The sequence below is a fragment of the Akebia trifoliata genome, chromosome 15 (genome assembly GCF_017979445.1).
Source record: "Akebia trifoliata isolate Shusen 1 chromosome 15, ASM1797944v1, whole genome shotgun sequence".
Lineage (NCBI taxonomy): Eukaryota > Viridiplantae > Streptophyta > Magnoliopsida > Ranunculales > Lardizabalaceae > Akebia > Akebia trifoliata.
The window spans coordinates 25125569-25186516 of record NC_141389.1 but is presented as its reverse complement, the minus strand read 5'-3'; the positions used below and the strand labels follow the sequence as shown (position 1 = coordinate 25186516).

General features: G+C 34.1%; 4 protein-coding genes across 7 annotated transcripts; all 4 read left to right on the top strand.

Moving 5' to 3' along the window:
* Positions 1-4396: 4396 nt before the first annotated feature.
* On the top strand, positions 4397-15605 carry LOC147384770 (E3 ubiquitin-protein ligase WAV3-like). 3 transcript variants are annotated; one of them, XM_086426637.1, is made up of 5 exons: positions 4575-4711; positions 6233-6330; positions 7341-9825; positions 9931-10007; positions 15292-15605. In XM_086426637.1, exons 2-3 carry the CDS (start codon positions 6298-6300, stop codon positions 9240-9242), a joined length of 1935 nt encoding a protein of 644 aa, XP_086282763.1. In that variant the 5' UTR covers positions 4575-4711; positions 6233-6297; the 3' UTR covers positions 9243-9825; positions 9931-10007; positions 15292-15605. The 3 variants fall into 3 exon arrangements, with proteins under 3 accessions (XP_086282762.1, XP_086282761.1, XP_086282763.1); XM_086426636.1 differs by lacking the exon at positions 6233-6330 and having other exon boundaries at positions 4397-4711; positions 15298-15605; XM_086426635.1 differs by lacking the exon at positions 6233-6330 and having other exon boundaries at positions 4397-4711.
* Positions 15606-18049: 2444 nt separating this feature from the next.
* LOC147384769 (29 kDa ribonucleoprotein A, chloroplastic-like) lies at positions 18050-23661 on the top strand. Its single transcript, XM_086426638.1, has 5 exons — positions 18050-18479; positions 19927-20028; positions 20589-20885; positions 22104-22207; positions 23417-23661. The coding sequence occupies exons 1-4, from the start codon at positions 18120-18122 to the stop codon at positions 22164-22166; spliced, it is 822 nt and encodes a 273-aa protein (XP_086282764.1). The 5' UTR covers positions 18050-18119; the 3' UTR covers positions 22167-22207; positions 23417-23661.
* Positions 23662-25061: 1400 nt separating this feature from the next.
* Positions 25062-30171, top strand: LOC147384768 (protein CNGC15b-like). 2 transcript variants are annotated; one of them, XM_086426633.1, is made up of 8 exons: positions 25062-25544; positions 26044-26119; positions 26249-26804; positions 27792-28004; positions 28178-28470; positions 28565-28676; positions 28808-29044; positions 29271-30171. In XM_086426633.1, exons 2-8 carry the CDS (start codon positions 26091-26093, stop codon positions 29898-29900), a joined length of 2070 nt encoding a protein of 689 aa, XP_086282759.1. In that variant the 5' UTR covers positions 25062-25544; positions 26044-26090; the 3' UTR covers positions 29901-30171. The 2 variants fall into 2 exon arrangements, with proteins under 2 accessions (XP_086282759.1, XP_086282760.1); XM_086426634.1 differs by lacking the exon at positions 25062-25544 and having other exon boundaries at positions 25599-26119.
* Positions 30172-51625: 21454 nt separating this feature from the next.
* Positions 51626-56211, top strand: LOC147384767 (cytokinin riboside 5'-monophosphate phosphoribohydrolase LOG3). Its single transcript, XM_086426420.1, has 7 exons — positions 51626-51881; positions 52854-52951; positions 53065-53095; positions 53700-53799; positions 54974-55044; positions 55532-55675; positions 55939-56211. Exons 1-7 carry the CDS (start codon positions 51762-51764, stop codon positions 56020-56022), a joined length of 648 nt encoding a protein of 215 aa, XP_086282546.1. The 5' UTR covers positions 51626-51761; the 3' UTR covers positions 56023-56211.
* Positions 56212-60948: the final 4737 nt, after the last annotated feature.

Here is a 60948-nt window from a genome sequence, read left to right as displayed (position 1 = left end):
AGTCAATATGAGCCAAAAAAAACAGATTTCTTAAAATCACTTTTGGTGCCCATTCACACCATAAGCCTTGAATGGTGGCGACTCATGAACCCCCACATACTAGATAAGTTAGGAAAAATCCTTATGGGTGGCCAATGAAAAGGTTTCAACTCAAGACTTCTCTTTTTTTTTTTAGGGAGGTCTGGCCCACTACACCCAACACCTGTTGGTTTCCTCAAATATTTTAATTTATTTGAGCTTTTCAATGGCAATTGTGATTAATTCCGAAAATCTGTAATGAAAAATGATATATTCATGATTTAAAAGGTTTAAACATAATGTTTCATCTATTCCAATGATTCATGACAACAAATGACGAACGAAGGATGAATCACTCATAATTTTGAAGATTTAAAGGTAGCTTTTCATTTAAGTGTTGTATCATTATTATTATATATGTATTTCGAGTGTTTTATGAAGATTTATCCAATGACGAATTCGATGCTTTAAAACTATAAAGAAGTTGAGCTCAACTCTTCAATGTGTGATATTATCATCCTATTGTAACATGGAAAATGGAAATACACCATTAGTGATATTATTATAAAATCACATCTAATTTGAAGTTTTCTTATTGCAATAAAATCAATCAATTACGGTATAAATTCATGATACAATGGTGTGATAATATCATTGTCGTACCTTTTTTTAAGATCAAAATGCAGCCAATGACTTGCAATCTACAAGCATGATTTTAAAATTCGTCTGAGACTGAGACAACTCGTCTGATTCATCTTGGTATCGTCCACCAGCGAGCCAGATTGACAAGTCATCTCAATTCTTACGTGTCTTTTAAAAGTCAGTCGATTGTGTTATTCTTAAGTGAGACCACTCAAATAAATTAGAAAACTCGTCCAAGACGACTCGGTCTTGTTCATGGATGAGACAAGACATCAATATGATTTTTAAAACCATGATTTTAAAGATATTTTGCATCTTCTAGAAGTGATGGTCCCATCGGATCTTGTAATGAAATCGGTTTGCCGTACAAGCCATTGGTGTTTTTTAGTATCACTTTTATATGAATATATAAATAAAATTTAGGTAATTTGGGATAAATCTATGTATATTTGAATTTTTTAATACACATAAATTTGTCGGAACTAAATAAAACCAGGTCCGACCAATTTAACATATTATTGGTTCAATAATCAGTTTCATTTTACGACATTGTGACCTAGTCTATGGTCTACCTTATAAAAATAATCATTTTAATCTTAATATATATTAATAATGATTTTAAAATAACTTAATCATAGTTAATTGATTATATATCCCACTTTCACTCCACATGTCACGTGTCAGACACTCTCTACTCTTTTAAAACCATTATGCCCTACTATTGAGTATTAATATGAAAGTCAAAATCAAACCAGTTATAAGGAAGAGAAATATGGAGTTAAAGATGAAAAATAAGATTGTGATCCATTCTGGCAATTTATGACGGTGAATGACCAATAACGAACAAAGAAAGTAACAAGCGAAACATGTTGAATATAAAGATGTTTGAGTCTTTTCATGAGCCAGAAGAAGTCAAGATTGTTTCTAAACACAATTCTAGCACAAAAGTACTTTTGACAGTACTTCATAGTGTTTGGTTCTCAAACGCATATCTTGCTCCAAAGTATTTCTTCATTTCCTTTGGAGAGGCCTCCAACTCTTTGCCAGAGTACTTTTGGCTCTGGTATCTACATAGAGTCTAAGATTTTAAGTCTTACTAAGGGTAGTTTTGTAGAAGTGGATTGCCACATCATCAATTCAACATCACAACCCTATAAATTTCATCGAAAAACTCGGATCAATTTTGTTATTTTTCAAAAAACAATTTCGTTTGAGCTTGATCCAAGGTTTTGAAAATAGATGGCTAACAATCTTCCAATCTTAAAATAAAAATTCAACGGTGAAAAACAACATTTTTTGGATTTTCTTTTGAAAGTTCATAGAATTTTCTCGTCTACAACCTTGAAGCATCGGATCCTGTTTTTGGATGTCACAAGGTGAGCCCAAGGACCCTTAGTAAGGGTGAAATCCTTACGTAAGGCTAGTCATACTCAAACAACAATGAAGATTTAAATATGAATTTCCATATATTCTGAATAACAAATGAAAAATGTCATACTTATAATTTTGAAGATTTAGATGTAACTTTTGATTTGAATGTCCGATTCACTATTATTATATAGAGTCGTGCAAGGGTGACACAAGATTTACTATGATTCTCACAATTCTGACGTGGACATGCATACATAACCGTAGATGATTTTTACTCGTATCACGAGGAAACACATCTATGGTTATGTGTACATCCCACGTTAGACTTGTGAGAATCGCAATAAATACTTTGTGTCATTTCAGTATTTTCCTATTATATATTAGAAAGTGGGATGCGTAGATGGACGTGTATCAGAAGGGTTTAGTTGTAATTTTAAATATTAATTTATGAAGAATATATAATAAAAATGATATTTTTGTAATTTTAAAAACTAACCATGATTATATGGCCTTGGGAGTGCAATTTACTTGATTTTTGATCAAAATGACCTTGTTATATTAAGTTTAAATGTAAGTCTATAACTACTTTTTCAAAAATGACTTTGTTAGACATTGTGCTTACCATTGCGTCGACATGAGAGTGCATAGAGAATCGTAGATTTTCTTTCTTGTATCATGAGGAAAATAATGTATGGTTCTCTGTACACTATCACATCAACACAGTATCTAACAAAGTTAGGTCAATATTTGCTTTCTAAAATCCAAAATTTGGTATTAAACTACTTCTACTTCGCATTTTCTTATTATAATTATAAAGATTTTGCATTTTACATGTTTCATGAAGGCTTATCCCGAGGCTGACTCAATTAGGTTTCTCTTATTATAATATGAGCTCAATTTACTTGGTAAAGTGTGATATTATCATGGCATCATATTATGAAAATACACCAATATGTGATTTTATTATTAAATCATGTCATATAAACTTTTATTATTTATGAAAGGAAAATGCTGAAGTGATATTGAAATTGACATCATTTCACGCATGGTTGATGTGGAAGTGTTTACAGAACCATAAATGCTTTTCATCGAGATATGAGTGCGAAGTATCTCCACACCAATGTGTGAAATAATGTCAATTTCAATGTTACACCAACACAACTCTTTATGAAAAATAAGATATTGTGCATCTTTGAGTCTATTCTATATATTTAAAAAATATATCTTAATTTTAAAATATTTATTTATACATAATTGTATGTAACCCTTTTTTTTCTTTCTTCCACGTGTCATGAGAAAAGTCTTTGTAAGGTTGCAAGTTGACTATGTGAGTCAGGCTCTCTACTGTTTTAAAAGGAAAAAAGAGTAGGATGAATGCACACGGTTTTGGTACGCGACAAGGACATAGAACCAAAAATCTTTTTCAATGAGATACATAGGAAAAAGATGTGTAGCTCTGTGCCCTTACCACATCAACTGCGTATTAAAATCACATGCATTCATCAGTATTCAAAGAAAAATATTGAGTTGACGTGATAGTGCACAGATAATCATAATTTTCTTTTCTTATATCTTAAGGAAAAAAAAAATCTATGACTCCCTGTGCATTGTCACATCAATGCATTATTTAATTCAGTGTCGAGCTAAGTCAATGTAGCTCGACTCCATTTAAATTACACTTGGGGAATAAAGCATTTTAGGGTATTTTGATTTAATGAATAACACTGAATTTTTTCACCTTCAATTGGTTCAGAGTCTCGCACAATTTTATAAGTACGCTTTATCTTCAGCACTTGAACTGTTATCGCGTTCTGTATTCAACTATAGGCTTGAACTTGAAAGAGCCTCGAGTACAGGCTACGCTAGCAAAGGTATACAAAAGAGAGACAAAATCCATTACTGAATTAACTTCCCCCGCTTTCAAGGAGTTTTTGAGATCTAATTCGTCATGTAGGAATTGTATATCTTGTTTGTATATACAATTAGACATAGATTTTTATTAGAGAGTTACTATTGCCACACCAATAACGTGCAAATCTTTGGTGATTTACATAAGAATTGATGTGGCATTAGTAAAAGTTGGTGTGGCAATAGCAACTACTTATATATTATAAATATTTTGGTTAAAAGATAAGTTTTTTTTAAGGCATTTCCGTTACAAAATTCAATTTCCCAGGTGTAATTAATGCACTTTAACGTGTGCCCTTAGAATTAAAACCATTCTGCCGCCACTATTGAGTACTTAATGGAAGTCAAAACAAACGAGTTTTAATGGCGACAGATAAAAAAAAATTACACATTTTTCTTCGCCACGCACACGAAGTCGTTTTCTCGACTTAGTTTAGTTTAGATTTGATTTCTTAGAGAACGACTTTTCCTGCTTTGAATCCTTCCATTCAAACCTCCTCTATTTCTCCTTCTCTTGTTTCAAACTCTCAAAATCCCCAAAAAGATCTCCTCAGTTTCTTTGATTTCCATTCATCTATTTGAGCTCCTCTAGTTTTGAATCCCAATTCAGAACCAATTGAAGAGTTTTTTTTTTTACAGAGAAATGGGAAGCAAATGGTGGAAACCGAAGGTCGCTCTCAGTTTTAATCTCAGTGGTTCTAAGACTTCAGAGGTGTCGTCTCCATCTGTTGATGTCGCTTCTCACTCTACTCCACTTCCTCGATCCTCAAAGGTTTTTTTTTTTTTTTCTTTCCCTTACGTTTTAAACTTTGGGTTCTGTTTCTTTGTTTATGATTCCGTTCGATTTTCGATTTTTTTTTTCAGAATTTCTTGGTAGATCTTTCTAATAGTTTACAAGTTTTTAATGAACTAAAAGTATCTCTAATGTTCGCATATTAGATATTGCAATGAGATCCTTTTTTTTATTCTGTCTTAATTTGTGTTTCAATGATCTTTGTGGGTAAATTTGTATTTGATTTTCTGGAATTTTAGTTTTTATCCTCTATTAATAATATAAAATTGCAAATAAAATTTTAAACTATTTCTGTTGAAATTATAAGTATTTCTTTCTTCCGTTTTGTCTTTTAATGCAACATTTCTTGACTAGTCTGGCAATCTTTGTGGGTAAATTTGTATTTTACTTTCTGGAATTTTAATTTCTTATCCTTTTTTGTATTAAATAAATTATGGGTCCCCCTTTTTTCTGGCTTTTTAAAACCATTTCTGCTGAAATTATATGTATTTCTTGCTTCCATTTTGCCTTTCAATGCTACATTTCTTGACTAGTCTGGAAATCTTTGTGGGTAAATTTGTATTTGATTTTCTGGAATTTTAGTTTCTTACCCTTTATTAATACTAAAAAATTGCAAATAAAATGATGGGTACCCCTTTTTTCTGGTTTTTTAAAATTATTTATGCTGAAATTATATGCATTTCTTGCTTCCATTTTGTGTATCCATGCTAAACTCTTGCATACTAATCTTATAATCTTTGTGGGTAAATTTCTATTTGATTTTCTGGAATTTTAATTTCTTACACTTTATTTATATTATAAAATTACAAATAAAATGATGGGTTCCCCCTTTTTTGTGGCTTTTTTCTTAATTTTTTCGGTCAAATTGTTTACTTTTTTTTGTGGCTTTTGTGGTTGTGGGGACAAAGTAGAGTAGTTTCCCTTTAAGGACCGTTGCCATTTGGTTTATAAAAAGGAGAAAATTAGAGGGCACTTTTCCTTTCTCTCCTTCTCATGAGGGGTAAATTAGCTTTCATTGGGTAGCTGCCACACTCTTCCATATGCATTGTTCTGCTTTTGACAAAAGCCTGTCTACTTATACCTGTTAGCTTTTGAGCAAATATGCTTCATCAAGGGAAAAGTGTAAAAATCTAACAGTAATTCTTGATTCACTCTAGCTTTTTTACTGGGTATGTTGTGGTACTGTTTCTTGATTGACTTGAAAGGTCTTCATCTTTAATGCAGGAGTCTTGAATTTACCTTAGTCAGAAAAATTTGCACCTTTCATTGGGTCCTTGATTTTCTTTTCTCCTTTTTCATGAGAGTGATTCCCCCATTTTAAGCCAAATTATTTGTAACCCATACAAAACTTTAATGGGTTTGTGCTTGTGTGTATGAATCTTGGGTTATGGTGACTCTCTTAGAGCTTACAATCAGTAAATTGGTGAATAAATAAGATGTACTATGTTGTCCTTGTTATTCATGACCCTAATTTCAAGTTACTTCTATGGAGTTATGCAGGACTCGGGTTCGTCATAGGGTGCTAGGGGTTTGGGGGCCTGTCGGCCCCTGAGAGGTGAAGCCTCATGACGTTTTTGGTGTCTGTACAACTTTTGGGGGTATTTTCAATACTAGAAATTACGATGGAAGCCCTAGGACACTTTATATAAGTTCTTCTCTTGAAAACCATATTATCGTATTTTTTTCATGAGTATTGACTTCATCAATAAGAAACTTTCATCGCCACCCGTGGAATGTAGGCAATTTTGCCAAACCATGTAAATCCTTGTGTTTTGTGTGAGATTTTATTCTCTTTTCTGCATTCGAGGTGGTTGCTCTGTTTAAATTGATGCAAATTCCAATGATCATCGAAGGGTTTTGATCATATGGAGGATATCTTCCTCAGGATAATATAGACAGTTTCTTAAGGTTAAAAGATATAAACAGTTTCTTGAGCTGATGTGATAGACTGATAGTCGTCCTATTGCTTCTTCGGCGTGATTCACAAAGCTAAGTTATATGACTGAGTTAACTTCTTCTTTGATTAGTTTTGAAAACTTTAGTAATCTCAAAGTCACTTTATCCAGTTTATTAGAGCAGTTACTCTGTAGTTGGTTCTGAACTTCACCATATTCAGGTGAAGTTATATGTTTATAAATTTTTATTTAAGTTTTGCGTGCATTGCGGCAATGCTTATTTTATACCAAACTGCAGTAATGGAAAATTTCAACAAAATGTCAAAATCAGCTAAAGAAATTATAGAATTTAGTAATTAACTTGGAAAATGTTGCTTTTTAATACTAACCACATCCATTGTTAATGAATCATGCAGAATCACTTTGAATAAGCTATTTGGTTTTGTAGTTTTTTAACCTTTAATCAAACTTATAAGTAGTATGAGTTCTCTGAATTTGTTATACTATTTTCCTCAATTTTCTTCATGGAGACCCTTGTGTGTTTGGAGAATTGTAAATATTCAATCGAAGTATAAAGACCGAGTTATTCTAATGTAACAATCCCTGCATTTAATCAAAGCTGTTCGTAGTCTTGAATGTATCAAATCTTCGTTCTTCAATTTTATCTTATCTGTCATTTCTACCTTTTTAACCCACGTTTCTTTATATTGCAGAGGACTTGTGCTATATGTATAGGCACTATGGAATCAGGCCACAGCCATGCCCTCTTCACCGCAGAATGTTCACACGTCTTCCATTTCCATTGCATCACTTTGAATGTAAAACATGGCAACCGAGTGTGCCCAATTTGCCGAGCCAAATGGAACGAAATCCCTTTTCAGGGTCCTACTTTGGATCTCCCCCACGGAAATGCGAGATTGTATCCTATAGATTGGTCCCAAGATGATTCATTGATGACCATATCACGTAGGTCCCGTCCCACTCGTGTAGGCTCCAATCAAAACAATGCAACTATTTCCCAAACACCCGAACCATGTGTCTTCAACGATGACGAACCCTTAGATCGCCAACCTGATTTGCCTAATGAATGCTCTTCCACTGAAGATATTGAATCTATAGAGATAAAAACATACCCCGAAGTCTCAGCTGTTCAGCGGTCAACTTCTCTAGAGAACTTTACCATAGTGATCCATCTCAAAGCTCCTTTTACAATTTCAAGACATAATCAAGCTGAATTGCCACGATGCTCTCAAACTTCTCGTGCTCCAATTGATCTTGTCACGGTGCTCGATGTCAGTGGAAGCATGGCAGGTACAAAACTTGCGTTACTAAAGCAAGCGATGGGGTTCGTGATACAAAACCTCGGTCCATCCGATCGGTTGTCAGTTATAGCCTTCTCGTCCACCGCCCATCGCCTCTTTCCTCTCCGTCGGATGACGGATTCTGGGCGGCTTGAAGCTCTGATGGCCGTTAACTCCCAAATCTCAAATGGTGGGACCAACATTGCCGAAGCACTAAGGAAATGTGCCAAGGTGATGGAAGACCGCACGGAGAAGAATCCCGTTGACAGTATCATATTGTTGTCTGATGGGCACGACACTTTCACTGTCGGTAGTCTCCGTGGGGCCCACCAGCAGCCGAATTTCCAGTCTCTCCTTCCGAACTCAGAATTTTGTATTCCGGTTCACACATTTGGATTTGGTGCAGATCACGATGCTGCATTGATGCACACAATTTCAGAAGCTTCAGGGGGGACCTTCTCCTTCATTGAGGCTCAGGATGAGATTCAAGATGCTTTTGCTCAGTGCATCGGTGGACTACTAAGTGTGGTCGTGCAAGACTTACAAGTGGGGTTTGATTGTGTGCACTCGGACATACATCTCGGACCATTAAAAGCGGGAAGTTATGCGACCCGTGTGATGAATGATGCCAGGACAGGTGTTATTGACGTTGGGGATTTGTACGCAGATGAAGAGAGGGATTTTCTCGTAACTGTAAATGTTCCGGTGGAACATAGTTCCAGTGATGAGACATCGTTGTTAAAGGTGCGATGTGTGTATAGAGATCCTGTTTCAAAAGAAACCATAGGCTTGGAAGGCAAAGAAGTAACGATCATGAGGCCTGAAACTTCCGGAGATTTCATTACGTCTATAGAGGTGGATAGGCAGAGAAACCGACAACAAGCAGCCGAGGCAATGTCAGAGGCACGAAATGCAGCTGAACGAGGTGATCTTGCCGGTGCAGTGTTGGTCCTCGAGATCTGTCGGAGGGCGTTGTCAGAAACCGTTTCTGCTCGTTCGGGTGATCAACTTTGTGTTGCATTGGATGCAGAGCTCAAGGAGATGCAAGAGAGGATGGCAAGCCGACGTTTGTATGAGGTGTCCGGTAGAGCTTATGTTTTGTCAGGACTGAGCTCACATTCGTGGCAGAGGGCCACAGCCCGTGGTGATTCAACTCATAGATCAAGCCTCATACATGCTTACCAGACACCGTTCATGGTTGACATGCTTACACAATCCCAATCGAGACTCTTTGGTGTTCCATCGACAAAGCCACCACGACCTGTCCGGTTGACTCAGTCATTTCCAGCCCAACTCAACTATGATAGTTATTAGGCTTTCCTTCAGTTTTCCTTTTTTTTTTTTTTTGCATTGTACATTTTTTCCCTGTTTGGCGTGGGAGTAAAATCGTCAATTTTCTGTCTTCTAAGTGAATAAAATGGGGAGAGGTAAGGGAACTGGTTTGGAAGAGAAGAGAAAATGATTTAGGAAGGCTTTATTAAACCTTTTCTCGTGTTTCAATTAATTTTCTTAATGGGTTTGTTCTTCACTTTGATGCATAAACATACATGTTGTTATACAAGTTTTTTCTTTATTTTGATCTTCGATTTTCCAAAGATCATCGAACGTTGCAACACATCTCATCGCCTCATGAGGAATGTCATTTGAAAGTAGACTTCATTTTTTGAATGTTAGTTGGATCTATTTTAAGCTATAATTCTTGGCAACATTGAATGGTGGTTGGGAGGTTTGAAAGGAAGTTGCACCAGACCAAATCTATTAAAAGACCTTAACCACCAATTGTGAAGTTTCCTCACCATCTTCTCCGACTAGTGATGGATACACCTCCACCTACCAAAGCACCGCTGCTCTCACCGGCACCGCCACTGCCACCCAATGTTGGATTTCTTAGTTCATTGTGAGATGTCACTTCTCTTGTTCTTTTCTTTCTTTTGGGCCTACTGAAACAATGCTAGGATCTCTCATTCTTTTCTTTTCTTTTTTGGGTTTAAATGTTGGGCAGGTTGTGGTGCTTCTGCTGCTGTGGTTTATTTACAAGCTGTAGTCCACCTCTGTTTGAGCCAGAAACCCCACCTAAATGTATTTCTTTTAATATCTGTTCTTTCTTTTGATATTTGATTTATTTTATTTTATTTTTAAATAATTTGAACTTTGATACCAATAAGATGGTAGTCTTAAATACCTTTGTTTTACCTTATTGTGGAGTTTAAAATAGTGTGGATTTTCTGAAATGCCCTTTAGAGTGTTCAGTAGCCAACTACTTGAAAAGACCGATCTATTGGAGAGGGCGAGAATTATGTGTTGGAATTTAAAGGGTTTAATTTGAAAACCCTTTAATATTCAATAGGTTTTAACCATTTGGTAAAATAATTATTAAATCATAGGGTAAATCCTAAATTGGTTTTATGTTTTATGCTTTATGATTTATACTTTATTGCTTTAAGCTTTAGTTGATAGTTTTATTTTTTGTCTTGAGTAATTTTAGTTCCGCATCGTCTAGAAGAATAATTGATTTGCAATTTTTAAATAGTTGTACTTCTAATAGCTTTAAAGTGGATAGAAGTAGTGGGCGGGCTTACGCGTGCACACAGGGGCCCAAGAGAAAAATCCAAGGTTCCAATAAGGATTTGGATCTACCAGTCCGGAAACCTTAGTGCGTCTACGCACTTGCGCGCAAGGGGGTGCAAAATCTAGGATTTATACCTTATATGGGTGCACGCATTTCTTTATTTATATTCTGAATTAGGTTTGTGACTGTTCTAAACAGTCACTTTCTCTTTAATTATATCCAATGTTTAGTCGATTTAAAACACTTGATCTCTGATTTTTTAAAGTACCATTTGGATCCATAGGTTGTTGTATCCTGCAGAACGAACGCCTACAAACTATGGTAATGTAGCAAGGGTGAATTTCGTTTTAGGACAGTGCTTTATGCATGCTTCAACCATTTTAATTAGATAATATTTTTTCCTATTACATTTAATTTGAAAATCAGGATTTTTTTCAAACTTCTCTCTCTGTCCATAAGAAATCAGTACTCAAGTAATAACATTATGAATATAAGGGGTCAGGGTTTTACTGGGGGTATGAAACACCTAACAATGGAGGAAAATACACACTCAACATGGGACTCACACATAAGGGTGGAAAGAATCAAATTCGTGATTTATACGAACTTAGCACTCTGATACCATGTGAACCAACCAACTATTCCAAAAGACCGATCTTTTGGAGGAGGAGAACTATAATATAAGGTCATGGGGCTTCATTATGATATGACACACCCAATAATGAAGGAAAATATACAGTCAACAGAGAAGTTCTTCTCTCAAGATTGTTCTGATGTTCATGGTTGTAGGGTTTTTTTTTTTTTTAAGGTTGTCGTTTATGTCCAACTTAACAAGTAAACAAAATTTTTGGTTTTATAATTCATTTGTTCCCTAAAATATTACAAAAAGTTTTCTTAAATTTATGTTTAATTTGGGTCTTGATTTTTGGAGTGAGAATTACTAAAGGTGTCTTAAAGAGTGTTAAAGAGTGATCTTAGATGGATTGAGAATTTTATAAGAGTAAATGTTAGCTTTAGGTTGGGGGTTATATCTTACTATTTATTTATTTAATTTTTTGTTAATCAAGTTGGGGTAATCTTGATATATATAAAAAAAGGAAAAATTACTTAAAGGACCTTTTCGAGGGATTTATTTCTAAATAGTACCTAAGTTTTGTACTATATCTTGATAAGAATTTATTAAACTTTTTGATTTCTTAATGGTCCTTCATCATTGACGAACTCACTGCTTTTTTTATTTAATGTCGAGTTCACAATTTTTACTATGGAACTCACCACTATTTACTGTTGAGTTCACCACTTTTAAAATAAAAAGTGGTCAACTCAACATTGGTAAAACCCACCCATTTTCAATTTTTGAGTTTTTTCGACTAAGATACATGAAAAGATTAACTGAAAACTTGAGATTACGACTTGTTTAGATGATTTCAACTCAAAAGAATCATTCTTAATCGATTTTCATCCAAAAATTAAGAAAAAAAAAGTGAAAAAATCCCTTGAAAATCGCTTATTCTTCCTTCTTAAATCATTTTCGACAGAACTGAATCTCTAAAACTCGATTGAGATGTCAAAACTCCAATTTTTTGGGATGAAAATGATGAGTTCAAATGGTTAGGGCATTCGATTGTGAGAAATGTGAGAGATGATGTCCAAGGATTGTTATGAAAAATTTATTAAACGGACTATTAAGATAGTGCCCAAAACTTAGGGACTAATTAGAAAAAAGTCCCTTCATCAAGATCCTTTAAGTAATTCACCCCCCACTCCAAAAAAAAAAAAAATGAAATTAGGATTGTCCTTGCCTTAACGATACAATCATTTTCAGGGGGTCGAGTTATTAAGTATTTTCACTTTGGGATGGGGTCATTTGTGAGCATGATTTTAAAATTTGTTTTGACATCTCGTCCATGAACAAGACCGAGTCATCTTAGACGAATTATCCGCTACATTTGAGTTGTCTCGTTCAAGAATGGGACAAATGAACTATGGTTTTAATTCTCGTCAAATAAGTTTGACTTGTCTATCCGTCTCGATCTTGGACAAGATTGAAAACCGTGCTTGTGAGAGAGGGGATAAAAGAATATTTTCCCACCAAAAGAAAACATCGTTTTGGTTAGAAAAATAATTTCCAGTGACGGCCCAATCATAGAAAGATCATGGGTAGGGTAAAAAATATTTTCTTATTGGAAGGTGAAATCACTATTAGGGTATGTTTGATTGCACATGGAAAATAAGGTGGAAAATCAATTTCCATGGAAAATGACATTTTTCAAGTGTTTGATTGCACATGGAAATGGAATTCATTTTCCACCCCATTCAAAAAGTCCACTAAATCATGGATTTCACTTTCCCACCCATATGGGTGGGAAAATGAAATCCACCCATGTTTTCCATCTAAATTATTCCCTACCACCACCACTACCACCACCACCACCATTACACTAATCTTGCCGTCGTCGTTATCGCCGTCGTCACCATCGCCATCGCCGTCGCCGTCGACTCCGTCTCCGACCACCTTCTCTCTTTCTCTTCTTATTTTTCTTCTTCTCCATCCCTCACCTCCTCCGCCACCACCACCACCAAGTTCTCCCCCCATTTTCCTCACTTACCTTCATCGTCGCCGCCACAGTCGTCGTCGTCGTCGCCGCCACAGTCGTCGTCGTCGTCGCCGCCACCGTCGTCGTTGTCGCCGTCGCCACCGTCGTCGTCGTTGCCGCCACCGCCTCCACCATCGTCGTCGTAGCAACCACCGCCATCGCCACCGCCGCCGTTGTCGCCGCCACCGTCGCCCTCGTCGTCGCCACATCCTCCTTCTCCTCTTCTTATTTTTTCTCATATTTTTTTCATGATTTTATCCAAGTGAAATCAAACAATGGAATTTGATTTTCCAACCCTACCTATTTTCCACAACTAATTTTCCATGGATTTCAAATTTCATGGAAAGTCACTTTCCATGCAATCAAACATACCCTTAGTGGAAAAATTGTTTCTAGGAAATTCAACCGCAAATCGTGACTATTGGTATAAGTGTATCTCTATTTTCAACTCCATGAGTCAAGTCAACCTGATTCGATCCAGTCAAATAAATATATTTTAAACAATGAGATTCTAGAAACATTCCATAATGGTCGCATTTGTAGAAACGTGGTCAGCAAATCATATTTTAATGCTATATTCTAAAATAGCTTTTAAAAACAAATAGTATAATTATATGAACTTTAAGATTTTTTGGAAATTAGTTTCTATGATTTTAATAATCGGAAATCAAAATCAATAATTCCAATCAAACACTCCTTGAAAAGCCTAAATATTTTTGGACAATAACATTTCATATAAGAAAAATGTAGGAATCATAAATATTCTCTCATTGGGATTAGTAAAATTACTAATATAGGTAGATTGAATGCAAACAAACCAAGGTCCAACCTGAAATATCTAACCCGAATAAAACATTAAAGTGAGGTGGGGCCAAACCATCTCACTTAGAGAGGGCTCGATTCCTTTTCTTCTTCCTCTTCTCTCTAACATTTTAGAGGATTCGACTTCCTCTCCTTCCGAAACTAAAATCGTCCCACTCAAAGAGAGGGCTCGACTCTTTTGCTTCTTCCTCCACCCTTTAACATTATAGAGGGTTCTACTCCTTTTCTTCCCTTTTCTCTTGGACACCTATAGGGTTCGGTTTTCCTTCACTTAAACATCTAGAGGGTTTGGCCCTCCATCATTTAGACACCTAGAGGGTTCGGCCCCTCACTCTCACACATTAAGAAGTTTCAGCTACTCCTAAATCCCATTACTCTCCATGGTAAGACCCAAAGAGATGCAGATATTCAATTTAACTTCCAATATTACAAGTTATAAAGAAGATTGACCTCTTTAAGTCAAAACACTCTAGCAACCGACAAGGTAAGAAGCAAGAGAATTAATGATGATCAAAGAAATAATGGATACATAACACGACCGAGTTAGCTCGAAAATTGAAAAGTTATCGAGTTTGATCAATTGTACATTAAGACCACTCCCCATGAAAGTTACAAGAATCAAGAGGAATGGGTATTCCATGTCATTAAGGTTATTTATTGTCATAAATACTAAACAACATGAGTGAAGGGTTACAACTAGGTTATTAACCACCTTTTAAGAAACTACTCTATAAATAAAGAAACATTTCTCATTCAAACTCAAGACACAAGTCACACAAAAAAACTCTCTGACACTTATTATATTTTACTTGTTTTGCAATTTATTTAAGGTCTAACTTGATTGTTGGAGGCTCCTTGGCCGACACCCCATCGGTGTCCTTTTAGATTAAAGCGATATTAAACTGTGATAGGAGATTCTGATACATCATCAGAAGATACAACTAGAACTCATGTAAAATCGAGTTTTCAATTCGTATCTTGAGAAAAATAAATAGTGGAGTTTTGAGAAATCTAGTCGTGAATCCAAACTCTCTAATTCCACTACTCCACCATTATGTATTATGTATCTGTTGCCTTATTTTGATATATAAAATGAAATGTATGTTTAATATTTCCATTTGGTAAATTAGATTTGTATAAAAAGAAAATGTTATAGTGAGTACTGCTGATCGATGTAATGTGAGTTTTAAAATGTTTAGTTGCTCATCCCTGACTATATGTACCAGTTTATCGTAGTTTCTTCTGTAAAACTTTACTTATTTTAAAATGATTCAATATATTTATTCGTTTATGTTAGTAGAGGTTATTGGTAGAAATTGTTTTCTTCCTTACTGGGTAACCATTGTTACTCACCATTTTCTTCTCTATTTTTTAGTTTCAGATCCGAAACTTGACGAGACAGGTGTAGAAAACGAGTGAGAATCATATGATGGGTCAGATAGACAGTCAGAGTCCGTTACTTGGTGAGTATTAGGGCTATACCCCTAATGGTGTCAGATTCGTCTATGAGTATTATGAATTTTTTTTTATCGAGCGTTAGGACTTTTGTTAGAATGAGAAATAGTTGTATAATTCTGTATTTTGTTATCCTTCTACATTCTTATCTATTATACGTTATTAGATGTATGTAGGCTTCTACTATTGTAATATTTTGTATGTATACATGCAAGATTGTATGTCGTTTATCAAGTGCAGGTTGAACGCCTTGGAATGCTAAAATAAACAGAGGGGACCATGCCAAAATTTCGAGGCGCCACAACTCAGAAGTTACATAAAAAAAGATGACCTTGGTTGATCATCAACTGTAACTTGCATCTCGAGAAAAACTCAATCAATCACTATAACATAGATTTCAAGAAAATACTTATTATCTTTATAACTCGTATCTCAAGGGGTGGGAGATCCAAAAATCTCTCACAAAAGAAAGAATTACTTAAGGGATCCTAGTGAAGGGTAAATAATTGCTAAGTTTTGGATTGAGAGTCTATTTAGTAAACTTTTTATTTTTTAATGGTCCTTTATTATCAATGAACTCACCACTTTTTATTTATTGTCAAGTTTACAATTTTTATTGTTGAACTCACTATTGTTAAACTCAACAATAAAAAGTGGTGAACTCTACATTGCTAAAATCCACCAATTTTCAATTTTTGAGTTTTTTCGACTAAAATAAATAGAAAGGTTGACTAAAACTTGTCATAACGACTTGTTTAAATACTTTTAAACAAAAAAACTATTCTTGATCGATTTTTATCTAAAAACGAAGTAAAAAAAGTAAAAACCCTCATAGTTTTTTACATACATTTTAAAAATGTTTGGGAAAAATCTTTGAAAATGACTTCTTCTTCCTTCTTAAATCTTTTTTGATGGAATGAAATCTCAAAAACTTGATTGAGATGTTAAAAGTCCAATTTTTTTGGATGAAAATGGTGAATTTGAAAGATTAGGACATTCAATCGTGAGAAATAGGGGTTCAAGGACTATTAAAAAAAAAGAAAAATTTACTAAATAGACTATTAAGAGACTGCCCAAAACTTAGGGACTACTTAGAAAAAAGTCCTTCCGTCAAGGTCCTTTAAGTAATTTTCCTAAAAAAAAGTCAATTAGAGTGTTGAGTTGAGGGTCCACAAAAGGGGACAAGCATTCATTATTGGCCGTTTATAAATCATTTGATCGACTGTATGAGACTATGGGCCATGGTACACTTTGAAGTACAAAATCCCCTAAATCATTTACGAGTAGCAAACTCCAAATCCAAGTACTTCTCTTGAGCTCATTCCTCTCTAATAGACTGACCCAAATCTTCATACTATAACTAGAAAACTTTGATTTTTCTTCCTTAAAACCAATTATTTTCAAGTTCTTCGATCTTTATGGTAGATTATATTTAATGAATTCAACTTTATCTTCAATCCATCCCTTTCATCATGGTCTTATCCCTTTAAATAAAATCCTATATATTTCTACCTCAAAATTACATTATTATTATTGACTAAAATCTTTTCTTGATTTTCTTCATAAAATGAGTTATTATTTTCAAGTTCTTCAATCTTTGTGATAGATTTATTTCAATTTACTCAATCTTATCTTCAACCAGACATTTTCAATCTCGTTTTAATCGTTTATAGAAAACCCTAGATCTCTTATTCAAAATTCTATATTTTTCTACTTAAAATAAAAATCCTATTTGACCTCAAGGTTTGAAGGACAAAATAAATAAAATCTTAAGGTTGAAGATGAAAGTAATTTCTTTTTACATATATATTTTTTTAGAGTTTGAAGATGACGAATTTTGATAAGAAAACCCAATGATTTTTAATTAGAGGTGGAAGATGAGCACATTTTGAGTACAACAATCGCTAGAGTATCATAATATTAGATCACTATCAGTAGGGCAACCTATAACGTTTTTACCTATCGTAATGATTAGGGTTTAAAATGGGTCGGGTTCGGGTTAGATATGAATATAGCCATGTTTGTATAAGAATCCAAGTCGGATCCCATCAACCCAAATCATATCTGAACCTTTTTTGTTTTCATTATACCCATATTCGGATTCGAATGAATTAATTGATTTGGGTCGCTTGGGACCGATAATTTTAAACTATTTTGAGAAAAATTGCAAAATATGACTTGAACTCAAGACCTCTCTTCCTTTTTGAAAAGAGACGTTGACAATTATGCCCAACACTTGTTGGTTGATAAAAATAATTTAAAAAATATAACATACAAAGGAATATATTAGTCAGATATAAGGATGAATTCGTATCCAACTTGGGTCAATGGACATCAACCCATATTTTAATCCATATACTTGAAGGAACTAAACTTGCTAAATCGGACTTAGATCACTCAGATTTTTGATAAAATTTGACCCATTTTAAGCCCTAGTAACGATCTCTACTGTATCATAGCAATCGCTACACTATTGATGTCGTGCCAATCCTAAACTGAAATAAGGTATTACTTTGAGCCGAATATATACGCATATAGGTCATTTATATTAGTCTTTTTAAGAAAACCTAGGTCAAAGGAGCATATCATAAGTTTGAAAACTCAGGGGTATCTCTAATATTGATAAAACATAGAGGGGCATATCTAAACCACCCAAACTATATATTCTTACACAAAAACACTTGTGTGCTTCACTCTCCCACTCGGTTCTTTCAAACGTTATCATCGCTTTGTTCCTCTGCTGCAGCCATGGCTGCGTATTCTTCTTCTCTCGTCCTCTCTTCTCTATCTCCAAAAACCCTAATTTTTTCCAGAACCACAGATCTTTCCCTCTCTCTTTCCTTTTCACTCAAACCCCCAAACAAGCCTATTTCAATCTCCTCTTCAGCTTTTCTCTCAACGAGAAGGTACGATGGTTTGTCGTCTCGTTTTTTCCGAAACGTAACGTTTTCATCTGAATTGGATCAAGAAGAGGAGGTCTCGAGTGAAGAAGGTGAAGTGAGTCTCTCCCCAGACTTGAAGCTCTTTGTTGGAAATCTTCCCTTCAGTGTCGACAGTGCTGAGCTGGCTGGATTGTTCGAACGAGTCGGAAATGTCGAGATGGTCGAGGTGGTTTTCTCTTTCATTTTCATTTCGGGGGTTTAGGGTTTAAGAATTATAATATTAGATTGTTTTATTTGGATTTGTTTTTATTTTTTTTATATAGAAATATTCAACTATTTTATTAATTTTTTGGGATTTTTATCCTCTGTTTTAAAACTCGGTTTGTAGTCTCGTCTCATCCATGGACGAGACCGAGTTGTCTCGGACGATTCAACTCGTCTTGTACGAGACAATCCTTTTACCTCGGTTTACATTGATTGATTTATATATATTAAAATTAAAATAATTATAATTTTTTTAATAAAATAAGATAGATCAGAAAATATTTAGCGATAAAATTATGTTTTATTTACATAATAAATATTTAAATTCTAAAAAAAATTAATTATTTTAACCAAAATCTACAAAATCCTGGTTGACTCGGCTGAGTTTTACTGACTCGTCCGACATTTTCAAAATATGGTCCCAGACATCTTGTGAGATGATGTGATTGTTGAGACACAGTGTAAATTATTGATGAATGCAAGCCGGTATCCGAAGAGATTTAAAACCATGGTTTCAATGTAGAGATAAGGTTATATGGGTTTTGAAGTAAAATGTTTTGAATTTTTCCCAAATGTTCTCTTTGTGGATTATATGTACACATGCGCGCACACACACACAAAATAAGCTATTAACGCATGGAATGATTGAAATGCCCCTTTCTCATTCACCGACATGTAGTGTAATGTATTTCTTCAATAATTGGTGCAGAATGAACGATAATTCGGGTTGAATGGTCTCTTGGCTTCAAAACCAAAACCATCAGCGAACCTCATTAATATTTGATTTTGAAAGATATAACATGAATGGGTGCCTTGGTAATAGAGTCCTAATCTCCTTGACATGATGCATAACAGATTCCTTTGAGCCCACTGATGGATAAATGTTTGTCAATCTCTTGGTTGACCTGTAAACCAAAGCTCATGTTGATCTATTCACCTGGCACGCACGTGGATTGATTCGTTTTGTGCCATCTACAACATCCTACCGTGTGTTTGTCTGACATTGATGTGTGGCACCAGAAAGGCCTCTCGTCTATATCAACTTAAGAAAGAATGATAAAGAAAATTTTCATTTAAAAGGCTTATGTAGAGGTTTAACAATGTATGACTACGTGATTAATATAAACACATGCACATGCACATAAGTGAATCAACAATTGACATGCATGTATGATCATTCAGAATTACTCATCCTTGCACATTCATGTCATGTGGCAGTGTTTTTTATGTGTAATTTCTCATAACCAGCATCATTTACTTTACACTTTCACATATGATAAACTTGACTTAGTATGGACCTAGGCTTCTTGGTTTATTTGTTCACCAATTTACACAGTTTAGTTCCTTGTTTTGCTTATGATATGCACACCCATGAAGCCTTAGGTAACTGAAGGGGTTTCTATGGCCAGGTAATATATGACAGGCTAACTGGAAGAAGCCGAGGGTTTGGGTTTGTGACCATGTCAACAGTCAAGGAAGTTGAAGCAGCCGTACAGCAGTTCAATGGCTATGTAGGTTTTTCTCATTCTTTGTTAGTTTATAATGTGTTTCCTTGTGGTGATTGGAAAAGCTTCATCATTGTCAAACTTAGTTAAGAATTCCATTTTCTTATGCTCGTACATTATTTGTAATGTTTGCCACGCTTATATATTTTCTTTCATCTTTATATATTAAAAAACAAAAAAGGGAAAAAGTGGAGTCCAGAATCTCTCTCTCTCCTCTCCCCCCCCACCCCCCCCACACACACACACGTGTCAAGTGTGGAACAGAGGAACATGATTCATTTAGCCGACCCCAAATCTTTGTGATAAGGATTTGATGATGTACATCTAATCCAGAATGTAAAACACTTGAATAGGTGCTGCAAAAACTCAAGTTCAATCAACCTAATACATAATTAAATCAAGTTAAAATGGTAGATCAGTCTTTATAAATACTTAACAATCTCAATTGACTGGTTCAAATTTTGAAAAATCTTATTCCAGATTAACCTTTTTGAGCTCAAGAACTTGATTGTGTTGTTCATTGATTCTACTTGGTCTTGAAGTAAGAAATCTTGATATTGTGGCAGGAACTCGATGGAAGGCCATTGAGGGTGAGTTCTGGACCTCCACCTCCCAAGGAAGATTTTTCTTCAAGGGGGTCTCAAGGTGGGGCAAGTTTCGATGCTCCTAACCGGGTCTATGTGGGTAACCTTTCATGGGGTGTTGATGATGTAGCACTTGAGACCCTTTTCAGTGAGCAAGGGAACGTTACGGAGGCCAGAGTGGTTTATGACAGAGAGAGTGGTAGGTCAAGGGGTTTTGGGTTTGTCACTTACAGCTCGGTTGAAGATGCCAACAATGCAATTTCATCCTTAGATGGTTCTGTAAGTATATGAGAACCTTTTTTTCTTATTGTTTCATGCTAACCATTTAATTGAATTTGAGATACATACCTTGCTATAAATGTTTAAAAAAAATAAATATTATCTGTGGTGGGGCCTATCAGTGCTGTAACACTGTTCTGTTACTAGTATTTTCTGTCTGCTAACTTCAAGATTTAAATTTTGAATTTGAAATATAAAATTAAAAATTCGTTTTGAACATTTAAAAAAAAAATTGTTTTAATTGTATCTGTGGTGGGCCCAGGCCCATTGTTGCTTTAACGTTGTTCCATTACTGCTATTTTTGAGCTTGTTCCCCAACCAAGAATACCATTCAAAACAAGCTCCTTCCTCTTAGTTTCACCATCATTTTTGTATATGTTATGGCATTTAATTGAAACTGCAGTTTGTTATGGACAAAATAGAGAAAAAAGTGTTGAGATTTAAGAAGAAAACTAGGCTGCAGAAGAGATGGAGAAATAATCACTAATTTCAATAAAGAACCATGAATCCACAAGGTAAAGCAAGAAAAATAATTCTTTAAAAAAACAAAAGTTTATTCAAAGAAAAATAATAATAATTTTACATCTCCTTCAAGTTTATCTAAATAAATTTTAATACTTCTACTTTGACTCTACTTTTATTATTATTATTGTTATTTTTATAACTAAAATTTTATTGAAAAGGGGCCAAGAAGTCCACAAAGAGAGAACAAAACAAAGAGGAAAAACAACCCCAAGCAACAACAACAAATCCTAACAAAATCACCCATTACAGATCAACCTCCACCTAAAAAGAAAACCCTCAAACCGAATGAATTGTTTGCACAAGTAGAACATATTGAAGATGATTTCTTGGATAGTGCGCTCCTTTCCTTAAAAAATGTAGCTATTTCTTTCTTTCCTAAACTCTCGGCCTTTATTCCTAATTTACTTCCCCAGAATATAAAATTTCTCAAAATAGTAAAAAACCTAATTCGACTAAAACTCCTCCACTAACCTTAAAAGACTTAAATACAACCTTCCTCAACAAATAGGGACTCAAAATTACCCTAAAATTGATAATAAAAAAAAAAAACATGAAATAGGACTAATTCTGAACTGCATCATTCAATTTCTTTTTCATTATCATGGTATTTATGCATTTTTTTTAAAATTTATTTTTCACCCAGCTATTTTGTTTCCTTATTAATCCATATTTGTAATTTTGTTGACGGTGTAGGAGTTGAAAGGCAGGTCAATCCGAGTAAACATGGCAGAATCCAAGCCAAGACGCCAATTTTGATTGTCGGATTTTTCCAATTGACTTCAATCAAGATCATTATGGTATGATTAGGAAGTGGTTTAATTATGTGTTACATATATTTTTTAGACTAAATGGAATGAGTCTCTATATCAGTTATAGTTAGGGATCCCAGCCTTCAAATGAGATGTCTGGCGATGTCTAAACTAGGATACCCCACAACAGCAGCAACAACAACTAAGCCTTACCCCAAAGAGTTGGGTCAGCTAAATAGGGCATAAAATGGTTCGGATTTTATCCAAAATCAGAATCCAAATTTAGTGGTGGGAGTGGACCTGAGTAAAAAAAAAAGGTCGAATATGGGTTGATGTCCCTTGATCCGGGTTGGATATAGATCCATCCCTCTATCTAGCTAGATCCGAATGATATATTGCTTTGAAAATTATATTTTTATGTTTTTTTTTTCCCAAATATCTTTTTTCTACTAATTTAATATAACATGAATTTTTATATAATAAAAGAATTGTGATAGTAAAATAGAATAGTATAGCAATTAGAAAAAAAGAAAAATATAGCAAAAACTGTTGAATGGATCGAAATTATCCGACCTGAATCAAGCAATTCGGTCGGGTCAGATATGGATGTGAATTTTCTGAAATCAAAATGGTTCGGATATGGTTTTAGCTAACAAGATCTGAGTCGGATTCGGATACGGGTCTATATCTGAATAAAAAATTTGGATATGGATATACTCAGATATGGCTTGAACCCGATTCATTTTAAGCCCTAGCAAAATGAATTCTACTCTTCATTTCACTTTGTCCAAAGCCAAGTTTTTTGTTATTGAAAGTAAATTCATATCTGCTTTCACCATCTCCATCCACATTCCTCTTGCTCCTTTAGGACCTTCAACTTTAATATTTCTTTTATTTGGAGTTGCAATTGTTCGTCATTGAACATGCCCAAACCATCTCAATTAACTTTCTCTTAGTTTATTGTCTATTGGAGCTACTACTACTACATTTTCCTGAATTGGTTCGTTTCTAATGGTATTTTTCCTAATCTTTCCACTCATCAATCTCAACATCCTCATCTCTGTAAACTTGGACCCACCCCTAGACATTGAAATACTGATCTTGTATAATAGAGGTCTGGCATGGTAAATTTAGCTAATTTAGATGTCTTAGTTTTTCTCTAAAAGATCCTGATTTGGTTTTTGAATTAGTAGCTCTGTTTTGGTTGTTTTGCGTTGGTATTGTATTTTTCTTAAACTTTAGTGACTTTTCAAATAGGTTTGGTGCGAGCTCAACAATGGCTGCAGGCCATTGTTTCAAACGTAGTGCTCCCACCGCTCTAAGTTCTTCGTCTTCTCATCGATCTGCTATATTGGATGCTCTCCCCGAGTTTATCAAGAAATACTGTTAGCCGTGTTTTAGTTGTCCGATGCATGTTTTGAATACTAAAATTTGATGATCCGAGCAAACAATTTGTCATTCAGAGTTTATAATCTTCATGTTGCAGAACTTTGTTGTTCTTAGTTGTTTTTTTTTTATTTTTTTTTTGGATGGTTTTGGTGAATATTTGAGATACTCCATGTTTTTATACTGATGACATACTCCTTCACCTCGGTCTCCAAAGAGAGACTAACAGAAACTCAACTAAATGCCCCCATCTTCAACCTCTATAGTCATCAACCCTTGAAATTTAAGTAAAATTCACGCGTCATAACTCAGTAGCCTTGTGTTACACTCTTTGTTGACTCGGTCTACCAAGAGATTTGTTTAAGTTGAATGCGTCCATACCGCCATTAATGGGCCATGACAATCCCAGCCCACCATCCAAGGAGGTCTCTGCAATACCAATAAAACTAGCAGACCATCACTCGCTGAACCACAGACTCAACTCAGTAAAAGAACGTGAGTCAAAGTTTAAAGACTCGGTCCACGAATGAAGGACTGCTCTTTACAGTTTACAGTTTACAGTCAAAATGAATTTCTGTTTTTGTTGAAACATAGTGCTCCATGCATTATTCACCATCCATTTGTGGGCCCGCATTTGATGATCAAAGTAATTTGTGCTCTTAGATGAGATTTTGTAACGGTCTTTCATAATTTGACTACGTCCATGGTCTCAAACATCACAGTAAACAATTAGAAAACAATGGAAGGGAATTACGCAAGTTAGAAATCTCAGGACACGTGTCGTAATTTGATTAGACATGATATAATGTAAGTCAAATCTTCATTTTAATACAGTAAAATAAAGGGTTTTTGAATTCGTGGAATGATGTATGTTCAAGTGAACGTGAAAATAAATAAAAATTCAAGCCTTGACTTTGAACTAGTCAATCAAAGATTTATAATCCTGTACATCAAAGTGTTGGATAAGTACTTCACTCCCAATCCTTTAAACTGATTGGTCATTTGAAGTCGTTTGATTTGATTACTTTTTCATCATTGGTTTGTCCTCCAACACGTGATAAAAAAAAAACCAAATATTAATGGGCCCCCAAAATAACCCCCACTTGATATTAACAAAGTGATACGTGGCACTCTTTGTTAGCCCACTAACCCTGAACATTTGGCCCACACCTCTGTGGATCCACAGAAGTCCAAATCATGGGATGACACTCAATTAGCTAACTAGAAGAGTGTGCCACGTGGCTTACTAAAGAATGGGAAGCAAGTAAGTTAATAAAGTCACAGACATACAGGATTTGGACTTCTTCATTGACAGGGTCAAGTTATCAATGGAACCTTCTTTAAATTAGGGAGGTATTTCAAATATATTTCATTGTCCAGGGTGGTAAGTAAAAATAACAAGTCTGCCCTCTTAAGACCTCTACACTCCAGTCCATCCCTTGTTTATAGGAAAAGATAGCTTTTGAAAATATAACTTCTTTAAATACTCAGTCTTTGTAGAGAGAGAGAGAGAGAGAGAGAGAGAGAGAGAGTCCACAAATTACTTGTAAGTTCTTCTATCTCCTGTGTTTGAACTATTTATTACTAATGCATTTGTTCTTAGTTTTAGTGACAATGTTATCAGGTTTTAATCTTTCTATCATACCTGTTATCTGTTTTTCTAATGTTCAAGTTTAATTCAAATTTTTATCTTTCAAAAAAAAAAAAAAAAATTACATTAAAATTTGAATTAGACCCATTGTCAGGTTTAATCTTTCTTATCTTTCATGATATCTGTTTTTCTAATGTTCTAGTTTACATTAAAACTTTATCTTTCTTAAAAAAAAAAAAAATTAATTAGACCCATTAGCATCCAATTACTCAGTTCTTATTCAATAGGAACAGCTTATTCCAATGTCTAATTATTTATTTATTTTCTTAATTTTCTGCTTAATAGGATTCATTCTAAGTGACCCTTTTCTTCATCAAACTTACAACTGCAGATTAGTGATTCTTAATGGTAAGAGACTGAACCATTTCATGATTTTATTGATTCTTGTAGAAGTCACTATGATTTCAGATTTTTGGTCTTGTTTTTATGTTTATGATGTTCCCTATAAACAGAAACTAAGAGGTTTGAATTCACATATAAAATATGGTTAAAGAGTTTCTATTTCAACTAAGATTGAAAATTAAGAAAAGTCAGAAATTCAAGAAAAAAATTTCATCAGATGGGTCTGTTTGAAGTAATAAGCAAAGATTGATCATATGTTTGACCTATACTTTAGTTCACATGATCCTTGATGTAAGGAGTTATTTATGAGGTTCGAATTCAGATATAAAAAGTTTAAATGTTTCTGCTTCAACTGAGATCAAAAGATTAATAAGAGTTCACATGGTCCTTGATGAAGGGAGTTATGAAAAGTCTTTTAGTTCTTGTGTTTAAGTTCTCAAATTCCATTACTTTCTACCAATCCATGTCTTGATATTTATCAAACCGTGGCCTTCTTTTATATCAGATTGAAGGTACTAACTGAATCTACAGTGAGAACTTCATTGGAGTTCAATGGCTTACAGTAATTCAAAATCTATAAGGTTAGTAGTCTGTTTCCTCTGTTTTGTTTATTAATTTCGATCGATATTCTGTTTAATTATGGGTTACGTTGATTTTTCCACTTGAAGCAAATTGATTTGAAATGGGTATTTATTTTCTTGACTTTACAGATTTCAAGGTGATCTTGAAGTTGAAAAATTCAAAAGAAGTAGAAGAGAGAATATGATTACGCTTGTTCATAATATGCTCGAGACACAGATACCTGAACCAAGATCTAAGAAGATGGAGAACGAGGCACCCAAGAAGTTAGTCAACTCCTTCAAAGCTAGAGTTCTATCTAGAGTCTTCTCTGAGGACTATCAAGGAGTAAAGAAGCTGATATTGGATCCTCGAGGACCATTCATACACAGATGGAACAAAATTTTCTTATTTGCATGTTTGATTTCTCTGTTTGTAGACCCTCTGTTTTTTTACTTGTTGGAAGTTCGGAAGGGGATGTGCATAGCTATAGGAATACCACTTCAAGATACCCTCACGGTCATACGATCCCTAGCTGATACCTTTTATATAATTCATATTTTCATCCGGTTTCACACGGCTTATGTTTCGCCTTCCTCTCGTGTATTTGGGAGAGGAGAGCTTGTCATAGACCCTTCAAAGATTGCCTCGAGATACTTAAGACAAGACTTTTGGGTTGACCTTGTCGCGGCACTACCCCTTCCACAGGTACGTGACTAACTACCATTTCCCTTTTATTTGAGTATCTCTGTTTCAATTTTATAAAGCTCGTCACACATATAATCACATTAAAAGGAAAATTTTATAAGACCTAGTAAGACTAGTTATACTTTATGGAGCTGAATGTTGAGCCGTCAAGAAGCATCATGTTTATAAATTGAGCGTAGTAGAGATGGATGAGCGGAAAGTGTATGAAAGATAACATTAGAAACAAAGACATTCGGGAAAATGTAGAGTAGCCTTCAATAGGCAATAAAATAAGAGAATAGACTCGGATGGTCTCGGCATATGCAACAAAGGCCAAGTACAATTCCAATAAGAAGCAATATTCAAGTTAAAGGTCCTAATGCTGTGTTTGGATTGAGAGAAATGGAGAGAAGAGAAGAGAAGAGAAGAGAAGACAAATGAGTTTCTCTCCATTTCTCTTGTTTGGATTGTTAAGTGGGTAGAGAAGAGTAATTATTTTATACTGTCAACTCTGCCCCCTAGATCTTTTTTAAGATATTTTAAAATTCCAAAGTCGTCCCAAGTTCTCTCCTGTCAATCCAAACATGGTGGAGAGAAATTAAGTTTCTCTTCTCTCCACTTCTTTCAATCCAAATACAGCCTAAAAGAGAGAAGAAGACTCAAAAGAACGTGGATGGACATAGTGAAAGTAGATATGAATTCACTCTCAATAACAAAAGACTTGGCTTTAGGCAGAGTAGTAAGGAACATGATTCATTTAGCCGACCCAAATCTTTGACATTAGGCTTCGTTGTTGTTCATGGATTCACAACACGAAACCCCACTGGGACTAGACGTCCGAATATGATTCGGGCTATAAACTTATTCAAGTTCACTATTTGGTTTTCGAGTTCTCATTGGTTATATGAACACTTGATTTTCCCTTTGGACTAGGGACTAGCATAGAGTCACTTTTAGTGAGTTAGTATATCTCAATACTCAAGTTCAAATTCTTTCTACAAATTTCAGGTTCTAATTTGGGCTGTAATCCCAAATCTAGATGGTGAAAATATGAAGAACACCAAAAACGTCATTCGCTTCAGCATCATTGTCCAATACTTTCCAAGGCTTTTTCTTATCTTTCCACTCTCCTCGCAAATTGTCGAGGCCACTGGTGTTGGTACCGAAACAGCGTGGGCTGGGGCTGGTTATAACTTGATTCTCTACATGTTGGCAAGCCATGTAAGCATTATCGTTTTTTTTAATTTTTAATCTTAATTCATACTTGAAACTTATGTTATTGAACCTATTTCTATATATCGTATATATTGTTTTGTCATTTTTTTTATTAGTCATAGTTTTGTCAAATTTCTAGTCTATTGATTTTTTTTTGTTTTTGTTTTTGTTTTTATAAGGTAGTAGGAGCTTGTTGGTACCTATTATCGATCGAACAACAAGTAGTGTGTTGGAGAAAGGTTTGCAATCTTGAGAGTGCGTATTGTAAGAACAGCTTTTTCGACTGCCACAACAAGTATACCTCTAGTAGGGATGCTTGGTTCAAATCAAGCAACCTCACTGACTTATGCAATCCAACTAATAAATTCTTTCAATTTGGTATATATGTCGATGCATTGACTTCCCATGTTACATCCTCGACATTCCTAGAAAAGTACTTCTACTCTCTTTGGTGGGGACTTAGGAATCTTAGGTTAGTAAACTTTTAAGTCGTTTTATCACTATGAACAGAGATTATGTACACTCCAATATTTTATCACGAACGATGCTTCAATCAACTTGTGCAGCTCTTTAGGACAAAATCTCTCAACAAGCACTAACGTTGGAGAAATTAGCTTTGCTATCATCATCGCGATTCTTGGGTTGGTGCTTTTCGCACTTCTCATTGGCAATATGCAAGTAAGTCTATCAATTCGAATATATTTCTCATTTTATACTGGGGACTCAGTAGTTTTTGAAGGTTTGAACTATAATCTGTTTATTTTCCATCTTAAAAGGTATAAATTCTTATATATACGTATCATTAACAGACATACCTTCAATCAACGATGATTCGCTTGGAAGAGTGGAGGGTCAATAGAAGAGATACAGAGCAATGGATGCATCATAGGCAGCTACCTCAAGAATTGAGGCAATGTGTACGAAGGTACGATCAATACAAATGGGTGGCAACCCGTGGTGTTGATGAAGAATCTCTACTTAAAGGCCTTCCCATGGATCTCCGAAGAGACATCAAACGCCACTTATGTCTTGACCTAGTTCGCCGGGTAAGCCTAATTTCTTCCATAATGATCGTAACTGTGATGCTAAGGCCAGGTCCAACCCATCTGGTTAATGGGTCTTTATCAGAACCCAAGACCTTGATCAAGGTTCTAAGTTATTTGTTTCAAAATAGCTTGGATTTTGGGTTTGATCTGATCGCTTGACAGCCCTAGTAAACGTTATGTTCGGTCCTGATGGATTGTCTTTTTATATTTGGAAAAAAAAAAATAGGTCCCATTATTTGATGAGATGGATGAGAGAACGCTAGATGCTATATGCGAGAGGCTCAAGCCTGCCCTATGCACCCAAGGCACGTGCCTAGTGCGCGAGGGTGACCCCGTAAATGAAATGCTCTTCATCATCCGAGGCAATCTAGATTCCAACACTACCAATGGTGGTCGAACCGGGTTCTTCAACTCATGTCAAATTGGCCCAGGTGACTTTTGTGGAGAGGAGTTGCTGACATGGGCCCTCGACCCACGTCCAAATGTCATTCTTCCTTCATCGACACGTACCGTCAGGGCCATCTCTGAAGTGGAAGCATTCGCTCTCATCGCAGAGGACTTGAAGTTCGTTGCATCACAATTCCGTAGACTCCATAGCAAGCAACTTAGGCAAAAATTTCGTTTCTACTCACACCAATGGCGCACATGGGCCGCATGCTTCGTACAAGCGGCATGGCGTCGGTATAAAAAACGGAAGAATGTGGATGAGTGCAAGGCTAAGGAGAGCCCGATGAGTATGTTGCCCGAGCCAACATTGGAAACAATGGATGTGTATGTGGCACGATTTGCAGCGAGCATTAGGACGAATGAGTCAGATTCTAGCTCATTAAAGAAACCGATGGAGCCCGACTTTTAGTTGTTTGAAGGAAGAATGTGTATGTTTGGGTTGTGTATATATTTGTAGATTTTAGTTGAGGTAAACTTTGATGAGGTTTTATTGTTCCAACATATGTTTAAAAAACAACTACATCACAATATCATTTTATTTTTATTTTTTTCAAAAAAAAAAATTTGTAAGAAATTTTCAATGATGGATTTGGGGTGTTTTTATGTCCAAATTGTTGTGAAATATAAATTTTTTTCTTAGGTACTAAAAATAATTGTTTTAAAGTAGCTTTGGAAATGTTTACCACGGCCCAGTACTAGGTAGAACATGTTGTTCCATTATATTTGAAGGGTTCTGAGCTTTTTTTGATAAAATTTAGGCCCAAGATGGGCCCAAGTAAGTTAAAGGCCTTAAGACCAATCCTAGGAAACACTGCTTCATAATGGGCCGAGTATAAAAGTCCATATATTAGACTTACCCATTTGTTATCCATATGATCCGTGATTATGTCCTAATTAAGAAACTCTTAAGTTGGTAAGTGCTAACCTTTTGTAAAGCATGTTAAAGCTCAAAAGCTTATGATGATAATGGCATTGAGATCCCAAGCTGTCATGGATCGGATCTTTTACTCTGATGGGTTTTTTAATGGATTCAAATTGGATCAAATGACAATCGGTTGATCGATTGGATAAAATTTGATTTGATATACATAATAGAAATAAGGAAAATGTTAGACTCACCAACGGGTTGAGATTCTCCATCAACATGACCGTTGGGATATTAGGGATTCCCGAGAAAAATACATCATCCCTAGGAAAAAAGGGTTTTAATCCCGAGAATAGTGGAACTAATCTCGAGGAACTCTGTGTTTTTCCTCTAAACCTAACGGTCATGTTAATAGAGAGATGTGTTATTGAGCTCACTTACCCATCTCTCTTGTGTTCAATTTATGTACATGTCGTAAAAAAATTGAAATAGCAGAGTTAACACAATTGCACAAAACACAAATATTTACATTGTTCGGCAGTGTACCTGCGTACGTTTTACAGTCCTAGATATTTTTATTTATCAAACCGAGAGTTACTAAAATAAAGTAAATCTCTCTCAAAAATAAAAAACCCTTAAGAAAATATTACACGATTGCCCTTTTCATACCTCTTAAAAAATTTGGGTCAGGGACTCCATCCTTTACACTCCCACAACTCTACATAGCGCAACAGAATACAAAACATTTACACAACACATGTTTTCTTACTTGTCTAACATTCAACTATATCAAATATGGTCAATCTTACCATCATCTTATAAAACTTTTACTCTTATTTTGATTGAGATATGTTGGTCATATAACACTTTAGAAGCACACTTTCATTTTTTTAACCATAGAGAAACAAAAGTAGAAAAATAAAGTAAAATAAAATAAACATAATTTGAGCATGAGTTCCATGATATAATGTTTTTCAAACATAGTGTCATCATTTTACATGCATTTTTTTATATTCACTAATCCATTATAAATGATATTGGCTATTACAATAATTGTCTTTATCCATAGAATTTGATTTTATAAATATTATGTTCTAGCCCTAATCTTGGTTAGGGTTTTAATTTATTAATGGAGTTTCAAACTTTTGAAAAGTAGTTTGAATGAAACAAAAGACAAAAAGAGGTAAGTGAGCTCAATTATTCTAAGTAAACTTTTTAAGTCCTAATCTTTGTCTTAAAGCCAAAGGAAAGATGTGTTATATTGACCTCAACAAGCCAAGGAACAAATCTCGAGGATTTAGTTTATGAATATCGAGGTCCTCTTGATGGTGTATGAGGCTTCGTAAGGCCTTTTCCCCTCACTATCTTAGTAAGGCTAGTTGGACTCATAATATAATCATTGAGTTACTCTTTTTTTATGAAGAAAATTACTAAAACAGCTGTGCTCTGTGGAAATTACTGTATCAGTCATTTTTTTATTTTATAATATTATGAAAATGACTATATACCTTATATGGTATTTCTTTTTTACCCAATTGAGTCAGACAACTTGAGTTGAATGTAAGTTTCAGTAAGGGTAAACAAGTAAACAAGTAAATAGCAAATGTGATAGTACCATTTTGGTAAAATTAAATAATTATAAAATTGGGTATGTGCCCATTTTCGTAAATATAAAAAAATGACTGATTCGGTAATTTTTGCAAACTACATGCCCATTTTTGTACAACACCCTTTTAAAAAAAAATTCAGTTTCTAAAACTCCAGTTTTTAGAAAATACATGCCCTTGGGTCCTGTTTGGATCTTCCCTTTTCCAGAAGAAAAAAACTGTATTTTTTTACATGTAAATTTTTTATATCTGTTTCATTCTAACTAAGGCTGCAACTTGGGCGGGCTAACGATTGATGGGCAAGCTTGGGTTAGGTTATATGGATAATGAGTTGAGCGTGAGCTAGGAAATTTCAACTGGAATTGAATTTGGGTTGAGGCTCCGGGTAACCCGACTCAACCTCAACCGATGCTATATATTTACATATAAATATTTTTATTTATTTATTTTTTTAAAATATTAATTTTTTCTTCCTCTATATATTCATAAAATAAAGAAAAACGATTATAATATAAAAAATTAATAAATTTGGAGGTTGTGTACAAATTTATTTACTAGTGATTTTATTTTTTTATATTATATTTATTTTTTTAGATATAAAATAAAATTTACATGTTGATCAAAATAAAATTAGACTTGCTCACTGAGCCCAACCCGTCCAACCCACCCAAAACTCTTTAACTTAGGCTAACCCAAGCTCAATCTCAGATTGAGCTTGGGTTAATGAGCTTTAACCCGATGATTGAGTTGAGTTGAGTTCGGGTTTTACAACTTGGGTTGAGCCTGGGTTGACCCTCCAACCCGCCTAGGTTGCAACCCTAATGCAAACTGCCCCTTCTTCTTATACGTTGTAGTGGGTCGGATCAGGGTGGATGGACCGTTCACCGATCGAACCGCTTTGGTGATTTTTGAGTGAATTATCCAATTCACATTTGTAATATTTCATGAAATTATGTTCCTTTAAAAAAGCAATTTTCGGTATAATAGTTAATAAGCTTTTGAATTTTTTTTTTGACCAAAAGTGCCCTTCAATTATCACTAGAAGTTTTTTTTTTTGACTTTTAACATGACTTTAAAAGAAAAGTAGATTGATTTCTGAACCTTTCTGTGAACTACACATACCTTTGGATAAAAATACAATAACACCAAAAGTCTAAAGTATTAGGGCTGCTAATGGATTGGGTTTGGATCAGATCGGTTATTTTCTTTTATCCGATTGGGCCCGAATGGATCAAAATATGGTTGATCCAAAACCAATACGATAAGATAATGGATCAGACAATTATCGAAACCCACATTCTTGATCTAGATCCAAATATCAGATCAGATTAATATATCATCAAAATACATATTTGGAAAAATTATTTTCTCAGAAACATGATTTTCCCATGAAAATATGTAATCTTACATCAAAAAATAACATTTTTCAAAGAAAATAAATTTTCCAACCGACTGTCCCAGACAATCATAGGAAGTTGGGTTGAGATGAAAGAGAGTGGTAGACAAGTTGATGTGGTAAAACAAGAAGTAGCATCTTAAAGAGAGACAACACCAATAAAAAGGAAACAAGAATGGGCCCAACCCTACCTCAGCCATCTCCCATGTTCTTCTATGTCATCAAACCTCTTATATGGGCCCAATGTGGGCCCTAATGTCTCTATTAGAAGCCATATAACTTTTTGTTTGATGGATTATTCAGTAAAAATGGACCCACTTTGACTGTTGGATGACTATGTTTAGCCATAAATGTTATAGTAAAAAACCCATAAAAATGTATAAATTAATTGTAACTGAAAGCACAACTTTGACTCGAGTATTTTCACTCGCTCAAACGTGGCAAGGGCACAGAACCATTGATCGGTTTCTTGTGCATCCCGAAGAAATTGATGAACGGTTCTGTGCTCTTATCATGTCAGAACGAGCAAAATATTCGAGTCAGAAAACCACCACTCTATATCTTTTGTAAAATGTTTTAATGGGTCTAAGGCCCTTTAGCAGACCAAAAAGCCAAATTAGAAAATAATTTTTCTAACTATATGTTTCATGCTTTTTTTTTTTTCCTTAATGTCAACAAGATGCTCTTGTGTGAATCATGTAAAGAGAGTGAATTTGACCACATTCCATGGATCAAATCCCAAAGGAATCTAAATTATGTCCTTGACCATTGGTTTACCAAACAAGTAAAAAAGGCAAGTGAGTTGTTGAATTAATTTTCTTCTAAACTACAAAAAGCTTCCCTAAACTCCTAAACCTAGTGGGGACATATTTAAATTTTCACACCAAAACGGTTCAACATAATTGGATAACCAAAATGGACAAAGTGGTCTATCTTTCAAATCAATTTGATAAGTTTATAAAGTTAGCGCGTGTTTCGATCACCATTAACTTGGATTCAAAATTCATCTTTAACTTTTGAGTTATTAATCTCGTAAAAAAAACAAAGGTTTACCATAAGATTGAAATGTCAATTATTTCGAAGGCGCGAACTCGAAAAGTTGATAAAGTTTGTGATGTTGATGCCACCGACCATAGGTCATAATCCATCTTTACTTGATTAATTAACTCATTTAAGATAGTTTTATATGGTGGCAACACTACTCACAAACTTTACCAACTTATCATAAGACGTGTTCCTTGTTTGCACAGCGGACCAACTATTATAATAATGCTACATGTCTTTTGTGCCACACATTTTGATTATTATTGTGTTAAACAGACTTATAGCTTTTTTTTTTTTTTTTAAAAACTAATACGACAAACTTAATCTAAACCATCGTAAATAGAGTGGGCCTCTAAGTTTGAGCTTTAATATAAGTCAGCTCGATCGCGCGGAAAAATGGGTTAAATAGTGTTTTACAGTATTTGATTAGGATAAAATACCCTTGATTGAAGTAAGCATCAACATATAACACAATGTGAGAAAGCTCATATTCAACGGTCTAAGGCCGTCAAATTTTATGTTATCGATTTTTTTTTCGACAGACTGAAATCATCAAATTAATAAAGGATGGAAGAAATCCAACAACTTTAAGTTGTCGGCTCTAGGGAACATAAACAATTTCAACGGTCCTAAACCGTTGAAATTTGATTTCTAAAATTCGTTGATCTTGACCTGTCGAATTTTCCAATTTTCACGTAGTGATACATACATACACATGCCCTTGTTGAGGATACAATTCATGGGTGTGGATCTTGGCTTTTATGAAAATCTTGACTGAATTGAAAATTGAACAAACCAATAATTTTTTCGTGATCAAGAAGATACTTGACGGAATTTAAAAAATGAATAGAAACAAACAAACAAACATTTTTTTTGTAACCAAGATGCCTAGAAATGGTATTAGGATTTTACTTGACTAATGAGAAATTGACGCAACAAAATATACATAATTTGTACGCAGGTGACGTGACAAAGGCACAAAACCATTGATCAAACAAACATTTTTTTGTAACCGAGATGCCTTGAAATGGTATTAAGATTTTACTTGACTAACGAGAAATTGACGCAACAAAATATACATAGTTTGTACGCAGGTGACGTGACAATGGCACAAAACCATTGATTAAACAAACATTTTTTTGTAACCAAGATGCCTTGAAATGGTATTAAGATTTTACTTGAATAACGAGAAATTGACGCAACAAAATATACGTAGTTTGTACGCAAGTGATGTGACAAAGGCACAAAACCATTGATCAAACAAACATTTTTTTGTAACCAAGATGCCTTTAAATGGTATTAAGATTTTACTTGACTAATGAGAAATTGACGCAACAAAATATACGTAGTTTGTACGCAGGTGACATGATAAAGGCACAAAACCGTTGATTTTTTTTGCTTATGTATCCCGAAGAAAAGATCTATGATTCTTTGCCCTTACCACGTCAGCTGCGTACATGCCACATATGTTTTGCCAAGTCAATTTATCACGGCCCATTTTATTTTGTCATGCCCTAAATGTCCAAAAGTTTATTTATTGATTAAATATTCAAATTAGCGACAATTTGCCCCATAACTTCCAAAAGTTCTTTTAGACCTCAAAAAGAACTTCCATAACATTGTCACCAAACATACGATCATACAATAATGATTTTTACAAAAATCGATTTTATAAAACACTTTTATCGAAACATAGCTTCCCCAAACAAGTCCATTTAAAATTATCGTGTTGTCTTCCTTGTTCTCTCTCTTTCTCTCTCTCTCTCTCTCTCTCTCTCTTCATGCATGTTTATTCTGAATCGTTGGTTGGATCCATAAAGCAATTGCGGCTGACTATGAAAGGGTGACACCTGGATCAGTCATTCAAACATTTGCATTGGGACCAACGTGTTGGGTCAAAACACACTCGAGTTTCTAAGATTATGATGCCAACAACTACTTGTTTGTGAGATAATCGGAAAAAAATAAAAAAGAAAAAAAAAAGAGATGATTTGGGTCATGGCCGTCTTTCAACAACAATGTTGTGAAATCATGACTAGACTCTGCATATATATCATCAAGAACACCATTTTTACCACAACCAAACAAAACTCAAAACCCCAAAAAAAAGGCTCCCTCCACCACCCATGCATGATAACCCCAAGCCCCACACTTTGTTCATTCCACCATGTGATATCAAACACCAAAGCCCAACAACCCACATCATTACTGCTGTAAATGGGCCGGGTCGAGTCATAAATAGTTTGATCCTATTTGGATTTCAAAATCTAAACCTTAATTTGACCTGTCTAATTATCGGGCCTAATAACAAAGGGTGAAATACCATTTCATGAGTTGAAGATGAGTTATTTATGATTTTGACTAATTGTTCATTTTAATTACTAAAATGTGAATGGTCATGTTTTCATTAAAATTTTTTTCAGAACGATAGTGAATTCATTGATTTTAAAGTGACTATTCGTAGTCACTTTAAACTTGCAAAATTATCAATTTAAAACCTTTGAATTAGTTATCGTTCATGTTTTGATAATTAAAATGAACATTAAACCACAATTGTAAATTCGTCAAAAGTTGATCACTTTTTCATTAATATCACATAACAAAATGTCTTGGTCCAAGTTTGGCCTAGTACGCATGTATTGTTCCCTATTTACAGGTCGGCCCACAATAGTTATAGGCCAAACTACTTGATTTGCCTAGCTCCCAAGTTTGATCGAGCATAGTCTGAACCAATACTAAAACAAGTCTAGTTACACCATTCAAACCTGAGATGCCGATTCTTACCTTTCCACTTTTTTTTTACCTATCTTTTATTTTTGTTATTTTTATTTATCAATGACTCATTTACTTGTTACACCACAATTTCTTAAATTACTTACCACACCATAATTAAAGATTAAAACACACTTCAATCGCTCAAATTATAATCTCAAAATTAACAAACATTATAACATTCGTTCAAACAATTTCAATAGTTGTTTACACTTATGATTAGAGTCGTGTTGGAGTGACCTCAAGATTTTAACACACATCGCACATCTTGACGTGAAAGTGTGTAGGAATCATAGATGTTTTTTACCAAATCAATTATGGTTTGTACACACTTTTATGTCAAGATGAGCAATATGAGATACAATCTTGAGCTGCTATTAGCAACCAACCCTTTACTTATTTTCAACCCTTCACTTATTTTCTTTATTTTTAATTGGGGTGTAAAAAGTAAAAGTTGGAATGCCAATAGCAGCTCTCTTAATTAATTGGTGAAACATATAAACCTTTAAGGTTAACCATGGTGTAAAGTAAAGCATCTTTACTTAAGAGAGAGAAAGAGTGAGAGAGATGTGAGCATCAAGTAGTGAAGGGAAAAGGGGTTTGAAATTAGAATGAAAAAATGAAAATGGGGCGACAAAGCAACCAATTTGGTCTCAACTCTCATCTCAATCTCCCAACGGTCCATCTGTCTACTCCCGAAATAATCGCGATTCTTCTTTCCACTTTATTTCTTTATCAACTCAACTGTATTAATTATTTGGACAAACCGTTATAATCCGGACCCACAACCCAACTGTGGAACCCGACCCTGTCCAAACATGTCCACTTCGGTTCAACAAAAATTACACCCTAGATTCCTATAACTTGACTCAATTTTTTTTTATAGGGCAAAGGATATATAATTCATGAGTTGTGATAATATGACGCCATGACACCCCCTTTTTGACACAAGCACCCTTACGCCTCCGTCACAGAATTGTAGATCATTTGTCTCAGGATACACAATAAAAAGACTTATGATTATGCATATCCCGAGGTAAATGATCTACGGTTCTGTGATAGAAGTATAAGGGCACGTGTGCTATAGGGGGGCATTAGAAAATTATTATACATAATTAATTATTTTTGTAAAATAAAAATCATGGGTAATTTTGGCATATATACCGCTATGAGTTTTGATAAGAATAATGATTTTCTAACTCTCTTGGTATAGCATATGCTTAGAACCATAGATTTTTCCTCGGGATGTGCAATTGTATATCTCAAGGAAATCTATGGTTTTATGCACATGCCATGCCAGGAGAGTTTGTCAGTGGGGGAGTTAGAAATCACGACTCTTTTGATAAATAGCTGAGCTACGGCTACCCTTGAATTTTTTTTATTTTTTATTTTTTAAATCTCTTGTTTTTCCCCTAAAAGTGCATCATCTATAACTATCAATTAAAAAAGACAAATTGGGTAAAAAATTATTTATTTTCTTCTCACTGATTTAGAAGACGGAATGGTAGAGATAAAATCAACTAATTCATGATTTAGGAGGTAAGGGTGCAAAGACAGCTAGGAGGTTTTTCTAGAAGTAGTCTCCCTTGAAACAGGGCGTAATATCTCATTGATCAAGTTCTCTTGCACAGAAGTTGAACGGGATTAAACGATTTGTCGAAACTATGGGATATAAAATTGCATCAGTAGGGACAATTGCACAAGTATGGACAAAGCGAATGAGAGAAATTGGACTTGAGTAATATAAACACTGATGAAAATTTAATACTCCAAAATGATGGGGGGGGGGGGGGGGGGATATTTTGGTCATTTTATTAGTCTTTCGCATAAGAACATAGTCAAAGGGAACAGTTGAGAAAATCAATTAGACTGTGGTTGCATCTTGGAGGATGGTCCACAGTTTCATCAAATTAAATAAGTTTAAAAAAAAAAAAAAAGGACAGAATTCTCTAAAATTGGCACCAACACTATTTTGTGTGTTTTGTGTGTGAGGCACTACAGTCTATGCCCCCCACAATAACAAAGAAGAAAACATTTATAATGTCCAGCAGTGTTGGATTAAAAAAGAAAGTGATCAATGAGATTGTGCCACATGTACCTAGGAGACATATAGGTGGACCATAGATTGATAGGGAGGTTGTCACTTTTGTGGTACATGGGAGGTGATACATATAGATTCATAGGCGGGTTGTCACTTTGTAGTAGAGTGGATGGTAATGTGTCGAACTTGACATGCAAGCACTATAATTCTTATATTATAGCTAAAGCAATACCAAAATTGGGCATGCCCTATAGGTTGAAGTTGCATTCTTCTTCTAACCTCCTTTTTCCTTTTGAGGCCAAATTATAATTATTAATCAAATTACGATTTATTGATATGTGGTGGAACGTAGAAGGCACGTGAAATAATCAATTCCCATAAATTTAGGTAGAATGTCCGTAAGGATTACTTGTTCGTCATCAGTGGCCTCTTGACTTACCTGATACATGTTGGAAAACTTTCGTGAGGTTAGGTTGTACGACCATAGGTACTAGTCCCATCCCAAAAGGGTGTGGGAAAACCCTAACATAAATATAAAAAAAAGGTTGTTCGTCCCAAGTAAAAGGTGCACTTTTGTTTGAAGAGCGATAGTATACGTCCCATAGGGTGGAAGGGAAGTCAAAACTACTAATAATCCTTGAGTTCTGGACAACAATAGTAAAGAAATCTTGTTCCTCAAGATTTTTTTTCTTGTTAAGTTAGGGTTTTCCCACACCTTTTTGGTATGGAACTAGTTCCTATGATCACACAATCTAATCACACAAAAGTTTTCCAACGTATAATAAGGTAAGTCAAGAGTCCAACCCCCTAAGGGTTGCAATTTACATGTTAATATTTAATAATAGAGTACTAAATTTTAGGATTTTGATAAATGGTGATAGGTCTATGGGGGAAAGAAAGTAATAATAGTCATCATTGTTTTATGGATATTTTATATTATAATTATCACACATCATCTTGAGATGTACATAATTCGAGCCATTGACTATAAGGTTGGGATAGGTATAAACCGAATTCTTGAATTGACATTTTGGAATAAACCTCACTTGAGTGTGAAATTGGAAGAAATCCACATGATTTCCTCAAAAGGAGTTTGAAAAATACACTATTTTCAATTAAAAATGGTATTCCCGAGTCTTGGCAAAGGAAGGAGTCATAAAAAATCCCTGGGAATCAGTTGTAAATTAAATTGGGAGGTGATTTAAAAAATTAAGGGGACTTAATATATAGGTGCCACAAAAGGAAGAGTCGACATCCCAAGAAAACTAGAAATAAGAGGTCACCTCCTTGATGCAGAGGTCGAGCGTAAGTTGCAAAAAACTAGTAGAATAAATCGTAACACAAAAATCGAAGTGTGAATAACCTATTTGTTACCAAGATCTTCTTTAAGAGAATAAAAAAGGACCAAAATACCCCATTTTCAACTTCTAGAAAAAAAAACCCTTTGACTTTTTAATTTTTCTTTAAAAATTATTATTTTTTCATTTAAAATCCATCATCTACATAATTTAGAAAAGTCATTTGATGTAAAAGTACTAATTTAGAAGATAAAACAATAGAGACAAGAGTCAGTGATAATCTGATGCTGCCTCTGACGTATTGCCCCCATCACAGAATTGTAGATCGTTCACATTAGGATACATAAGAAAAAGATTTATGATTTTGCATATCCCAAGGCAAATGATTTACGGTTCTATGATGGGGGTTAGGGAGGGGGGGGGGGGGGGGGGGCGTCAAAAATTCAAAATTTCATTATTCTAGAGAAAATCGAGCAACTGATTACATCGTGCAAGGAAGTGAGAACAAGTGGCAAACGCATGATAACCATAACCCAAGATTGAATGCGAATATTTTTATGAGGTGGTCTAGTGTTTCATCAAATAAGTAGGAAGAAAATATGGTTAGAATTGGCTTAAAATGGCACCAACACCCTTTTTCATTTGTGTGGCACAAAAGTCTATGCACCCCACAAAAACAAAACAAAGTACAAAACATCGATAATGTCACACATCGTTGGATACACAAAGGAATAAATAAGATTCCCCCACATGTATATCGATGGTTCATAGATTTATAGTGAGGTTGTCACTTTGGTGGTAGGTTGGATGGTAACATGTCAAGCTTGACAAGCACTACGTTTCTAGTATATATCCTTGTCACTCAAAACTATACTATAAATGGGCATGCCCTAAGTTACACTCTTTCTTCTCCCTACCCCAACCCCCATGTTCACATGAGCCCTACAATCAAATTTCGATTGATTGACAAGTGCCAGAACCTAAAAAGCCACATAAAATAACCAAGTCTCCAAAGTATTGATTAGTGTCTGAAGATGTTACTTGATCGTCCCAAGCGAAAATTGCACTCTTTTTTTCAGAAAAATGTTCGTATTTTCTCCGACAAAGTAGAAAGCGGTCAACACTGCTAATAATCCTTGAGATTCATACCACAATAATGTCTATGAATATTCAACAATGTTGACCTCGGGCCACCGCTCCTACAAGTCTCCATGGGAGGTACGGGTTTTTTTTGTTGTTGTTGTTGTTGTTTTTTTTTTTTGTGTTCAAAGTAATTTACATGTTAGTATTCAATAACAACGTGTTAAATTTTGGGATTGAAATAAATGATTATATGTCTATGTCTATGGGGACAGAAGTAATAATCGTCATCATCATTCGAGGGGTAAAGAAATTACCTTTTTACCATAAAGTGCTACATTTCATCTTGCAATGCAGTCGACTTATAAGATCGAGATAACTCTGATCAAAATTCCTGATTTGACATTGTTAGGGTGCAATTGACATGTACCACACCGATATGAATAAGATTATGTAACACAAAACCCGAGATATTTTGACTAATTTTTCCATGACACTTATCGTCATCATTTATGTCGAATATTGATATAAGGAAGGACACTATTGGGGGGAGGGGGTGTTCTTATTAGTATATTTACTCCAATTGTGAAAGAAAAAACCACCCAATCACATTTTTATGTGTTAGATCTTGATTGTTTTAGTTTTGTACTTGAATTTAAACAAGTTTGGAAAATTTTAATTGGTTTTTGTAGTTGTCAATCACTAAATTAATAGTTAACAAAGACTGAAATGTACTAAGAGTTGGAAAGTTTAAACAACCAATAAAGCAAATTAATATCACTAGTGGGGTCAAAAAGAGCTCTCCATATTCTAATTCTAATCATTAGTCATCACTAATCATTCACTAATTAGGATAATAAAAAACAATTCACCAAAACTTGACTTCGCTATCATTTTTTGGTAGGTTTTCCCATCTTTGAGCCTCCAGAGCAATTCGATCAAATCAGATCCTGAACCATCCTAACATGTTTAAGAATTGACTTGAGCATGAAAATGCACAAATGATCACTCTCCATTATCAAATATTATCACGATCGGTTAATCTCAAGATTTGTAATTCAAAATCTAATGTACGGCACAAACCAATCCATGGATTGTTAGGTTATGGACCATTTAATTGTGGTTTGTAGGCATGTTGATGTACACTAAGATTGTACAAATCAAGAATATATATATAGTATTGTTGGGTCACATAATTATGGTTTAATGGGAAGTTTAGAAGGAACTGAGAAACTCCATCATGTCCCGACCACTAGGTTTGACCTGAATCAGAATGTGGGTCAGTTGTGGGTCAGATATGGGTTGAACAAAGATAGAAGTAATAATAATCCTAGGTAGATGGTCCTGTAGGGGACAATACGTGGTCCTTATTAGGGTTAGGGTTGATAGATATAGATGTTTTTTTTTTATAGTGGAAGTGGGGGGATCAGAAAATTGCTTAATTGGACATCCAAAAGGAAAGTATGTTGATCATGTGGTTAGGAGTGCTTTATTGACTTGACTTTCCACCCACCTGACTAGATCACACTAACAAAGTGGAATCTTTTGGACTTGGGAGCTCAATGGGTTGGATCAGGCCCTAAATCCAATCCGTTTTGAAAACTTTCGTTCTGGATCGAGGATTTCGGTTTGTACCTTCGATTGGTCAGGATCAACCATTTCCCTATCCAATAAAATGTGAGAAAGTATGTAAATTTTATTATATTGTTTAGATATATAAAGTTTATCTGTATTTTGTACATCAAATCGGATTCAATCCGATCCAGTTGTTATTGGATGGTTTGAATCTTAATATTATTGACATTTGATAAATAAATAAAAAACTATTGGAAAAAATCTGAAGCAATTCTTATTGGATCAGTTCTAGGTTTTATCCGAAATGTACGCCTTCAAATTCCAGGATAAATGGCTCTAATTCCATTACTGAAATATGTAAAACAATCAACAGAAACCACTCAACAATCGACCATAACTAAAAAGTTCATCTGAATTAATTATTTAATTTAATAATTCAGAATTTTTAAATTAAAAGTTGACTGGTCTTAATGATATTAGGAATGTTGTAATTAAATTATCTACAATATATTGAGAATGATCAGATACCATGGAGATCTTATTGTACAGTTGGATTATTCAACATGTGTATCCTACAAACATGAAAACAAAATAGGGAGTAAGTATGGACATCTATATTCAAATGGCTCATAGAAATATTTAATAATCAAATTACAAAAAGATCCATATATACACACTGGATGGTTTATCAAAGTCATGATTTCGAAATGTTTCAATCGATCATTCTGGTTTTGATCAAAATCGTAATTAAACGTTGATCCCAAAACACTGAATGTTCCAAAATATTTTGGTTGAGACCATTTTGATTTTTTCTCCTGACTAAAATTTTGCATTGAAAACCTCTTAGCCCATTTCTTGACTATCCTTTTTTTCTCCCAAGACAATCAAAACAATATGGGTTAGGATTATAAATTTGGTTCACATTGATCGTAGGGTACGTCTAAATAAATGGTAATGCCAACCCATTGCACGATCGAATAGTTTAGACCACCCGATGAGATTGATATCCTAAAATGCCTCCTAACAGTATCAATTTCTCTACTGAGCAGAAGCTCAAGAGATATTCTTTCTTTTAAGTTCTATTAATTTATATTTTATTTTTTGACAATTTAATTTCATTTAGGGTTGATATTGTGAGTCTAGCAAGTTATGGGTCCCAAGGGTTTGATGGGCATTGGGAAAGGGAGGTAATAAAGGCTGAGGTCGGGTGTTGGTAGGACTAGAGTATAATCTTCTCCCCCACCTTACCTTTGGATTGGAAGCTTGCAGAGACAAAACTGCACAAAAAAGATAGACTCAGATCCCACCACCTTTCTCAATACCAACACACACGTATATGAACATAAATATAATAGAAAACGAATGTGATTTAGAAATTCTTACAACTATTTTCTTAGCTGGATTTTGCTCACATTTTGTTTTATAATGTCTTTGCATGCACTATCTTTTTTTGTGCAAAAAACTTTAATATTTGCTAAATATAACATTTCAATTAGGTTGTATAGAGGTTTAGTCTTCTAATGAACATTGGATCTTAAATTAGAAACTCGGTCAAGCCGACCTGATTTGATGAAATTTCAAGGTGACACAATGTACAAATTCGAAAAAGCTTTGATTCATCGAGTCAACTAAGAAATATAGTACTATTTTGGCGCTTCTACTTTTGAAATTTTTATTATACGGATTCGACGATGCTAACATGGTATGACACTTGATTTTGGACATTATGAAAAATTATCAAATGATTTTTGAGGTCTTAGGATGTAAAGTATTGTAATAAAGCGTACATTAATAAGTCAGATTATAGATGCATTGTAACAGGGTGTAAAGACACCAAATCTTCTTCGCATAAGATTACAAGATTGATATTAGATTAAGAGGGTGTTTCAGGGCAAGGAAAGTACCACCCAAACCATGTTTTTGGAGATTTTGGGTTTGCTATGCTTTTAATTAAAGTTAAGTAGAGATTTTGTGGGGGTCTCTTTTCAGGATTTTGTTTTTAGATTGGATGCTCTATGTGTTTTCTTTTATACATATTTTTCTTTCTTTCTTCTATCTCTGCATGGGGAGGTTATCTCAACCTCCTCGACATTTCTTTAGATTAATAAAACTTTTACACTTATAAAAAAAAAAAAAAAAGTAAGAGTTATAATTTATCTCTTGTTAGGATTTTTTTTATCCGGTTATTTTTGTACTGTATTAGGATTTATTCAATTTCTTTGAAGAATCAATAAATCATATTATTTTACAATATAAGATCGAGGGTCTCATTTTGATACAGAAAAATGCAATATCCTTTTAAGAAAATTATATAAATTATTGTGTAAATTAAGCATTGCATCGTAAATAAAAATGTTTGAATCCTCGGCCTACACCCACGCTGACTGAAGCCCTCAAGCCTAGCTCCGTGGAAGTCCGCGTGTCATAGGATTATTTATTGCTTTGTAATACACCTTATTGCTTTTATAACGTGTTATCCCGTGAAATTAATATTATATCAATAAAGTTGTCTTCGGACTTTTCCTCGTTTTGTTTCATTTACTTATTTGCTAATTACAGGTGTGTGGTGTACGATCATTTTATAGGCTTGCAAATGGATTTGACCCCCTTGCGCCGTACGACCTCGCTTCGGAAGAATGCGGCCATGACAGTTGGTAAAGCTATTTGTATGCTATTGGATAACATAAGTCATGAAATACTAACCTAAATGTTTTAACTTTTATTTTATTTCTTGTCAAGTAAGATTTTCCTATAATCTTTGTTCTTTAATACATCCTAATAGTATATAAAATAATGTGCATATCTGATTCTTTTGTCCTCTTTCATTAATTTTTTTCAATTTTTGAAGTAGTGATAGATGTTGCGAGCATGATCCCGAAATAGGGTTTTATTTATTTATTTATTTTATTTTACTATTTTAATATTCATGAGTTATTTTTTATGAGTCTACTAATCCCAACTTGATTATTATTTTCTTTTGATTGACTAGGAAATAGTGTTGTGGGGAAACCTTACAGCAAATATTTGAGGTGGTCCTGTTAAATTTTACACATTCAAAATCTTAAAACATAATTTTAATATACCTTGATTTTTCTTAATAGAATCTAATCTATCACATATCTCAAATATACTATTCATTCCATGTAAATTGAGTTAATGATACTTAGCTTGTGTCATTATGAAGTCATTGATTCAAAACGTTGGAGGTGTGGCTTTCTATCACGTATTCCTCGAAACTTTAGAAAACCCAATCAAAATGATCATTTCTTCTAAACTCACCTTCTCCCTTCTCTCTATATAGATCGACTAGGTATTAGTGATTGATGAATATCATTCTTATTAGAACTCTCCATTATGTGCGTTTTTCACATTTCTATTCGTTCTGTTTCTCTTTTCTTATTTGTCAATATGGGATCGTCAATCCTCTTTTATTGATGAAGGTTGAAGGCCTAGAATTATTCTTTTAATAAGTTTCTTATCCATCAAAGTCTCTTACAACCTTTAAAGAATATTTATAATTCTAGCGATATTGAAATTCTTTAATATTGATATATATATATATATATGTAATGTATATAATATACTTGTGCAATTAAATAATAAAAATCATGAGGTCAATTGGGTCATACGACATAGAGTTCTAATAGGTCCACCTTTAAAATTCAGACTTTAAAAGTTTTATTTCTATTTATTTCGTTTTAGATTTTAAACTTTAAGACCAAAATTCAAAAAATTTTGAACCAACGTTGGGGGGACATTGGATGAACTTCTGAAGTCTAATTTCTAGTTTCTCGACTACAGACTTCAAAAGTATCACCAAACATAACCTTAATTGTACTCCTCCATGCAATTCTATCCAAAACATCTTTTGTTTACGAAAATGACCGGTGTAGCAAATATACCTAATTTTTATTTTTCCTAAAGAAGAGTGATTAATACTTGATCCTTTCCCACATAAACTCGAAGCAAATGCATATGTATAAAAACATATATACATAAAACATGCTCGTACGGATAAATACAAGCATGCACAAACATAATGCTTTTATATTATAACTAAACACCACATTAAGAAATATTAATTAATCTAAAAAACTTGTAAATTGGATGAAAGTAGGAAGAGACATAAAAGATGAGAAAGACAGAAAACTCAGAAAGGTTGTTTTTGGGGATTGGGGTATCAGAAAACAATATAATAAACATTAGTTTACGAGCATGGGTTCAGTTCCAGCAATCCAGGCAATGGAAATTATAATAAAATAAAGTAAATAAATAATAAATAATTGGAACATGGGGTGTTAAAATAAAAGAAAATTTAAAAATGTGGGTTTAAGAGAGGAGTGTGTAATTAGTAGGGGAGAGGAATGGAGTGGACAGCATATGTTTGGTCAAGCAAAGATGAGAGCATGGGGAATGGAGGGAGCGTGTGAAATAAAAATAAAATGTTTCCTAAGCTTAGAACAAGTATGTCGAGTGAGGGAGGGTGGGGGAGGGTACAAGAAGATGGGTTGAACCCAACTATGTTTATTTCATCATCAATGCTATATGATCATGTTCTCTCTCTCACACACACAATTTGTAGGGATATATAGGGGGGAATGAATGAATGAAGATGGGTGATAAGTACATAGAAAGGCCTATGTGAGAGAATATATCGAAATCGATTGATTGTGATTTGATGATGATGACGGGATGTTTGGTTTGAAGTACTATTACCGTCTTGCAGAATTCGACAATGGAGGAATTATCGCAAGCCTTAAATTTCTAGTCATCATTTGCAAGTTTCGCACAATGCATTCAAGACGGAAAAGACAATGGCACCTACTAACTTGAATTTTGTTATCATTTGATGTTTTTTTGGATGATGTTATGTTGATCAATTCTTTAGTGGTAGCTATATATAGACACCCCATTTTACATTCTCCTGATTTAGTAATTTATCACTCAAAATCCTTAATTCCAATCTCAAAGTAGTTCCATTTGTAGGTCCAGACGCTTTCAGTGGCGAGCTTGATTCTGGGTTCGTTCTCTAGTGGAATTGCCACTAAAAGTGCCATAACCAATGAACGGATCTGTTTTGGGATTGGAATTAGGGATTTTGGGTGACAAATTGTTAAATACGGCGAGTGCAAAATGGGATTTCTATAATAACCTAATTTCATTATTTACTAGGTATTGTGTTATAATAAGTAGGATGTCAATGAAAGGATCACACCAAAAATCTTATTTGTTTCGATAATTTGGATTTGGATTAAGGATTTTGGTTTCAATAAGGAAATGTTTATTAACCTATTGGATTGGTTCTCAATCTGGTATGGTCCCAATATGATAAAATGTGAGAAATTATGTAATTTATATTATATATTATAAAAAAAAAAGTTGTATTCCTTTATAAACTCAAATTTTCGTCTTCAAGAGAGAGTTATTGAAATGAATTGAAGTGCAACTGATCATAGAACTTAAAAATAAAAATAAAAAATATTTTTTTTTCTAAGGTTGGGTGCAACCAATAATTTGTGATCTACAAGCGGTTGATCTCTAAAAAAGTTAACAAAAAAAAATGTAAAATTTCCATTTTAGTTCACTATTCATTTTAATTTCGATTACAGTAAAATAACTATTTTTGAATTAAAATAGAGTCTTGATAATCTGACTTAGGCACATGGCATACTCAATCGACTTACCTGACGTGGCAGTTTCAGAAATCATAGACGTGCTTTCCTTGGGATATAAAACTGCATTTTTTTTATGGGAAATCATATTTTTGTAATTCAAGGAGAGCACATCTACGGTTCTCAAGCCTATCACGTCAGATAAGTCGATCGAGTTGCCAAATGCCTAAGTCAGATTATCAACACTCATTAAAATATTTTATTTAAAACAGGAAAAAAAAAATCTTACTTTATAAAACAGTATATATTTTTCTCTTGGCTTTAATTTTACTGAAGAGTTAAAAAAAATTATCCACTTTTGTAAAATAGTAAAATTTGAGATCCGATAATAATAAATAAACTTGATATGGCCCTTATCGGATTGATCCCGGATCGACCCGATCGGATCTGCAGCTGATCCATTGATTGAATATTGTATCCAACGGTGGGGGACTTATATGTACAATAATCGATCACAATCAATAGTAACCATTAGGAACAAAAGAAATATTAACAAAGGACAAATAGTTTACGCGGTTCACTACTAAAGGCCATATCTATCAATGACACGTGTACAAGGAAAAAGGAAAATCTGCAAACTTGAGATCAGTACAACGAATTATTGTGTTTCCATCACTAAAGGAAATTTCTGAAGTAACTTTAAAATGTACATCGGTTCTCACATCGCTGATGGCGGATGTTTGTACGAAATCATAGATATTTTTTATCGAGATACGAGTGAAAAGAATTTATGATTATGTCTGCACCTCCACAACAGGAATGTGAGAATTTGATGTACATTATTATGTTACTTTAGCACAACTCTTTACTAAATGCTCTGTACGGATATTGTATTATTGGTGTGGTATTAGCTAATTGTACATCTGAATTTGGGAATTTGACTTTTTCATTTTCTATTTTTGTTTTTATCGATAAATTCAATTTTAAAAACGTCGGTAACTTGTTATCATCGAGAAATGAACCAAGGTTAATGATATCATCATTTATAGACTTTGAATCATGCTTAGGTGACACAGGATTTATTGTGATTCTCACAATTCTAACGTGGACATACATACATAACCATAGATAATTTTTACTCGTATCACGAAGAAATACATCTATGATTATGTGCACATGCCATATCAGACTTGTGAGAATCGCATTAAATTCTTTTTGTCATTTTAGTATTTTCCATAGACTTTATCAGTTAAGTTAGTTGAGACCTTCAGATCTTTTTCATCGTTTTAGAACAGATTTGTTACTAGATCTATTCGAATTGACTTTGATTTGTTTAGAAAATACAATTCGAGGAACTATATTTAGGGCAATTAGACATAAATTGATACCTACTCGTAAGTCGGTAACTTACCTTTAGATTAAAGAATATTTTCATTTTTATAATTAGATCTCTTAATATGTTTTTATTAGCAAGACAAGTAGATTCCTTCTAATTCAATGCTTAGGTAAATTTTTTTTATAGGTAAAAATTATTTAAGGTATTTCGATTGTAACCAAACAATCTAAGTTAATAGATCAAAAACTCAAATTATCTGAATTAGATAACAATTTGTTCTTAATTATGAATAATAAATACCCTTGTAATAATTATTACGAGTTTCTTTCTTATAAGCATGGTTTCAAATCTCATTTGAGATTGAGCCATCTCGGTATCATCTATGAATGAGATAGATAGGCACGATGTCTCAATAGTGCAGAATCTCGCGAGATAAACGAGATGACTCGGACGAGTCAATTGAGATTATATATATTATAATTAAAATAATTAATTAATTATAATTTAAATTCATATTATTTAAATAAAATATGATTTTGTGACTAAAGAACCTTTAATATACTTTAGTTTATAAAAATTATAATTATTTTTAAATAAATATATAGGAATAAATAATTATAAGCCGAGTTAAACAGTGGATCATCTGTAAGTTGGACTTGAACCCATAACTTCAAAGAGTCGTGATCCAGAACAATGTCTCGTACCCTCGTTCCTATAAGAACATATGATGTAGGCATGACACATCTTCGTTGGAGATTAAACATATAGGGTTGACTCCAACCACGACGTACCACGTACACAACGTTCGTATTCTATTGGAACATGACACCTTACTAGATCTTAATTCAATTTAAAAATATATATCACAATGTGTCGATCAAGTAAACCATGAGTTTGTTTAAGCCCCAATGATCAAGAGCTTCTATTACATGAGAATTGAAATGGGGTCATTTTTTTATTTTTAATTTTAATTTTTTCGGATAAACATATAGATTAGTGGTTATCAACACCCACAAACTTTAACCAACACATAATGAATCTAAAAGAACAATTTTTTATAAGTTTCGAAAATTGTCATAAATCAACAAGGATCACAATCATATTGGAGCTCCAAAGTTGAACAAGGATAGAACTTGAGCCACCTGAATCATTGTTTCTCAACCATGATCATGTAAGCACTTTTTACTCTCTATTTTTTTCGAATTTTTTGTAATCTTAATTTATATATACAAATGTAGAAAAATGCAATAACACATCATGTTAATAATCAAATCTAATTTTCATATTTTATTTATCTGAAACACAAAATATCAATTTAATATTTTTTTTATGTATTTATAAAACACTTAAGAAAAAATAAAAAAAAATTTGAACTTTTATAACAATAAAATATTTTCTTAGCCCATTTTATTAAATGTGCGTGTGGGGTGTACGCGTGCTACATGTAGGCACGTGCCTTTCCGGTTATATATACCCATTTGAAGGGGCACTAAATAGTTGTCTCAAGAGGAAGTATCGGAATTATTTATTATTTTTGTATTGTGGTGTCACACTTAAACAGGGAGAGGACAGTAGGGGGAGTTTTTCTTCTTCTAGTGAGGCATTTCAATTAGGATAAAAGTGTAGAGAGAGAGAGAGAGAGGGATGGAGAGAGAAAAGGAAATGAGGGAATCCAAATTCAAGAGGATTTGTGTGTTTTGTGGGAGTAGCCAAGGAAAGAAGAGTAGCTACCAAGATGCAGCTATTGAGCTTGGAAATGAGCTTGTAATGCTCTTTTTGCTCTGTTTCCATTTATTTTTTTTTCAAATTTTTGTTTTACTCTTGGATTTTGATAGATATTGGTTTTTCTCAAATGGGTTTTGCTTAAACTTTGTTTATGTTGTGTTTTATTATGGATTTGAGGTGGGTTTTAGTTTAAATAAAAAACAAGTAAATTTCTGTTATAGTCTTGGGCTTTGATAGATATTGGTTTTTCTCAAATGGGTTTTACTAGAATTGTGTTTATGTTATGTTTTACTTATGGATTTGAGATGGGTTTTAGTTGAAATCCAAAATAAGTTATTCGTCTTTTGTTTGTTAATGAATTGGATCATGGGTTTTGCTTTTAAGATTGATTTGTGTAATTATCTTTCATTTTCTTAGTTTTTTTTTTCTGAATTTATTATGGGTATTTTTGTTAAATAATTGGTTTATTTGTAGAGTTTCTTTTCTTTTATCTTTTTCTTTGTTTGTTCTTTATCACTTTTGGACTTGTTTGTAGCATAACTTTCTTGAAATGTGATCTGTTCTGTTATTCTACTTCTGTGTTTTCTAGACTTATCCAAACAAAATCTTCAATGTTCATGGTTAAGGCTTCTAGAAACTAAAGCTGGATTCTTACTTTCTGCTTATATTCATAGAATCTCCCCATTTTCCTCTTCTCGCCATTAATCTTTATATTTAAACATGTGTGTGTGTGTGCGCGCGCGCGCGCGCGCGTGTGTGTAGACAAGGAGGCCTGAAGTAAATGTACTTAATAGTGCTTTTCTATATTAAATATTAAATGAGTGGTCTTTGAATAATCCTTTTTCACATCTACCTTAGACTGATAGTAAATGTACTTTGATGTAAATCTTTCTTCTTTGTTTATGACAAATGGGTTCTTCAATTAAAATTTATTTGCACTTTGTAGTCCATTTCCACATTATATTTCCTTTATTTTTTGGGCTAATTTGGTTCTAATTTTCATTGTCATAGGTGTCAAAGAACATTGATTTGGTTTATGGAGGAGGGAGTATAGGTTTAATGGGTTTGGTTTCACAAGCTGTTCATGATGGTGGTCGTCATGTTATTGGGTGGTCTTTCTGTCCTCAAATTCTCAAATCAGATTAATAAAACAGATTGGGTTTTTAGTGTTTTTGTTCTTAATCACAACTAATTTTTGTCATGTTCTTGTGTCTCTCTGCAGAGTTATTCCCAAGACACTCATGCCTAGAGAGGTACGTTTGTTTGTTCTAACCAAAAAGTCCTTAAGCTTTATTACTCAAAACTCAAAAACTCTTCTTTTGTTCTTGGGTTATGGGTCTTAAACACTTGTTTCTTTTTGGAATTGTACTTTTGTTTAATAACAACAATACAAAACAAAGGAATTTTTGGTTGGTTCTTAAAATTTCTAGTTTTTTCCAATAAAAAATCATCAACTTATCCTCATTACACCACTTGGGTTGCTGGGGTTTCTCCATTTTTTTCCCCTCAAACCTTCCACCTTTTTTTCTCACTGTTGTAGATTTTGGGTATTTTACTATTTCCTTGATTACTCACACTTCTGGCTCTAAGTGTCTCTCTCTCTCTCTCTCTCTGGTCTTTTATAAATTTATATTTCATATTTTGGATTAAGCCCACCACACCTTACAACACTCATTGCTTCTTCTCTGCACAAAACCCAATAAAAAAGTCTTCTTGGAAATTTTTTGCTCACCTTGGGGAACTCTTTTTCTCTCTCTAGCCAACCTTATTCTTATTTGATTTTTTAATTTTTATTGTGTTTGTGTTTGTTTTGGTGTAATTATTATTTTTTTCATTTTTGTTGGTACCCTTTTGCAGATAACTGGTGAAACAGTAGGGGAAGTGAAGGCAGTAGCAGATATGCACCAAAGGAAAGCAGAGATGGCTAGGCAGTCAGATGCCTTTATTGCCTTACCTGGTTAGTGTGAAAAAATCCCTAAAAAAATCCCTAAACCCCACAAATGCTTGATTTTTTTTCTAAATTTATGAAAGATTAAATATAACCCATGTTTTGATTATTTGTGAAATATTAAAAGCAAGGTTTGATTTAAAAAAGTTGCAAAAAAATCAAGAAAAGAAACAAAATATAATATATTAGTTTTGCTTGATTGACTCTTGTATTTTACTGTTTATTACTATATATAGAAAGCAACTTAGTTCTGAAACTAAATGATAACTACTGTTTGAATTTGCTCTCACACAGACCCCAAGACCCATGATTAGAGAGCAACCTTTCAAACCCTAATGTGGCCTGGCTGGCCTATCAACATCTGACACTGAAAATTAGGGTTTCTAAAGAGCTCTATACTTCTGTGGTTAATATGTTTTTTCTATTTTTATGGATGGGATAGTCTTACAATTTGGGTTTATTGTGCCATGATCTTCTTTACCAAATTAGGGAATAAAAACCATTAATACATGAGAGATTCTATTGTCACACCAACTTTTGCTAATGCCACTCCAATTCATATGTAAATCATGACCAAGGGGTGGCGTTAGCAAAAGTTGGTATGGCAACTATCACCTGGTGAGATGGCAGAAGGTAATGTTGAGCCTCCTTTGAAGACTGATAGTCTTCTTGAGTTCTTAAAATTTTTGTTGAGTAGATAAGAAATTGCAGGGCAAACTTGTCATTTTACATTTGATGGGGTCACCTTATCCTGTTCATTACATGGAGGCAAGGGGACTACTACGAATCTATTATATTTAAGAGTCCTGATAATATGACTCGCCAGGTGGCATACTCAAATGACTCCATGACATGGACAATTTTGGGAACTGTAGATCTGTACGCCTCGGGATACACTTTTTTATGGGAAAGTGCAATCGTGTATCCCGAGGCGTACAGATCTACGGTTCCCAAACTTGTCCACATCATATAGTAATTTGAGTATGCCACCTGATGAGTCATATTATCACGACTCTATATTTAATCCAAGTTGTAACCTCATTAAGTTAACTGCATGAGGGGTATTAGACAATTTTACCCCCAAATAAAAAAGTTAAAGACTTTGGCCCTTTTTTTTTTTTTTTTTTGTAATTTTCCCTAGATTTATTCCCCATAGTTAACGGTTTTTATTCTATATATGCAGGTGGATATGGGACACTAGAAGAGCTACTTGAAGTGATAACTTGGGCTCAACTAGGCATACATGATAAACCGGTAATGCCCGTAGTTTTCTTTCAAAATTTCTAATCTTTGCTTCTTACGTAATTGCACTAACCCTTAAAAAATCCTACAAAGTTCAACAACAATAACAAAGCCTTATCCGATAGATTTGTGGGTGGCTAAACAAATCCTACTCCCCCATTTTACTCCGTCCAAAGCCAAGTCTTATGTTATTGCGAATGAGTTCATATTTGCTTCCAGTGTCTCCATCCAAGTTCATTGGGGCCGCCTCCTGATCATTTTGGATCGTTAACTTGGAGCTTTAATTGACCTTTGTTGAACATGCCCAAACCATCTCAACCGATACTTCACGTAACAACTACTCACTTAAATTGATGGATAGGGTTTTAGGTGGTTGATGACAAGTCGATTAACTTCTTATGTGTATGTTTAGCACCAATGTAACAACCTTCTTAAGTAAATGTTTACAACTTGTAAGTAACAAAAGTTTGTTTCTTCCATTTTGTTTCGAATTGTGTAGGTGGGATTGTTGAATGTTGATGGGTACTACAATTCCTTGCTATCTTTCATTGATAAAGCTGTAGAGGAAGGCTTCATTAGCCCGAGCGCTCGCCATATTATTGTATCTGCCCCTACACCAAAGGAGTTGGTAAAAAAACTAGAGGTAAGTTACAAGTGCCGAATTATCATATTCTTTGCATATATATCTGTTTTCTTGCCCTATTTCTTTCTCTTTCAAAATTTTGAAACTCAAAAGCCTACTTTGCCTTGCATTTGCTCAAGTCAATCTATGAGACCCACTCATGGGGCTGTGACACACACACACACACACATTCCAATCATTGTTCATGTGCCCAATCATTTACAATGTACTATTTATCAAAGTGAGAATGTAATATTAATGGAGTTTTTGTTCTTTTATTGAAGGAATACTTCCCACGCCATGAAAGAGTTGCGTCGAAGTTGAATTGGGACATGGAACAGCTTGGTTACTCTCCAAAAAAATTGTGATATATCATCTATTTAAGTAGGAAAATAGGGGTCTGTGTGCAGAGAAAAAAGAGAAATAGTGGAGATGTATGCCATTTTGGCAATTGTGAGAGGAAAACTTAGATGACCAAATATTTCCACCTTGGTGGGGAAATTTCTTTTGTAAATACAAGAAATGGTCTCAATACATGAAGCTTCACATTCCCTTTTTATTGGAAGTTTGGTTGTCTTTAAGTTTTAATTACAACATGTTTTAAGTATATATTATTTTAAAAATGGCAATATTTTTATCAAAAAGTTCCATGATTTTTTCTGAAAATTCGGGAAAAAATTCTATGAATGGGGACATACCTATTAAATTGGCCAATCAAGAAATTAATCTTTGTTATACAAATTAATTGCCCTCCCCTTCCCTCCTTCACATTCATCATTCTATTGCCTTCAACCTTCAAATACCAAGAGCAAGATAGGCTTTATGGAGGTTGAAGTCAATGGGATTTCTCAAAATGAAAATTCGGGAACATGGAAATGTAACTATCGTCCATACAGATGAGTAGATATACAATATGAATCTATCGGATGAATGAGTAAGGAGATACGACTGTTACAATGAACCATAAAATTTTCAAATTTTCGATGAAAACGGATACTCATGCAGAGTACCACATTCTTTATAATATTACCGCCCCTTCTTTTTACAATGAGAGTGACGATAAGAGAATTGCTGAAGATTCTTACACCTTTCTGGTAAATTGGCTTGAGAGGTTCTCATAATATAAAGCCAGGGATTTCTTTAGCCAGAGAGATGTATGGGGGTCATTTTGTACCTCAACTTGCTTCTACAAAACCGTTCCTAATAATTAAGAGACTCATTTGAAATAGTTCAAAATTGTTCTTAAGCATTAAGTCTCATTTGGGAACAGTTCAAAATCGTTACTAATCATTAAGTCTTATTTTGGAACGGTTAAAAACCTTTCCTGGTCATTAAGTCACATTTTGGAACGGTTTAATACTGTTCTTTGTGGCAATAAAGCTAGAGAGTAAACTTCTCATTCGAGGTAATTTTCTCTTGATAAGTTCATCACATGTATACACTTTGCACACACTTTTTCTAAAATGGCTACAAACAAAAGTATAAGTTCCTATGGACCTATGTTCAATCTTTAGAGCCAACAAAAACAATCTAAAAATGGACAAAATCTCATGCATGTAGTCTTGATTCCTACATGAGGTGGTTCAAATCATAAACCTCACCAAAGAATCAAACCAATAAATAAAGCCTCCTTAAGGAGCACATAAACTTGTTTTGAAGCTTTGGAACTCTAAATGATGAGATCCTTGTGGGTTTCTAATAAAGTCTCATGCTCACAAAAAATTTCAGCAAACACCTACTTTTAGCACGAGTTTGCTCATCATATTGATTTGTTCATTTTTCAAAACAAAATTATAGATAATTTTCCTTAGTTTTTTATAGCTTTCTTTGTCTTCAAAAATTTCAAAAAAAAAGTTCTCTAATATTTACTTATGATCATCTATTGGTAACCATCTTAGGATAAGAGGAGTAAGGTGCTTAACACCTTTCTTGTCCTTTTACTGAACCTCCTTACTTTAGAGTTCTAGGTAAACATTTTCCTCTTATCTTTTAGATATATGAGTCACTATAAGCCAAAAAATTAAATTTTAAAAAATCTTTTATAATATTCATTCACACTTTAATTAAATAGTAGTGACTCCTAAACCCGTGTAGATGAACTTAAATCTCCCTAAAGATTTTGAAGGCCACATATCTATAGTAGCTATGTTCAATGTGGAAAGTGAGTTTAAGTTACAAGTAAATCTCACAAATAAGTGATAGGATATGACCATTTGAATGTATTATCATCCTACCCCAAAAAATAGAGTCCTTCACAAAAATTACTATTTTTTGGTAGGCTATATCTTGAAATAAAAATTCGGGAACATGAAAGAGTGGTTATTGTCTATACAGGCAAGTGAATATATGGTATGAGTCAATCGAATGAACGAGCAAGGAGATACGATAGTTTATCATAAAAATTTTCAAGTTTTCAAAGAGAACGAGTACTCAAGCGGAGTACTCCATTCTTTGGTATTTTCAAGAATGATAATCAATTCAGATAAAAAAAACCTCTCTTCTTGATAAACGTAAGTATGTTCGATGCAAATGAGTGTTAGAAGTAAATCTCAAAGATGAATGATGAGATATGACCATTTGAATGCATCATCATCCTATTTAAAAAAGTGGTATTTCATAAAAATCAAAAAAATTATGTAGGCTATAGCTCTTAGAATGAAAATCCAGGAACATGGAAACGTAGTTATCATCTATACGGACGAGTTGATATACAATATAAATCGATCAAATGAACGAGCAAGGAGATATGACCGTTTCAATAAATCGTAAAAATTTTCAAGTTTTCGACAAGAACAAATATTTTTGCAAAGTAACCCATTATTTTTACACTACTACTACCTCTGTCCTCTTTTACAATGAGAACGGGACAAGAGAACTATTGAAGATTCTTACACCTTTCTAGTAAACTTGCTTGAGGGGTTCCCCTAATATAAAACCAATGGTTTCTTTATAGCCTGGGAAAGCTATGGGAGTCATTATGTACCTCAACTTTCTTATACAATTTTAGTCGACAAAATTTTAAATTTGTATAAGTAGTAGTAGTTTAATAGTAGTAGTTGTTGTAATAGTGGTAGTTGTGGTGGTGGTAATAATTTTATAGTAATAGTAGCACCAATAGTAGTAGTACTGGTAGTAGTATAATAGAAGTAGTAGTAGTAGTAGTAGATACCCACCCATGGGTTGCCTTAGTAGTAAGGGGGAGCACATGAAGTGTGGCTTAGGCGCGCGTCACGGGTTCGATTCCTCTCTTAGGTTTTCTCATGATTACTTGGGGGATTGCAGTGGTGGGTTGTTGTGGTAGTCTTCACTGAGATTAGTCGTGGTGCGCGCAAGAACACTCAGTTAGCAAAAAATAAATAGTAGTAGATGTTGTATAATAGTAATAATAGTAATAATAGTAGTAGTAGTAGAATAATAATAGTAGTGGTATGGTGGGAGTGTAGTAGTAGTAGTAGTAATAGTAATCGTTTAATAGTGGTGGTAGTATAACAATAGCTGTAATGATAATTTGACTCTAAAATTCTCTCGGTCTGTACTCGTCAACCTGGCAAGTGCATAGAACCATAGATTTTTTTCCTTGTGTATCCCGAAGAAAAAGATCTATCATTCAATCCACTTGCCACATTGACCAAGTGAAAATTTTCGAGCCAGAATATCGCATCTCATCTCTCAATTATGTCTATATCTCTTGTCATTCTTCTTGTTCTTTAAAACCTTCAATTTCTATGGTCAATCTGTATTTGTCACTTATGATCAAGCTATCTCAATCGACTTTTTCTTAATTAATTTACGAATAATGATTTTCTGACAGACCCCTCTGACACAAACCCCATGACGTGGCATGTGCTAGAACCATAGATTTTTTCCTCGGGATGCAAAACTGCACATATTTATGAAGATGTGCAGTTGTGTATCCCTAGGAAAAATCAGGGGATGTGTGTCAGAGGGGAGTGTCAGAAAATCATCATTCTTAATTTAAATCAGATTTGATCTAATTTGGATCTAATTGTATTTGGATTTGCATTTTGATCATAATACTGAGACAGATAAAAAAAAAATGGATTCAACATGGATCCAATTAAATTCTTATTGGATCAATTCTTAGTCTGAACTGATCTTTATTGGATTGGTCCCAGGTCGACCCAGATCCATTGATAGTCCTAGTTGGATTTGGATTTGGATCTTTATCCATGCATTAGTAAAGATGTCTTCAGTGATTTAAGATCGAAGCCCAACATTAAACGATCTAAAAAAGTGCTTCACATGGCATGTTTTTGTGCTATTTGTGCCAAAATTCAGGCTTATTTATGAATGATTAACCAACAAATTTAAATAATTTTATATCATAGGCTTTTTCATTTTCCATGAATCCAATGGCTGAGAATCCTTTTGATGTTGAATTTGGATAAGTAGATCCATCAAGGGATGGGCCAAAGATCTATGATACAATGGGCTCAAAATAGTATCTCCATGTGGCATGTTTTTCTAGGGTACGATCTTGTACTTCTGGGAGTTGGGTTTGCAATGTACACCTGACTCTTGGCCCTGGGGTCCATTTCTATGCTAGCTTTGCACTTTTGTTGGCCCACTAGCCTATGATGTGTTGCTCACTCTGAAAAAAAAATCAGCTTGATTGGTGATTTTCAGCCATTGGAGACACCCATGATGAGAAAATACTCAAATCCAACAACTATAAATCACCAATCATGCTGGTTTTTAGTGTTAGTGTACCATGTGACTGGCAATTGAGAACTCAAAGTTGGGTTGTAATCTAACTTCTGGAAGTACAGGAATTTTTTTACCTATGACTCTTCATTAAAGTTACCGTTATTTCTCATTCACATAGAATCCCCCATTTAATACATAAAGATTTACACACAAAAGTCAATCAAATATGATTCATCTCTTCCCACACCAATCATGATGATTACCATATTTAGAGTCAAGTCTTTTATTAGTGAAAGTGACTTTATGTTTTCTTTTATTATCTTCATCTACGTTCTTTTGACTCTATTCTTGTTCTTTTAAGATCTTTAATTTGAATATCTCTCCTAACTAGGGTTGTAATCAACTTACGTTGAACATCAAATTGTTTCAATCAACTTTCTCTTAATTTATCGTCGTAGGAATCACTTTGACGTTTTTTCAAATATGTTTTTTTTTTTTTTTCAATTTTTTTTTCTCAATCTTTCCATTCATCATATTAGCGTCGTCATCTTTGATAAACTTAATTTTTTAATGCGATAATTTTTTACCACCCAACATTTAGTTCTATAAAGCATAATTGATCTTAT

Excerpts from the sequence above, each read along its gene's own strand:
- LOC147384770 (XM_086426636.1), top strand. The coding sequence starts at position 4,583 with ATGGGAAGCAAATGGTGGAAACCGAAGGTCGCTCTCAGTTTTAATCTC. Across the intron at positions 4,712-7,340 it reads CACTTCCTCGATCCTCAAAG|AGGACTTGTGCTATATGTAT; the intron begins GTTTTTTTTTTT and ends TTTATATTGCAG.
- LOC147384769 (XM_086426638.1), top strand. The coding sequence starts at position 18,120 with ATGGCTGCGTATTCTTCTTCTCTCGTCCTCTCTTCTCTATCTCCAAAA. Across the intron at positions 18,480-19,926 it reads GAAATGTCGAGATGGTCGAG|GTAATATATGACAGGCTAAC; the intron begins GTGGTTTTCTCT and ends TTCTATGGCCAG. Across the intron at positions 20,886-22,103 it reads TTTCATCCTTAGATGGTTCT|GAGTTGAAAGGCAGGTCAAT; the intron begins GTAAGTATATGA and ends TTGACGGTGTAG.
- LOC147384767 (XM_086426420.1), top strand. The coding sequence starts at position 51,762 with ATGGAGAGAGAAAAGGAAATGAGGGAATCCAAATTCAAGAGGATTTGT. Across the intron at positions 51,882-52,853 it reads TTGAGCTTGGAAATGAGCTT|GTGTCAAAGAACATTGATTT; the intron begins GTAATGCTCTTT and ends TCATTGTCATAG. Across the intron at positions 52,952-53,064 it reads GGTGGTCGTCATGTTATTGG|AGTTATTCCCAAGACACTCA; the intron begins GTGGTCTTTCTG and ends GTCTCTCTGCAG.
- LOC147384768 (XM_086426633.1), top strand. The coding sequence starts at position 26,091 with ATGGCTTACAGTAATTCAAAATCTATAAG. Across the intron at positions 28,005-28,177 it reads TCTACATGTTGGCAAGCCAT|GTAGTAGGAGCTTGTTGGTA; the intron begins GTAAGCATTATC and ends TGTTTTTATAAG. Across the intron at positions 28,677-28,807 it reads TTCTCATTGGCAATATGCAA|ACATACCTTCAATCAACGAT; the intron begins GTAAGTCTATCA and ends TATCATTAACAG.